Consider the following 72,089-nt stretch of genomic DNA (forward strand, 5'->3'; position numbering starts at 1 on the left):
TAGTTGCATAAGTGAACCCGGATTAATCGTCATTTGAATTTCGGCTGTATTCGCAAGTGATCAACGCAGACAGATCACCAGACGCCGAGGAGGTTAAAATATTGAAACTGCAGTCTAAAAAATACTGCCACGACACTCGCTGCTGCGAAAGTCGTTAACGTTTGAAAGTGGGAGCGACACTAGCGCTCCAAACGATGAAAATTGAGAAAGCAGACAGTCATATGCATCGTAAGGATAATGTTTTTTCAAATTATTTTCTACTTAATTGATAGAATAGTTGTCATATTGAATGTGTTAGTAGGTTACCGACAGACATGTATTAACGTGAAAGGCACGTAAAAACTTGCGAATCACACTTATTCAGTGACATAAGCTGCAGCTCATTCATGAAGAAATTCTTTAGAATATGTCTTTATTTGCTATTTATTCTGCTGAAAGCAAGAGACTGTAAATACATTTTGTGTGAGAGAAGCATATATTTCTGTTGTTGTCTGTTACTGTTATCGTAGGCAACTTCTTTGTGATGTAAATTTTTTATGGCGTTCAGTGATTTATCAATTCTTATACTTCACTCGATTTTCTACTATACGAATATTTTCGTAAATGTAATAACTTTTTCTTCATAAGCGAATGTGTTGTATATTTTCGCCATTTGTGGCTCATATTTATCAACAATCTTGGATTTGGTTTGTCCTATGTTGCGGAACGTTTTTATTGCTTCTGAGGATATATGATCATGTATGTGTGGTTTTCCCTGAAGCTACAGCTGTGATGACTTATTTGATACGTTAAATAATGTAGGTATTAATTCCATATAGGTTTCCGTTCCCCATTAACTGATTTGATTCAAAGTTTAGTGAGGAAACTCTTCCTGTTGTATAGGCATACGACACCTTTTCTGCAATAGGACAGATCTTCTGGTGTTTGCTAACATGCTTTCATTATTAAAGGAAAATGACATTTCTCAGTGTATGTCTGTACGTTGCAAGAGAATTGTAAATTATCCTTTAATGCAACGTCCTGTAAATCTCAGGGTCTTTAGGAAAGTAAACGATCAACAATGTCGGTCGATTTTTATGGCATTTCGGACACTCCCTATTGTAAAGACTAGGTTACAAATCGATATAAAATTTAGTATTTGCAGTCATCCGATATCGTATCCAGAATTTTCGCTTGCTGGCCACTTGGGGCGCTGTTATCGCTGGGAGTAACAGAAACGAGGCAGAGTTTCGCGACTGCCAGACTTTTCAGAGACACAAAATTCATTTGATGAGTTTGGAGATCTTTGGAGGAAAATTTTAGTGAGATCTTAGACGACGTGAATGGGGACATCAGTGGTAGGAACTGAACGTTGCTAATGTGTTTTGTCTAAGTGTAAACAGTGAGTTTTGATTGTGTTTTAGAAGCGTCATGACAACAAACTCAGGCTTGGTATTATGTCAGCTATGGATGGGAAGTGTAAGTAGTAATATTTTTTTTCTCCTCTTGCACATACTTTGACGACGCAGGTACGGTATAATAAGAGTAATGTCGAATTTTATACCTAAACATTGAATATACGAGACCTGGAGAATTGAATTTTACTTGCGCATCTGGGGTGAGGAACTTGTGAAGATGTATTTCCTTTGACTGTATTTGTACTAACTATCGTGTTGTTTACGAATGAAGGAGATTTGTGATACATTAAAAGCTTTCATTGATAAGTGGCTCTTAGCTGGTGATATTTAATGTTGCTCCTGCCATGACGTACATTGCGTGTGTGTGAGAGAGGGAAGTTTTAGCCTCAATTCACAGTTTCTCGAATAAACATACGTCTTCCGTAAATATCCCAAAAATTGCATAATTCTCCAGTTCTGTTGGCCATAAAAATTGTCGTTTGGGTCTGTGGCACCATTGGTTAAGTATCCGTTTACGAATCTGCCATGGTTCGATCCCCATTGGGTCCACAGATTTTCTCCTGTTGCTTATTACTCCTTTCACCACACTGCAATATAGCCCTACAGTGATCTGAGAAATTTTGTGTTGCACCGCATTAAATTGATGTCTTTCTACTGGCTGGCTAAATCAGCTCAGAGGTCAGAAGGGAGGCAAAGGCGTACCACATCCAATAGGACTGTGCTGTTTAAACCAACCTTTGGGTAGTGGACACCTTTACTTTTAGTCGCAAGAATGAGTTTTTCTGCATTTCATATCATAGTTGCAGTACAGGTACAGTTTTTAAGTGTACTTATCTCACATTACCATCATCTGGGGTAAGATTGACCACTGTTTTGATGTTTATTAGGGCTCACACCAATATTCAAGAAAGGTAGTAGGAATAATCCACTAAAATACAGACCCATATCGTTAATGTCAACATGAAGCAGGATTTTAGAACATACATTGTGTTCGAATATTATGAATTACCTCGAAGGAAACGGTCTATTGACACACGGTCATTATGGGTTTAGAAACATCATTCCTGTGAAACAAAACCATCTCTTTATTCACATGAAGTGATGTGTGTTATTGACAAGGGATTTCAGATCGATTCCCTACTCCTGGATTTCCAGAATGCTTTTGACAATGTACCATACAAGCGGCTTGTAGTGAAATTGCGTGCTTATGGAATATTGTCTCAGTTATGTGACTGGATTTGCGATTTCCTGTCGTGGCTCAACTGTCTGTAACCGCGCGACTGCTACGGTTGCAGGTTCGAATCCCACCTCAGGCATGGATGTGTGTGATGTCCTTAGGTTTAAGTAGTTCTAAGTTCTAGGGGACTGATGACCTCAGACGTTAAGTCCCATAGTGCTCAGAGCCATTTGAACCCCAAGGTAGTGTTATAGGCCCTTTGCTGTTCCTTATCTATATAAACGATTTGGGGGACAATCTAAACAAATATCTTCGGTTGTTTGCAGATGACGCTGTCATTTATCGATTAATAAAGTCATCAGAAGATCAAAACAAACTGCAAAAAAATTTCTGAATGGTGCAAAGGAAGTGGCAGTTGTGACCCTAAATAATGAAAAGTGTGAGGTCATTCACACGAGTGCTTAAAGGAACTCTTTGAACTTCGGTTACATGATAAATCAGTCTAATCTAAAACCCGTAAATTCAACTGAATACCTAGGTGTTACAATTACAAACAACTTAAATTGGAAAAAACCACACAGAAAACGATGTGGGGAAGGCTAACTGCGTTTTGTTGGCAGGACACTTAGAAAATGTAATATATATACTAAGGAGACTGCCTACACTACACTTGTCCGTCCTGCTTTAGAGTACTGCTGCGCGGTTTGGGACCCTTACCAGATAGGACTGACGGAGTACAGTTCAAACAAAGGCAGCACGTTTTGTATTATCGCTAAATATGGAAGAGAGTGTCACAGAAAAGATACACGATTTGGGCTGGAAATCATAAAAGAAAGGCATTTTTCATTGCAACAGAATCTTCTCACGAAATTTCAATCACCAACTTCCTCCTCCGAATGCGAAAATATTTTGTTGACACCGACCTACATAGGGAGGAATGATCACCACGATAAAATAATGGAAATCAGAGCTTGTACCGAAAGATATGTGTACATTCTTTCCGCGCGCTATACGAGATTGGAATAATAGAGAATTGTGAAGGTGGTTCGATGAACCCTCTGCCAGGGCACTTAAATATGATTTGCAGAGTATCTGTGTAGATGTCGATGAAGTTGCAGACAACTGTAGCCTGCACCCTCAATAGCTACAGGCAGTACCTCTTGCACATCTTGGATGAGATTCCACCAGCAGACACACTGAGTGCATGGTGGATTTCTTTCTGGCGTGGACACTGTGCCCCTTATGGCCTCCATAACACCCCCCCCCCCCCACTCCCATGTGTGGACTGGTACCCTGCCGAAGAAGCAGCCACTTGTCCACTCAAAAAGCAAATGGTCGAGACCAGATGACCAGCTTTCATATCGCACTCCACTTCGAGTGAGGTTACTGTGCTACAACCTGCCACTTGCCCTGCAGTGAGTGTGGATCCCCTTGAATTGGGTTCACAGCAAGGTGCCTCAGCAACAGGGCCAGTGTGTGCGACAAATGAGGTGATCCACTCAATATGCAAGTTTTTCCTCTGCTGCCACATCCCTAGGCAGCAGCCTGCAGATGGCTGATCATGGCCCTAAACAACTTCAGGTCTTCACGAAATGTGGTCAGCTGCTCCTGTGTCAACACACAGCACGCACACACATTATCAACCCTACTGCCACTACGTGAGAATTAAACTACGAAAACAAGTAGAAAGAGGTAAATATGTTACTTGCTAGTATCCTGGTGCATCACCAACAAAGGCTGACAGCTGACTCACTGTGATCAATGCTTACTGGCAGTCCACACACACACATATGCTAGTTACACTTAGTGTTCTGGAGTTTTTATGTGTTACAGATGATGAGAAATTCATCCTTGAGTATCTCTTTTAAGCACAAGATAAATGATGGCATTCTGTTCTGAAACAAAACCAACCATCCAGCAGCTGATGTGGGTTTAAATAACTGGGAGAGGACATTGTTGTGGATACAGTTAGCTCCTTGATGTTCTCCATCAGATTGTAGGCACTGCTTGTTAGTGTGTGGGATTAATTATGGAATGATAGCTGAGATCCAAGTACCAGGGCACTGTTTATGATAGTTCATAGAGCAGAATTTAAAAAGTGTATGATGCAAATTGAAAGATGGGAATAAGCAGAAAAAATTAGGGGGCAAGGGTTGCTTTCAGACAATTAAATGCTCAACAGCCTACAGTGGGAGATATTTCAGACAAGGCATTGTGTATCATAGAGCCTTAAACATAGAATTCTGAGAGCGCAGAAATGTGTCGAGAAAACTTAATAATTCTACCAACATACTACTGGCAAAACTAGGTAAAATTTGAGTTCACACAAAGAGGTGCTGACAGTCTTTTTACCCAATCACTACTCATGGATGAAATTGGAGAAAATTATGTGGTATGTTATGGACCCTCATCCACATGTAATTTGGTAACTTGCAGAGTGTAGGCTTACAATGGCGGGAGGCATGGAATATTTTAATCGATAATAAAAATAGATTGGTAAAGCAAAATGTTAGTAGAAAATGGAAAAAAAATATTTTGATACAGTGTAAATCAAGTCGAGTGGTTGTGGATATCTAGGTACACCTATATGTTGGAAAGACTCTTCCTATGTTTAAGAGTCCTTTTTTTTTAAAGGGGTTGTTCAGATGAACCAAATTAGGCAGTGCAGCTGTTAAGACACTGACCTTATAGTTGGGGGATGGAGTTATTCTGTCTGGCCAACCTGATTTGAGTTTTCTGTGGTTTTCTTAAATCACTAAGGCAAATGCTTAGATGGTTCCTTGATAAAGGCCACAGCCAACCACCTGTCCATTTCTCATAGATCACCTGTCATATCCTCACAAAGCATGTTATGTAGTATTTGTGTTGTATATTTTGAGTTATTAATTTGTATTGTGTTATCTTGAAAATTGCTATATCATTGTAAGAAGATCCTTAGATGAATTAAGATGATGATGATAATGACTTAAGTGATGAAGAAAATATGTATGTACATGCTGTTATTTACTTACTGCTGTTCATTGAGTGTTACCAATTTAGATAATTTGTTTTTGACCGTTCATTCAGACTGATAATTTACTAGTGGTGATGCCAGTTTAAACTGCTGAACAAAACTGTCAAGTTGGTTGGTATAGAACATGTAAGCTTATGGTAGTCAAGTATACCCTTGTTTATGAGATGTATGACTGATGTGTTTGTAGAAAATGTTATTGATAAGCTGTATAAGGCTGGATTTAGTGCAGGATTGCTCGTCTAAGTGTGTGCAATAGACTAATGAAAAACAATTAGGAGTACCTTAGATGCTAACCAGCATGTTGTGTGTATTGTGTTGAGTGTCCCATTCCAATGCATCATTTGAGGATGTTAAGTAACTATTTGATATATTACTTTCAATATAGTATTCTACGGGGCTTCATTCTTCCCCAATAAGGTGTGCTGAGTTGCTGCACACACTTCATTAGGTTTATTTATGGGTTCAGAAGCATTCACAAAATTGTAAACAAGCAGAAGGTAAATCAAGTCAACAGAACTGAGGAAGACGGTGCAAAAGCTTTTTGATACAACTATTTAGCATGCTATTGAAGATTTTTAGGTAGTTTCCATGATACTTGGTTAGTGGAGAAAAATTGACTGTCATGTTGTGTGACCAAAGTTATGCTGAAATGTGTGACAGTGAACTGATGACTGTATGTAATATGCAACTTTGACTACATTTCTAGCTCCTTTAGATTATTTGGATCAACTGAGCCCACTGATTCTGGACAAAAGTTTTGTTTCGTAATGTAATGATGGAGTGGTGTGTGATGTCATACATGTGCAGCCACTAAGAGAACAAACAGTAACAAAATTTCTTTTGTCAGTAATAGTTTTGTAAAATAGTTTGTGGTGATAGAATGACTTGTAACAGCCTGAGTTCTATGTTAGGTTAAAAGTTCAGGGTTGGCAAAGCCCTATCGAATGCTGCAGTTAATCTGATTGCTGTAGCAGCTGTGTTACCAATCTGATACAAACAGATTAGTTTATTGCTATTTTGAAGACAGTTTGTAATTTCCACAAAGTCCAGCTCTTTGTTTTTAATGCCAGTTTGCCAAGGGATTACTTAACACCCTTTTGTGGTCGGATAAAACAAATTTGCGCAATCATAACTTCTAGAAAGGTTTGTATGTGTTTGATAGGGTGAATTCTGTGGTTCTTGATTCTTGGAATGCTTTTGATGCAGACTGACACATTACTCAGTGAATTACATGTTTATTGTATATTCAGTCAAGATGTTGTGTGACTGGATTAAAGATATCTAGACAGATAGAAATTAGTATTCTCATTGTAGATGAATGGGAAATCAAGTGTGCTTTGAAGAAAATGGTATAACTGTTTGTGGTATATGCCACAGATTAAATTTTAATATTATCATAATTCTAAAATAGTTTGTGGATGTTTCTGTCATTTACAGAGAATTAATATCATGTAAGAATCATTATGCTGTGATTAACAGGTGTCTTTGATTCTGGTAACTCTATTTTACATAGAAGAATCCTGGAGATACTAGAAGGTATCAGATAGATTATATAATGGTAAGACAGAGATTTAGGAACCGGGTTTTAAATTGTAAGACATTTCCAGGGGCAGATGTGGACTCTGACCACAATCTATTGGTTGTGACCTGTAGATTAAAACTGAAGAAACTGCATAAAGGTGGGAATTTAAGGAGATGGGACCTGGATAAACTGAAAGAACCAGAGGTTGTACAGAGTTTCAGGGAGAGCATAAGGGAACAATTGACAGGAATGGCGGAAAGAAATACAATAGAAGAAGAATAGGTAACTCTGGGGAATGAAGTAGTGAAGGCAGCAGAGGATCAAGTAGGTAAAAAGACGAGGGCTAGTAGAGATCGTTGGGTAACAGAAGAAATATTGAATTTAATTGATGAAAGGAGAAAATATAAATGAAGCAGGCAAAGGGGAATACAAACGTCTCAAAAATGAGATCGACCAGGAAGTTCAAAATGGCTAAGCAGGGATGGCTAGAGGACAAATGTAAGGATGTAGAGGCTTATCTCACTAGGGGTAAGATAGATACTGAATACACGAAAATGAAAGAGTCCTTTGGAGAAAAGAGAGCCACTTGTATGAATATCAGGAGCTCAGATGGAAACCCAGTTCTAAGCAAGGAAGGGAGAGCAGAAAGGTGGGAGGAGTATATAGAGAGTCTATACAAGTCGATGCACTTGAGGACAATATTATCGAAATGGAAGAGGATGTAGATGAAAATGAAATGGGAGATACGATACTGCGTGAAGAGTCTGACAGAGTACTGAAAGACCCGGGTCGAAAAAGGCCCCGGGAGTAGACAACATTCCATTGGAACTACTGACGGCCTTGGGAGAGCCAGTCCTGACAAAACTCTACCATCTATTGAACAATATGTATGAGACAGGCGAAATACCCTCAGACTTCAAGAAGAATATAATAATTCCAATCCCAAAGAAAGCAGGTGCTATCAGTTTAATAAGTCACAGCTGCAAAATACTAACGCGAATTCTTTACAGACGAATGGAAAAACTGGTAGATGCAGACCTCAGGGAGGATCAGTTTGGATTCCGTAGAAAAGTTGCAACCCGTGAGGCAATACTGACCCTACAACTTATCTTAGCAAATAGATTAAGGAAAGGCAAACTTACATTTCTAGCATTTGTGGACGTAGAGAAAACTTTTGACAATGTTGACTGGAATACTCTCTTTCAAATTCTAAAGGTGGCATGGGTAAAATACAGGGAGCAAAATGCTATTTACAATTTGTACAGAAACCAGATGGCAGTTATAAGAGTCGAGGGACATGAAAGTGAAGCAGTGGTTGGGAAGGGAGTGAGACAGGGTTGTAGCCTCTCCCCGATGTTATTCAATCTGTATATTGAGCAAGCAGTAAAGGAAACAAAAGAAAAATTTGGAGTAGGTATTAAAATTCATGGAGAGGTAGCAAAAACTTTGAGGTTCGCCGATGACATTGTAATTCTGTCAGAGACGGCAAAGGACTTGGAAGAGCAGTTGAACGGAATGGACAGTTTCTTGAAAGGAGGATATAAGATGAACATAAAAGCAAAACGAGGATAATATAATGTAGTCGAATTAAGTCGGGTGATGCTGAAGGAATTAGATTGAGAAATGAGGCACTTAAATAGTAAAGAAGCGTTGCTATTTGTGGAGCAAAATAACTGATGATAGTTGAAGTAGGGAGGTTATAAAATTTAGAATGGCAATGGCAAGGAAAACGTTTCTGAGGAAGATAAAATTGTTAACATTGAGTATAGATTTAAGTGTCAGGAAGTCTTTTCTGAAAGTATTTGTATGGTGTGTAGCCATGTATGGAAGTGAAACATGGACGATAACTAGTTTGGACAAGAAGAGAATAGAAGCTTTAGAAATGTGGTGCTGCAGAAGAATGCTGAAGATTAGATGGGTATATCATATAACTAATGAGCAGGTATTGAATAGAATTGGGGAGAAGAGAAGTTTGTGGCACAACTTGACAAAAAGAAGGGACCGGTTGGTAGGACACGTTTTTAGGCATCAGGGGATCACAAATTTAGCATTGGAGGGCAGCATGGAGGGTATAAATCGTAGAGGGAGACAAAGAGATGAATGCACTAAGCAGATTCAGAAGGATGTAGGTTGCAGTAAGTACTGGGAGATGAAGAAGCTTGCACAGGATAGAGTAGCATTGAGAGCTGCATCAAACCAGTATCAGGACTGAAAACAACAATAACTCTATTTTGAAAGTAAACCAAGTACACATTAATGTTCACAAGTGGATATAATTTTGTTGTGTTATTTGATTATAGCATCAGACTTGTTATGCAGAATGATATAAAATAGAATGGCAATGTGAGAAAGGCAAATACCAATTTAATTTCATTGCGAGAGTTCTGGGTACATCATTTTTCTACAAGGGAAGTTGGTTATAACATATTGATGCAGTCCAGCCTCAAGTAATTGTAGCATCCATAAAAAATTACCTTGACATATAATGTTAAAACATTTGAAGAAGAACCTGCTGGTTATTTTGTGGATTTACTGGAAACACCAAAGAGTTCTTACCACATGTCATCTTTGATCTGTGACACAATGAAAGTGAGAGTCTCGAGCAACCTGTGTAAACCACAATACGGTTACCATGAAATCACTCCTGCAACCATAGTAAGCACACAACAGCCATTTTGTCATAAAGCATGTATTAAGAATATTCTAAGAACTAATATATATGACTAAAGGAAGTCCCATGGGTGTTTGGGGTTTTTGGTTGGGGGACAAATTGGATACACCCTTCCCCCTCCCCCCCCCCCCCCCACACTCAAATACCAGGTGGTTGGAATTAAACTGATGATGATGTGAGTGGTGCAGTGTGGGCTATATACATCATAGGATGCATAAACATCGTAGATATGTTCATTAATTGGTGCATTCAAAGAGTACGCTGAAAAAAATTAGTAGTTCCACTATCTGCCGTCAAGCAAAAGTATGGTGCTGTAAGCAGTCAAAATGTGAAGTGTTCCCTGTTTTGATGTCAGTATGCTGTCTGATGCTTGGCAACGTATGTTTATTTCTTTTGTGAGGTGACTGTTGGTACAAAGAGTTAAGAAAGGTACAAAATGCAGCCTTGTGGAAATACAGCCAACAGAAACATCTTTGAAGAGGCCCCATGTCAATTAATGGGCTAAAGAATATGATCAAGAAATGCAAAGAAACAGGTGAATTAGATGGTGCAGCAGGGAGAGGGAGACTATCCATTTCCATGGTCTGTTTGTTGTTGATTAAGTTGATTTAGCTACAGGTGATCAAGTAGCACATGCCTCAAATTCTGCAACGTGCTGGAGATATGTCATAGGAATTCTCTCTCCTCTGAGTAACTGTTCAAAAGATTTTGCAGTGCATTTTACACTGGTATCCCTACAAGATTCAGAATGTGCACCAAATGAAGCTCCAAGATAGGCTACAAAACTATGACTGCCCTTTGTTTTTGGCACACATGGAAGTGGGTGAAATGTAAGCAGGGAATATCCTTTGGACAGACAAGGCAGATTTTATTAAGCACGGTAAATGTTAAGCATGTCAAATAGGGGCCTGCACTCCTTGACATGTTGTGCAGGTACATCCATTACCCCTTGATTCCAGCTTTGCAAGAACACACACACACACACACACACACACACACACACACACACACACACACACACACACACACCACTATTTTCATACAAGTTGGGATGACACCACCTGTCACTTTCCAGATAGAAGATGTACTTTTGAAACCTCCAGTAATGAGCTTATTGTCTCTAGGCACTTTCATGTGACTTCTGGTTGTGGGGATTACTGAAGGATTGTGTCCGTCAGGGATGTATCAGGACTTCTCCTGATCTTAAGGATAGTATATGATGACATATTGCTCTGATTACACCTTATGTGCTGTAAGCAAGTGTGTACTATACCATGTGAAAGATGCAACATGTTTGCTGAGCCAGGAGACCATACTGAACACATACTGCAACTTGTGACCATGTCCTAATAAACATGCCAGAACCATCATTACCATACATTTGGTTGTTCCATCCCATTTCCTGCACCCACACCACATTGTGATTGCTCAGTTTTTTTTCCCCAGCAAATTCCACGAGTGCACCAATTAATGAACATACCTACAATGTGTCAATGCTTACTATGTGTACAGCCCACACTATAGCACTCAGAACACCAGTTTAATAATAACCATCTGGTACAAAACAAAACCAAAACTTATATAAAACATCCATTACAGTTATTAAAAAAAGTATGATTATATGAGGTATCTCACAGAATATGTGACTACATTGAAGATTTCTTGGTAGGAAGAAAGCAGGATGGTATCTTGGAGAAAGAATAATAAGTAGATGAAGACGTAACTTCAGTTATGCCTAGGAAAGTGTGCTGTGACCTTAGTTGGTTATTATATGTTAATGATGTGGCGCACGGTATTAACATCAGACATTTTGCAGGTGATGCAGCTATCTATAATGACATACTACCTGGAAAAAACTACCTAATCACCCTGATGAGGTATTTGAAGACCTGCACAAAAAGAACAAGTCATTAAAGCCTTGAAATAATGTTTTTTATCTTCTAAATGGTTCATTTATTTAACAGAACTAGCTTGCTTATCGTTGGTTAATGCAAGACTAAGAGCACACATAATGATGAAATGCAAAATGTAAATGTGTATACATCTCTAAAATCTAGAGACTCTATCTTGAAGCAAATTAAAACTAAATTCAAACATGCAAAAATCTTTCAACACATTTTGTCAGATTTTGATAAGATTTCGAAGCTGTGCAAAGATTGCAACTTGTTTTAAATGCTCAGTTCTGTAAAAATATGCACTTCACAAAATGCAAAAAAGTAGTATCTTATGACATCATCAGTGAGACACATTTGGAATCAGTTGGCGCATTCATATACCTGAGTGTAACCGTTTATGTGCCTATGGAATGGTTGTAGATAAGTAGCAGACTTTGGTTTATTGACAGGATACTACAGTCGGTCTACAGAGGAGACTGCTTACAAATCAATTTTGCATCCCCTAGGAGTATTTGTATGAAATGGAATGTATGGAAATAAGGGCATTATGCATGGTTATACTTTTGTTAGGCTCGTGAAAGTGTGTCATGGAAATATTGAATAACTTGGATGGGCACACTCATGAAGATAGCTGCAGATTATCTTTTGAAAGCCTCCATAAAAAGCTTCAGAGACAAGTGTTAAGTGAAGAATGCAGAGATGATCTCCATCTCCCTGTGTTTCATTTCCAAAGGACACATAAAGACAAGTTTAGACTGCTCCTCCTCTCTCTCTCTCTCTCTCTCTCTCTCTCTCTCTCTCTCTCTCTCTCTCTCTCTCTCTCTCTCTCTCACATAAGCAGCCATTCTTGTCTCACTCCATATGCAATGGTATTTGGAAGAAATCCCAACATGTGGATAAAATTCTTAGTCCCTTCGCCATGCACGTCAGTCATTTGTAGAGCCTGTGCCATCGCAGCCTTCAGACTCACTCATATATTGAATGCTGCTGTGTCACATACAATCACCAGGGTCTGTGTGATGTGCTGTGGGGAAAGAGTTGGTGACAAATCTGGCGCATCAAGGCTGCGAGTTCCCACTGTATCATTTAGCTCGCAATACTGATTGACACTCGACTGCCATTTGTCGCAATGTTGTGATGGTTGAAGAGGAACTGCCATGAGTGTTAGCAGACAGAACATGCAAGGGTTGGAACTTTAATAGTGGCAACTATTTATTTACAGCTCATACAAAATAGATCTTTGTTTCAAAGTTTAACTGACCTTCAAAGTAGTCACCAGCTTTGTGTATAGCTCATTGCCGGTGATGTGGAAGTCATAAGTGACTCTTAACAGTGCCAGTTGTGTTGACAGTTCGAGTGGCGCCGTCTATTGCCTGATGAATTTGTATCAGTTCTGAAGTGAATTCTGTGAAGTGCAGTAGGTGGTATAGCATGTAGCAGCTCCATCAGTCAAACAAATCAGTAACAGCTTGCAATGTATATGCTTGAGCATTTTCCTGCAAAATTAGGGTCAGGTCCTGCAGAAAGCGTCATCACTTCTGTCTCTATGCTGTTCATTTTTGGAACACAACCTACGACCGTCTTAGAGACAGAAGTGATGACGCTTTCTGCAGGACCTGACCCTCATTTTGCAGGACAGTGCTCAAGCACATACAATACAAGCTGTTACTGATTTGTTTGACTGATGGGGCTGCTAAGTGCTATACCACCTACTGTACTCTCGACTTAGCCCTCGTGAGTTCAACCCAATTTCTAAATTGAAGGAGACACTTCACGGCATTCGCTTCAAAACTGCTACAAATTAGTCGGGCAATAGGTCACGCCGCTTGAACTGTCAACACAACTGGCACTGCTAAGAGTATCCTAAGACTTCCACATTTCTGGCAATGGATTATACACAATACTGGTGACTACTTTGAAGGTCCGTAAAACTTTGAAACACGCATCTGTTTTATACAAGTAGTAAATAAATAGTTGCCACTATTAAAGTTCCCACCCTCGTATATTCTACAGAAGAGACTCTAAACAAGCCGGAATAGTTCCCGCTGGGATAACTTCGAGCCACTATTTTTTTATTTTATTAGGAATTTGCATAATTGATGCAGATGTCATCAGATTTGTTCCTGAAGTTTTCTTTGCTCATTCTTATAACCTCTGGATATAAGAATGCTTAATTTGATATTCATACCTGTGTAATTTATGAACAGCATCATCCTGAAATTATAAAAAACTAATGATTTGCAGCTCATAGTCTTAAAATTACAAAAAATTGTCAAATGAAAATTATTTAATTAATTAAACAGGGCCTTTCATTATGTGCAACTTTCCCTTCCACTATGAGTGCTTGAGCCAAGAGTTATTCATTACCTCAATCCCAAGCAGCTGCCAAGGTTGCAGATAACAAATGAGCATGATGCGCATGCTGACTGTTGATGTAGATATATAAATCTTCCAAAGGACACTGCAGACTTGGAAGTGTTGTCTTTAATTAACTTGTAATAGCTTTACGTATGTAGTTGAACTGAACTGAACAATACTGACTAATCACAAAACAGTGATATCTGGGGGATGGGTGGATCCTGATGCTGGTTTTGGTAAACTCATTTAACCTACATAGCAACAATGAAACTCGTGATACTCATGAAACACATCAGTATATTTATAATAATATTAAGAAACTGAATAAACATATCTTAACAACATATTTAACCGTCAAGAAACAGCACATGTAAAAAAAGTAAACTAGCCAGACATTAAGAGTAAAACATGAAGAATAACTGGTTCTTCAGTAGCAGCAACACCACCCTGGCTCATGCTGACTGCTGCCGCCATGCAGCAGCTGTGCTCAGTTTCTGCTGGAGTACTGATTATTCTTCGTGTTGTCTGTACCTGCTAATACATATTGATAAATCAAATATCGCACTAGGATAATTTCGGATCACTCTGTGAAATGGATATGTAAAGTTCTGCTTTAAAAATCATTTTGTTAATAATGGGAAAGAAATTGATGCTTTCCATTGATGCTGTGTGTCACATGAAAGACATTATGAGCAGCATTTGTTTGGGCTGACGACAGTTGCTCATTTAAAACAATGAAACTGCAAAATATTTTCTGAAACACCAGAGAAATTGTCCTGAGGACACACGATAAGAGAGGGCAAGTATAGATCACAGGATTCTGGGTATAAATAAATATGATGGAAAATCAAACTAACACAGACCACAGGCTAACACAGACCACAGGCTACTCGACAGAGCAGTCTGTCACCACAACCTAGACTTCATGTTTGCATTTTTTGGCTTACAAATCTACAGCCAAACTGTCACTTTCCTGCATAACCTGGATTTTGGGCTACACTACAGAGCAGCTTGACATCAGAACATAGATTCCACCTTAGGATGAAATCATTAATATTATTTCAACATAGTTTCTTCAGATGTGCCGTATATATCAGTAACAGAAACACCAGTAAATGACAAAAGCAAAAAATGAAGAAAGGGCTGTTTGCACAGTATGAGTAAATTTGTGAGGTTTAGCCCAGGTTTCTGTTAAATACATCAGATCTTACATTCGTGCATTAATTGTATGGTTATCCCTGAATGTTAGCAGTCATATTTTAATAGGAAGGATACTATTGTCTTCACCTTTCTTTCATGCATGCCACACAGTGCTGTTTAGGTGTTTACTTTTGTTCTCTATTTGCAAGCTCATCAGTGTGAAAATAAGTTGGGTGTTGTAATATATTTGTGCAATGTTTATCTCCTTCTTTAGTGGACTATATAAAATATGGCTTATAAGCAAATATCTCATAATCTCTAAATAATGGCTTCGAATTATTGAGGCAATGATCAATCTATATTGGCAGCACCTGTTTGAAGTTACAAGCAGGAATCAGTAGAAATAAAAATTAGTACATGTTTGTTATGAGTTGTATTATTTGATTGCAAACCCACATATACACTAGACTGTTATATTTTTGTGTGCATATCAGTAAACATTGTGAGAAACCGTTACCGCCGAGCTATAGAAATTGTTGCAGGTGAGCAAAGACCCTGATTATATCACTGTTCAACTTTCCCTTCAGTTGTCATCTGTAAATATTTAACACTTGTATTTCCCTATCATGAAGTCTGTCTTTTTGTAATGTTACAGTTAGAACCCTATATGACAGAAAGTTTTATTATGTCTGCATTTCAAAGAATGGGAGAGAATCCTCAGAATGTTAAAGTTATGAGAAATAAATACACAGGGGAGCCTGCTGGTTACTGCTTTGTGCACTTTGCAACTGATGAAGCTGCACTGAATGCAATGCACAAATTAAGTGGAAAAGTTATTCCTAACACTAATCCAGTGAGTATTTGATTTCAGCTATTTGTAAGCATGTTAAACATTAGTTGGTCATTTAACAGGCCATACACTTTTCGCTTCTTCATTTTTAAATGCTTCCACAAAGTATACAAACCACGGTTTCAAGTTTTAGCTTTATGAGTTCAGAAATTTTCCAAATGGAAACTGGATTATGCTAGTGCACTTTTTCACTCAGATTCCATAACTTTTCTATTGTGGTATTTTACACAGTAATACATGTTTGCCTCACTGATATGAGTGCCGAATCTCTTGAAATTAGCTGGAATGACAAGGGCATCTGTCAGTAATTACTAAGTAAAGGTACCATTGCTTGAAACAAGTGCTCATGCTTGGGGATAATTATTTTTATTTATTCATATAATAACTGTACCAAATGATCTTATTCACAGGTAGAAGTAGTGGATACATAGAACACTATTAGACTATGTAGTAATGTAACACTATTACTAGAATATGATTGTAATTGCATAGCACTGTTATACTAATTCCCTTTCTTCTTGTTTTTTACCTTTCTTCATATGTGTACACTTGTCACTGTCTTACTTAGTTACCTCTGGCCAATTTACTTAACAGCTAATGTAATGGATGTCAAAGGTGATTCTGATTTAATAACAGTCTTTCATTTTTGACAAGTATGCAGAATTACCTTTTTCCAACATAGTGTTTCTATTCTCTATGTACAATAATGAAATTCCTTTTTGTTGTCATAATTCTAATTTTCATTGAAAATTTATGTTGCCTTTTAAAATTGCTTGCCTGTTAATGTGTTTGATGAATAGAAAATTGTAGCATAATAGTTTGCAGATTATGACCCAATTGTGAACTTCTTGAATAATTTGCAGTAAATGCTGAACAGAAGCAGTGAGCAATGAGTGCTAGTCAGTGAAGAGAACTGTTTTAAGTACAGTTAGTGCATGTTGGTGCTAATTTTTGGGGCCTTGAGATGTTAGCTAAGAATTATTCTTGTAAGAGCTGTAAAACAATAAGCCAAAATTCACTTTTGCTGTACATAAATTATTAACAAAACATAAGAGTATGTTCTCTGAAAAGCTGTATCATGATCTCCCTTCTAGACTTTGTCTATTGCATAAGTAACAATACTGTTCCACCAAGTATTGTTATTTGTTTACTGTTTTTGTATGGTTGGTAATTTATTATGTATGCACATATTATCATAAACATATTAATTATTTTGTGATTTTTCAGCCTGTACGATTTAAACTAAATCATGCTGGGACGACAGGCCGACCGTCAGGTGACCGGGAGTATTCTCTGTGGGTGGGTGACTTAACTCCTGAGGTTGATGATTACACACTGTACAAAACGTTTGCATCTCGATATCCATCAATCAGAACAGCAAAAGGTAAGCTTATTGTCAGTCTATTAAGAATATGTATGTTTGATAGTAATGGTAGTTAAGTAACAGAATTTTTAGGCAGTAGACTGTTTGTTTACTTCACTCCATGTAATTAACGAAGGATTTTTAACTGCCTTTTCCGAGTTTCTGACATTCACAAGAGTCTCAACTCATGAACATGATGGTTGTTGCCATTCATGTTGATATTACTGTTTGGTTGTATCAGTGTAAATTCATGTTTTCCCATTTCTGGCTGGTTATTCAGATGACATGACCACAAGTGTATATTAAAACACTCATTTAACATACCTCCATAAATAACATTGTGAAAATGAGTAGCATACTGTAAACAGTTCATACTTCATTGATGTAGTTTTGTAGAATGTGTTCCTAGGGTTCTACTCTTTCCACCTGTAGGAAGGAATATAACCTTTTTAAAGCATTAAGGCAGGAGTTCTCAGATGTTAGCAAACAATTATAAGTTGTAAGTTCTATAAAATAATGAGTCAAGAGTCACGTTTGCTGTGCAGAAATTACTACCAAAGCATAGAATATGTTCTCTGAAAAGCTGTATCATAATCACTCCCAGTGCATTTTTGATTTGACATTTTATATTGAACAGCTGAGGTCCCCTTAACTATCATGTATAAATGTGGAGTTGCAGATACTCAACTTACTGTCAGTAGTGGAATGTATGATACCCTTTGGGTTTGTTTTGGTCTTCTTTCCAAAGACTTGTTTAATGGAGCTCTTCATGATTTTCTGCACTTTGCAAACTGCTTCATTTGTGCATAAAATTGCAAACTACATCCACATGAACCTGCTTGCTGTATTCATGGTTCAATCTTAAGATGACTTGCAGCATAGTAGCTGGTGAAAGTAGCTGTTTTGATTGAAATCAAATGCCCTCCATCGATACTGACAGCTTTCTCATCACAGCCAACATAATCAGTGTTAGCTAGCATATGACAATATGTCCAGTGATCCTATGTGTTCATGAAATAAACTATGTTATTAATTGCAAACACTGCAGTGGGTGTCTTCAGTGTATAATTTTAATCACAGGATGAAATTAACGCAGAAACAATATAACTACAATAAATTCAGCAGACAAGATTGAAAGCTTAAGTTGATCTGGAGTGGAAACAAGTGAGTATTGGCTCGAAGTGATACATTGCTCTAAGACATATACTGAAAAAGCTACAGCCATCAGCAGTTGTGCAGAGAGTCTTCGTAGGGTGAATAATTAATGTTCCAGCCTTGGTCTCCCTGTACAGTATTTACTCCATGTACTTCCCTTACTTCCCTCCATAGTTGACTGTTGATGTCACATGATGTGTCCTATCAACCAGAGCTTTTGTTTAGTGTTGTGCCACAACATTTTTTTGTCCCCAGGTTGGTTCAGTATCTCTTCATTGGTTGTTCAATTTAAGCCATCTAATCTGTAGTATTCTTTTGTAGCACCACATTTCAAAAGCTTCTATTATCTTCTTGCCCCTACTGTTTATCGTCCAAATTTTACTCCCACTTAATATTACACTCCAGACATATACATTCAGGAAAGACTTAACACTTAAATTTATATTATGAGGGCAATCCAAAAAGTAAGGTCTCCTATTTTTATAAGTACATAGACTTGTTTATTTCTACAATGGTTTACATCAGTTTACAGCTTGAACATTTAGCCATTTTTTGACATAATCACCATTTGTGTCGATGCATTTTTGTAGACCCTGTGGCAGTTTTTGTATGCCCATGTCATACCAGCTCGCCATCATGCTGTTCAGAAAGTTATGAACTTGCGTGATTGTTGCTTAGTCTCGGGTGTAAAGTGGTATGCCCAGATTTCGTCGCCCATGGCAATTGAGTCCAGAAAATTGTCCTGTTCGGCTGTAAGGCGGTGAAGAAATGTGCGGGGAGCATCAACTCGTTGTTGCATGTGGTCCTCAGTCATCATGCGTGGCACCCACCTTGCGCACACTTTCCAGTAGTTCAATGTTTCCGTTAAAAATCTGTGAGAGGTGCTTCAGGAAACCTCAGGAACCAATGCTCAGAGATAATCCAGGATGATCCGCCAATCTTCACGCATGCTTTGCTCAACCTTCAACACTCTCCTCAGAAATTGACGGTCTCCCACTCCTTTGTTTGTTGTGAATTTCGGTCCGACCAGCTGCAAACTCTCTATACCACTTATGAACATTTTTGACATCCACGCAGGACTCACCATACACTTCCGTCAGTTGGCGGTGGATTTCAGTCGGGGGTAGTGCCCTTTGCGTTCAAAAACTGAATAACTGTGCGCAATTCGCACTTGGCAGTAACATCCAATGAGAGCTCCATTCTCAAATGCTGCCAAGCCGAGATGAGGGCATCACTTCATGTTTACACACAGCGCATGTAGCACTCTTCATAACAATGTGACCAACTGCCACACAAACAGAGTTCTGTACTTATAAAAAAATAGGAGACTTTTGGGATTACCATTGTAGATGTTAAAATATTTTTCAGTAACACTTTCCTTGCCTTTGCTAATGTGCAGTTTATATCACCTGTACTTCAGTCATCGTAGGTTATTTTGCCGTCCAAAAGCAGAAATTGTGTAATCAGTGTCTCCTTTCATAATTAAATTCTCTGAGTTGTCATGTGATTTAATTCAACTGCGTTCTGTTACCTTTGTTTTACTTTTTTTTACAACTGTTCTTCCAAGTACATTTCTGTCTCTGACTGATTTATAATGTCATTGGCAAACTCCCAAGTTTTTATTTATTTTTTGTTGGGGTTCAAAGTTTACATAGCGTAAAAAAATTCCTGCTATAAATATAGGTTTTCCTTTTTTCAGTCTATCTTCATAGATACATTATAGAGGCAGTATTGCCACAAGTTTCTACATTTCTCTGGAACCCAAAATGATCTCTCATGAGGTAGACTTTTATTGTTCGTTTCATGTTTCACTATATAACTTTTGTTCTCATTTTGCAACCTCATTTCTCTGTGCTGTACTTATTTTTCATGCTTTCATGGCACATACCTGGACAGTGCACTTGTCCGTGTCATGATCCTGTGCTCTGTTATTCTTGAAGACAAAAAATCTAGCACATCTTAGAGGACATCATACATTTTCAGTGTTGGCAAAACTTGATATCTTTATACTGCACTGGAATGATTTAACAAATCTCATGCAAGTATTTGGGAATTTAAATAAAGCCAAACTTGAAAAGTTGTTGAAAATGCTGAGAAATCTGTGGTCAAACATACATGCACTTGTGCCCATGTGTATGCATGTGCTATCACACCTTCACAAAATAGGAAATAAAACATTGAAATGGACATTGTTCCTTCAGATTTCTTCTTAATTATATTATTTCTTGTTATACATGGCTGGAGCAGTTGTTTGTTTCCTTCAGTGTCTTTTACTGTTGAGAGTGTGGGTTGGTGATAGTTTTGGGGAAAAAACATATAGTATGCCTGTATTACATTGTGTTGTAATGTTTTGTGCCACAAAAGATTTTTGTCGCAGAATAAAGGAATGTAGAAAATTGTACAGGATTGGATTGGTGCCAAGAGCATTGTGACCGTGAGCATCAACACTCCCGTGTGCCACATTTTTTGTTAATTTTATGATGGAAACTTCCATGGAGTAAAAGCAGTCATAGACTCAGTGCTCAATAAAATTATGGCAGTGAGACACACCACCCTGTTATATGTGAAGTCAAAATTTTGTATTGTATTACCTAGTTATTTATTTAATTGATTAAAATAAAACATTGAACGTTTGGTGACACTTGTTCTTTGTTTCAGTGATACTAGACAATGCTGGTTACAGTAAAGGTTATGGCTTCATCAGGTTTGCCAATGAAGAGGAACAGAAGCTGTGCCTTATCCAGATGAATGGATACAAAGGACTTGGCGGGAAACCCATCAAAATAAGCAACGCAGTGCCGAAACCACACAGGTTTACTACCACAGGGTAACTCTTGTTCGTGTGTTTGAGAGACTGTATGGGACTGCCAGCTGTTTCACATTTCATAATTTGTGTAATGATGTGAAACAGTGAGCAGTACAGTATGTTCAGTCCCCTGCATGTTTAAACTCGCATTTGTTGTCTAGATGCACTAGTCCTGGTAGGATGTTGTTGATTGGTTTCAAATTCTCCCTTGTGTTGTGTAGTTTACAAATATCTGACATAAACTGGTGGGTAACTTAGGTCTGCTGTCAGTTATCATTTTGATAGATCTTTTCTTTTTGGATTTACTAGTTCAGAAACACAGAACAACAAAGTAAAAAAATCTATTATATAAATGGAAAGTTTGTATCATGAATTTATGTGAGTAGGAAGTTAGGTAGGTAGATAGATAAATAGATCGACTTTGGTAGATACTTACTTTCTTTAACTTTACAAATACAAAAGAAAACTAAAAGTTTTATTTCAATTAATGCATTTCCAGTTAACAACAAATTATTGTAAAGAAATGTAAATAGGTTCCATGTGTTAAAGACTGGTAGTGATAAGTATTCTGCCTGAACACATGTTAGTTACTTTGTTCTCAGGACTTCAGAATCAAAGGTGAGGGTTAGAGGACTAGCAGACGTAGAAGAGACAAGGATGAGCACATTACAATATCAGGTTCACTGTATGTTTTGAATCTCACTAGTATTCATCTTTCACTTTTGGAAACACATGTTTGAAGACAAATGAGGTAGAGAGAGGAAGGTGAAAATGTGTGTGATTGCTTAAGTTGTAATTTTGAACCAAGTACTTGTAATTGTTTGGGTTGGTAACTGATGGAATACAAAATAAGAAATAGCCAGGCTTCTTTATTAGAGATTCAGTTTTTAAACCTGTAAAGGCATTGTTGACCAAGTAGAGTGGCGCAGTGTTAAGACTCTCCACTCGTATTGCAGAGGACAGCAGTTCAGTTTGTGTCTGGCCATCGACATCTAGTTTTTCCACAGTTGCCGAAAGTTGCATAAGGCAGGTGCGGAAATGGTTCCTTTTGAAAGGGCATGGCTGGTTTCTTTCCGCATCCTTCTGCAATCCAATCCAAGCTTGTGCCTTGTCTCTAATGAGCTCGTCATTCACGGGATATTGATCTTAGTGTCATTCTAGAGTCATTTAGGTATTTGATCTTTATATTTAATCCACAGAATTCTGAAAATAAAATACTTAATGACATATTTGGTCATAATATTCTGGTCAGTAGTAACCCTCCCATTGTACTAGGCTATGTTTGTCTCCAACCGGTCACGGTTCCACAAACAGTCCATTGGATTTGGTACATTTGTTATCCATCCCATTCTTATTCCTCTCTCTGAAATAAGTCGGCCTGTTTTGTTATTACTTTAAATTATACTTTCATCATTCCACTTTGCACTTTTTATACAAAGCTAACAATTGGTCTTCAGAAACCAGCTCTAATTTCTCAGTTTTTCTTTTGAATGCAGTTATTATTCAGTAAGTGCTTCAGTAATTCCGCGAAAACCTGATTTCTTCCTCCTCTTCTTTCTTCTTCAATTTTCCTTTTATTCGTCTCTCTCCAAATGTTAACTATTGTTATTGTTTTGTTTTGGTGGATATTTTTTAGTAGCCTCTTGTGGCTGGCCTTGGACATAAACACTCTGGTTTGCATTATGTAATATCCACACTTAGAACTGAAATAGTTACATACTATTATTGTACCTGTCCCATGTCGTTATCTGATTTCATTCTGGGAACTGGGGTAATGCACATCCTCCACCAGGGGGCTTGCTGCTTTTTGGTAGGTTCGGTTCGTGTTTGACTACCATCAGGCCCCAGCCTTTCGAGCATCTTGTTCCTTCCATGCTGCATGTTTATCCTCTTGCTGTTTTTTTACCCCTACCTTGGGGAACATGCCTGGGCTGTTTATGGAAATATATTCTGCATTTTCGATAGTCAGTATCAGAATACTCTCCATTGTCTTTTGTTCAGTTTTTCTTTCTTGTTCACCTTTTCCTATCCTTACTCCCCTTCAGCATTTGAGGTTCTTCTTTTTCTTCTTTTTCCCTGTGCACTCCTGAAGGCCAGCCCACGTGTCTTACATATAACAGGTGACTGGGTAATTCGTAATTCCCTGCCCACAGTTGACAGATAGGGTTCACACATAACCTCCTGATACATGGTGGGTTGATTGTTTGATTTGCTACCTTCCAAAATTGCCGATTGGACCCTCTGTCAGGTGTTCGGGAGGTGTGAACAATCACCTAAGGCGGATGCGCACCCTTCTGAAGGGGGCACCCACTTGGGAGGAGCATGCCATCAGAGACTCTGGCAACGGTGGGGGATTTACTTGCAATGAGCCAATCATCTCCACAGTCAACGGCTACAAAATGTAAACGGAATGACGCTCCCAACTACACCACAGTTCCTCGTGGTTTCATGTATCGAAGACGGTCAGTCCTTCGCTACGGTCAATCTGTTTATTATTCAGAAAGGTGTTGATGCAATTGCTGGCCCTGTGGAATCCAATCGAATGCTGAATTCTTCCCATGATATAGTTTACACTAGGCTGCTCGATGGTCTGACCGAGGCAGAAATCCAAACGTACCCCTATTATCAGGGTGTCATTTCAGTCCAGTGCGTGACTTAAAAAGTCGATGCTTTCTTAGTGCCCACACACACCCTTTTTCTCACTTTTAATAGTGGTTCTTCCATCAAAGATCAAAGCAGGTTATGAAGTTATCACAGTCATACCATATAATCTGAGCCTGATGCGCTGTTACCAGTGTCATAATTGCAACCACACTCATGAGTCCTGTTGACACCCAGCCAAATGTGTAACCTGTGGTAGGGATGCTCACGAGGGTGATTGTCCGCCTCCTCCCCACTCCATGAACTGCAGCGGCGACGTCGATCCATCAACTGCAATGGCAACTGTGCCGCCCCCTCCCACAATTACCCTATGTATCTTAATGAGCGGGCTGTCTAGGAGATCCGGGTGAAGGAAAAAGTGCCTTACCCAGTTGTTCACAAATTGTTGGCTAGTCTGAAACCCTGTGTTCTACAGTCTGGCACCTGTAGTACTGTTCTTGCTATCTCGCACCATGGAGGACATGGGCATGCAGATGTGTAACCTCAGGTTTATCACTGCGGTTGTGAAATCACCCAGCATCATGGTAACGTCCCCGCCTACTTCTCCAACAGTGTAACACACACAAATTTTTCGCCTCATGGGGCTACGCAACTGGCAGGCTGGAAAGGACAGAAGGAATATGTCCGTGAAGACTTCCTATGTCCCTCTAGCCAACTAACATCTGAGTCATGTTTTTCCAGCTGGAAAGACTGCAAGAAGTGAAAATAAGGCAAACTGTCTTCTCCTTCGCTGACTTGAAGATCCTTTTTGATGGTATAGCCATGTCGTACTGTTGTCAGGCCAACCTCCATGTCACCAGTGTGAACCACCAACAGTTTGTCTGTGCTGTACTCTGCAGGCCTACAGAAGGAGAATGCCAACACTTCTGTAGACCTCATGGAACAGGATTCTCCTACCTCCGTGCCCTGTAGTAGCGAGTCTCCGAAGGCTGGCACTTGCAGCCGTTGTGGTGACATCCCTTCATTTTTTCCTTGTCATGACTCTCCTCCAATGGAACATTCGTGGTCTTCAATTCAACTAAGAGGATTTACTGCTGCTCTTACAATTGCAGCGTCCACTTGTTCTCTGACACAGAATTGTGTCCCCATGACCGCTTTCACCTCTCAGATTTTTTCTTGGTCCATTTTGACCTTGTCCCCAAGGATGGCATTCCATCTCGTGGAGGAGTCATGTTGCTTATATTGGATGATGTTCATAGTCAACACATCTCCCTGACTACCTGCCTTCAAGCTGTTGCAGTTCGCCTTTTCCTTCCTGATTTGACTTTTTGCGTTTGTACAGTTTACATCCTTCCATCATTCGATGTCAGCAGGGCAGACTTCCTTCAGATTATTGGGCAGCTACCTCACCCCTTTTGCTGCTCTGTAACTGTAATATGCACTATCCTCTTTGGGGATTTCCCAGAACCTGTCTGAGAGGTGCCGTATTCTGCCTTAACACAGGAGCACCCATGTTCCTTTCAGACACCATGCACATCTATATCCATTTGCACCTATCTTGCACTGCCCACCAGCTTACCCATCCTCTCGAGTGGTCTGTTCTCTCTTGAATCATACTCAAGCAACCATTTCCCTGTGTGCTATCTGTTTGCTGACTCCTACACCACCTATGTGCACACCCAAATGGCAGCTTACTAAGAGCAACTGGAGGTTTTACTCCTCCCTGGTGATCTTCGATGAACAGCATTTCCCCATTTGCGATGACCAGGTAGAATATCTGACAAACATTATCCTTACTGCTGCAGAACATTCCATTCCTTACACTTCCTCTTTTTCCTCTTTACCAAGCTGTCTCCTGGTCCCTTGGTTGACTGAGGCATGCCATGATGCAATTTGTGCGCGGAGGTGTCCTCTCCATGTTTTTAACCATCATCCTATGATGGCAAACTGCCTTCATTATAAACAGTTGCTTGCACAGTGTTGTTGTGTTCTTCAGGATAGTAAAAAAGCTAGCTGGATTTCACCCAGTAGTTATTTTATCATTTTCACTCCCTCTTCCATCATGTGGGCCAATCTCCGATGGCTCTCTGGGGCCGAGATGTGTTCCCCAGTTTTCGGCCTGACAGTAGCGTATGATGTCATTGTGGACCTTATTGCTATTCCAACACCTTGGGCTGCCATTTAGCGGAGATTTCGAGCTCCTCCCACTATCGCCCTGCCTTCCTCTGTCAGAAACAAGTGGAGGAGGCTCCGGCGATATCCTTCTCTTCTTAGAATCGTGAGTGCTACAATGCCGCCTTTACTATGGGGGAGCTAGCTCAAGCTCTCATTTCATCCTGATCCTCCACCCCAGGGCCAGGCGATGTTCACATTCAGATGTTGCAGCATCTTTCTCTTGCGGGCAAGCAGTTTCTGCTTCAAATGTATAACCGCATCTGGGCAGAGGCACATTTCCCAGTCACTGGCATGAAGCCATTGTCGTACTCATACCCAAGTCCGGTAAGCACAAACACCTTCCTTCTAGCTCTTGCCCCATTTCTCTCACCACCTTGGTTTTCAAGGTGTTGGAACATATGGTTCATGACTGGCTGATATGGTTTCTTGAGTCTCACAATTTAGTAACCACTGCACACACTTTGTCCACCCATGTCATGAATAGTTTTCTGTGGAAATCCCAGACTGTGGCTGTGTTTTTTGATTTGGGTAAGGCCCATGAAACCTGCTGGAGGACTGGTGTCCCCCATACTCTACATGTGGAGCTTCCATTGCTCCTGCCCCATTTCCTTTGGGAATTTTTGAAGGACCAAGATTTCAAGTTAAGAATGGATTTTGCTTTGTCAGACACCTTTATCCAGGAAAATGGTGTGCCTGAAGGTTCCGTCCTGAGCGTCGTCCTCTTTGCTATCATCATTAACCCTGTAATGGCCTCTCTCCCCTCAGGCATATGCTGCTTCCTTTTCATTGACAATTTTGCCATTGATTGCAGTTCTCCATGGACCTGTCTCATTGAGCAGCGTCATCAATGTTGCCTCGATTGTCTCGACTCATGGAGTGTTGACATTGGCTTTTGTTTTTCCACTGGCAAAAACGTTTGTATGAATTTCTGGCGGTGCATTCAATTTCTTCCACTGTCCTTACATCTTGGGCCTGTTGCTCTTCCGTTCAAAATTCCTGTGCCTCATGCTCCACAGGAAACTTTCTTGATTCTCTCATGTGTCTTACCTGGAAGGTCGCTGTATACAGTCACTCATTGTTCTACGTATCCTCAGTGGTACTTACTGGGGAGCAGATCAAACCTCCCTTCTCCATTTGTACTGGTCCCTTGTCCGTTCGAAACTAGCCTAAGGGGGTTTCGTATGTGCACGTCTGTCCCTCATATGCCGTCTCAATACTATCCATCATCATGGCATCTGTTTGTCCATTAGCGCCTTTGACACTAACTTGGTTGAGAGTCTGTATGCAGAAGCTGCTGAACTACTACTGTCCTACTGCCATGACTCTCCTCAGCAGGTATGCATGCCTCTTGTCTGCCATGCGTGGCCACCCATCTTGTGCTGCCTCCTTCGATGACTCTTTTGATCACATATACCTCCTGGAGTTTGCTTTTGGCTCTTGCTCCGGCAGCTTAACTTCACGCTCCCTGCAACTTTCCCAGTAAATGTATACCCTTCACCACCTTGTCTTCGTGTGGTGGCTTACGTTCACCTTGGCCTTCATTCACTTTTAAGGACACTACTCCAGCCACACTCAATTGCCTTCAGTTTTACGGCCTTTGCATGGAACTTCGCTGTAGCACCTTCGTGTGCACTTACGGATCTCAGACTGAGCATGGTGTCTGGTGTTCCTCCATAATAGGCACCAACATTTTTTGGTATTGGTTTCCGAACACCGCTGAGTATTTACAGCAGAGCTCTCCGCCCTGTATCAGGCCATGTAGTACATCTGCCTACACAGGCTTTTCAGTTGCATCATGTGCTTCAACTCTCTAAGTGCCCTTCAGAGCCAGTGTGTGCTGTACTTCATCCATCCCTTAGTGCAACAGGTCCAGGAAAGCTGTCACTTGCTCACTCTTGGTGGAGTAACTGTGAAGTTCATGCGGGTTCCTGCTCATGCTGGTCTGACAGGAAATGAGGCTGCTGATGCTGCTGCCGAGGCTGCAGTCCTCATACTTCAGCCCGCTATCTTGTACGTTTCCTCCGATGATCTCTGTGTTCCAGTCTGTCAACAGGTGGTGTCACTTTGGCATCACCACTGGTCCTCCCTTCATGGGAACAACTTCTGGGTTATTAAGCCTCCCCCAATGGCTTGGACGACCTCCTCTCGGCCCTCTCGCTGTGAGGAGATCATTTTAACTAGGTTGTGTAGTGGGCATTGGCTTTTTAGCCATCACCATTTGTTAAGTGGTGCTCCCCCACCACGTTGCACTCATGGCACTCAACCTGTCGGAATGCCCTTTTTATAACCACTTACATTCTCATTTGTGTTTGCTGTCTTAGTTATAGGCAGTTTTAGCATCGACGCATGGATCGTTGACCACATTTTACTTTTTATCTGTTGTAGCAATACAGCGAAGGCCATTTAAGTTTTCATTCTGGACCTCCATTTCACTAAGACATACTTTGTAGACCTTTCTCTATACCCCTGTTTTTAGCTGTCTTCTCTTCTGTCGATGATAGTTGTTTTTAACTCCACTCTTTGTCTTTGTGTTCTACAGTTCTGATGTGGGCTTGTATGACCCTAGTTGTTTTTGTGCCCTAAAACAGAAAACAATGCACATTTTCTGCAGATATGACTGTTACACTTATTTTTCTTTTTATGTATGTCTGGCTGTCTTTAAAGAAAGCTCATGTTCTGAAAGTTAAAGATTCATTGACTTCAGCTGGTTTTTGTTATTCTTAAATTTTTCCTGAGCTGCTTGTTTTGAGGATTAGTTTGGTGATTTGTTTCTGTAGTTTCATTTTTAGTTTTTATGTGTGCAAAAGTCGTATTATCAAACCAAGCGAGGTAGTGCAGTGCAGTGATTAGCACACTAGACTCACATTAAGGAGGATGACAGTTCAAACCCATTTTTGCCATCCTGATCGAGATTTCCATGCTTTCTCTAAAATCTCTTCAGGCAAATGCTGGGATGGTTCCTTTGAAAGGGCATGGCCGGCTTCTTTGACCCATCCTTCCTAAATGTAATGGGACTATTAACCTTCCTGTTTTGTCCCCTCGCCTAAATCAACCAACCAACCATCTTACCAAGGACAGTAAGATAAATACAGTTAATATACATAATGATCAGCCCTTTACAAAACACTCCAGGCATTTCACCTACACTGATAATATATCAGTGGCTGCCCAAGGGAAGATGTTTTAAGAGATGGAAGAAAAGTTGATTACATCATTGGATGTGCTTGGCCTTTACTATGAGTTCAATCAGCCAAAGCCAAATCCCAACAAGACACACCTAGTGAGATGGCACAATGGGTAGCACAGTGTACTCACATTTGGGTGGCTGATGGTTCAAACCCACATCCGGCCATCCATATTTAGGTTTTATGTGATTTCTCTGAATCATTCAGGCAAATGCCAGGATGGTTCCTTTGAAAGGGCACGAACAATTTCCTTCCCCATCCTTGACACAATCTGAGCTTGTGCTTCACCTCTGATGACCTCGATGTTGATGGCACTTAAACCCAGTCTTCCTTTCTTTCCAACAAGATTCAAGTGTGCGTATTTCACTGATTAAATATCGAAGTTCGGCACAATTGGATGTCACGTGACAAGGCAAATGAGTTCAGCATTGTTACATCTGTATATCGAGGTGCTAGTCTTGGACATACACTGTCTTTCAAGAAACATTTCCATAACAGAAGGCTGCAGGTCAGTGCAAGGAATAAGATTTCGAGGAAACTAGCCCTCGCACCCTGAAAACTTCTGCCCTTGCTTGGTGTATGTCAGCTGCAGATTACACCTTGCAGTCAGTCAGTCAGTCCGAATCTTGTCAGGATGTATGAAGTCATCTCAAGTTGACAAACTCTATCAAATTGTTGATATAGCTCCCTCCTCCCCCCCTCCCCCTCCTCCCACTGTCAGAAGGGATGTTGCTGCCAGTATGGAGAGGGTGAAGCAGATTAGTGATCCCCGTCATTCACTGTATGCTCATCAAGCTGTAATCTGTTGGCTGATCTAAAAAGAGCTTCATCACTTGGACTTGGTCACTAAAGGGAGCAACGGTGTGTAAGTACATCACCAGTTGGAAGAGTAAACTGCTGTTGGGTATCCCATTGAAGGAAGAACTAGCCCCAGGAAACTATATGCCCTACCCTGTTTGGATATCAATCAGTCACATTACGATGGATGTCCCCTGTTGCAAGACCAACATGCAAAAATGATGAGCATCCTTTCCACATAATGGAAAGGTGTCTTGCGAGTCTGGAACAACACAAGGTCATTTGCTTATATCCCCACTTCTGGAACACCCTGCACCACACAGGACTTGACAGAGGCAAATAACAGGGCCATTGGAATTGCTGCATTCTGGAAATGTTGACTAGACACGGGAATGAATGAATGAATGATGATGGATGATGTTTGCATTAGCAGACACATTCCCAGTAATAATACACAGTTTGTAGCATATAGTTGAAGTTTATGAATTGAATCCTTACCTTTAAAGCATTTCTCTCCCCCCCCCCCCCCCCCCCCCTCTCGAAATTATAATTATCTACAAGCTTCTGTTAATTCAGTAACACACTTTTGACTCTGCCACACACATCCATTTGTTTTATGTATCACCCTACCAATTTCCTTTTTGTGTCTAGCTGTTATTTTTAATTTAAGTATTCTGTAAATCCCTTGAAATTTTGTGTAAGCATTGAATGCCTATTTTATATGCAAATCCCATGTTCTGAATGTGTGTTGCTTGGTAAAATATAATTTTTTTAGCTTTTATTGAATTACTGTAATCAGAAAATTGTTTGTGAATGTTCTGCCATTCCGCCTTATGTATAATGTTGTGCTGCCTATGCATGCTGTATGTTCATGCTTCTGAATATAGATTCTTTTTTTTTCAGCTTATGATGCAGTGTATTATTCTGAGTAGTTGCTAGTTTTATTCAGCAATGAATGAGTTTATAATGTGTTATTAGTAATTTGCAATGTGGCATTATGTTTTTTATTTTATTTTCTTCACTTTTTAAAATTTTTTCTGTGATTTGTGCAGAACATCCCTCCAGTACATAAAAAATGGACATAGATGTTTTCTACAGAATTGAAAGCACCTAGTTTGATAACACTGAAAATACTCACATGCATGGCTGTGGTGAAAGGTAGATGACATGTATTGGAAAATTAAAGAAACCCTTGGAGAAAGTCACACTGTTGATTGGAATATGCTCTTCAAGATTCTGATTTAAGCAGGGGGGGGGGAGGAGGGGAGTGAGAGTTATTCTACAAATTATGATTGTAAGTGTTGAAGGACAAGAAATGGAGGGGCATTATTTGAGGAGAAAGTGAAGCAGGGGTCTGGCCTGGCTCCAGAGTTATTCAATCCATATATAAACCAAGGAGAAAAAGAAAGTCCCTTCTGATAGTAATTGATTGGCCTAGAACTTTATATGAAAGTGAAGCCTGGACAATAAATAATAGAACTAGATGGGAAAAAAAGCTTTTGAACTCTATTGTTGCAGAAGAGTACTGAAGATTGAGTAGTTTGAATAATGAATGAAGAGATACTGAATTGAATCAGGAAGAAAATAAAAGTAAGGCACAAGTAGACTAAAAGAATGCTTTGGTTGACAGGATACATAATGGAGCATCAAGGAACAGTTCATTTTGTAGTTGAGAGAAAAGGAGAGTAGGCTAAAATTGCAGACAAAGATCAAAGCTTGGTTACAGCAAACAGCTTCATGTGAATGCAGTCTGCAGTTATAGAGAGGTGAAGAGACTTGCGTAGGGTAAACTAGTGCAGAGAGCTACATTAAATCAATCTTTGGTGTTGAAAAACACACAACAGCAACAAAAACATGATGATCAGTTCAGCAGCTCTTTTTGTATGCAGACTGAAGTGGAGCACATCTTGATACACTTTTGTCTTTCCTTCTATATTGCTAATTAAATATGAGTGATATAAAACTATCCTATCATTCTTGTGTTTCTCCTGTGGGTTCATAGACTCTCTGTAATATTGCATAGTATTATAGATGAAAGTGAACATTAAGATCGTTGACATCATTGGCCTTACCGAGGTGGGTAAAAGTTCAACAAATTCAAAATTCTCATCTAAGAAATGAGTATATTTTGCAAATTACGCAGCTGATTTAATATGATTCATTAAAATAACAACTTCATGTTAGACATGATTAAAACCAGTAAAGGTAACAGCAAAGTTGGGGAACACTTCTGAAACAGGAGTCAGTTCATGTAAGCACTGTAACCAGTCAAGAATTTACATAATAGTGTGCTGCAAAATTACTCTGACTACTCTGAATAACATAGTGAATACCATTTGGGTAAAGAGAAGCCAGAAATATAAGCCCTTATTCTCAAGAGGCAGTTGTTCAACAAATCAAATGCAGACTTTTAAAAAAATACATTAATCAAAAGAAATGTAAACAGTGGGACTGACCCATACATTTATCGAGTACAAATAAGGTACATTTTATCACTTTCAACAAAAAGTCTCTCAGGAGATGTGTGTCCATCTTTTGCGCTGAATGGTAATGTAGTTACAATATAATTTTTACTTATCATCATATTAGGTAATTTGGGATAGCCCCATCATCAAATCTCTGGTACGAAATATACAACATAAGACAAGATATTTAAAGACACACTTTACGACAATGCAGTGAAGCTGACAAATGTACCCGTTAAACTCAGTACAAAACACCCTGTTGCCTCCTACTCCATTCCAAAACACTATCAGTGCCCACACTGACGCAAGCAGTTTGGCTGATACTTGGCATTAGTGACAATATACCTGAGACAACAACCAAACTTTTGTATGATGACACTTATTAAAATAAGTATTATTTAACTGATTTAGGAGTAAAGGAGACCACTCACAGCGGAAGCATTGAGATCTCAGCAGGCACACGTGAAAGGTAAAGAAATAAAATTTTATAGCTTTCAGAATCAATCCTTTGTCTAGCCAGATTACTCCCTCTCCCTCCCTTTCTCTCTCTCTCTCTCTCTCTCTCTCTCTCTCTCTCTCTCTCGCCCCCCTATCTCCCTTGCCCCCCTCCCCTCCCCCCCCACCTATCTCTCTCTGTGCCCCTGCATTGTGGTGGCTGGAAACACGATGCTGTATTGCATTTTGGTATGTGGTATAGGATGGGGTAGTGGTTGTGTTGGGTGGTGCTGGTAGAAGGAGAGGGAGGGAGGAGGTAGAAAGAGCAGTTGACGGGTGGGTAGCTAGCAGCTCAGAGGGAGCAGTAGGTTTGCTAACTAGTTAGGTGCTAAGCATGTGATGCACAGGTGCCAGAGATGGTGTGGTGCAGTTTACAATGAAGATGACATTGATTCGGAGGGGATGACAGGACAGAAGAAGGGAACTGTTGGTTGGAGGATGTGGGGACTGTGGGGTATTGGTAATTGTGGCCAGGATGGTTATGAGAGTGAAGGATGTGTCGCAAGGATAATTCCCATCTGCGTAGTTCAGAAATACTGGTGTTTGAGGGAAGGAGTCAGATGGCCCAGGTTGTGAAGTGGTCATTGAAATTGAGCATGTTGTGCTCAGCTGCGTGTTGTGCCTCTGGGTGGTTAACTTCATTCTTTGTCATGGTTTTGGAAGTGATCATTCCTTCTGGTGGTCAGCTAATTATTGTCATATTGATATAAAAAGCTGTGCAGTGAATACAGTTGAGTTGTTATGTGAGGGCTGTTCAAAAAGTACCAATCTATCCTTACTGAGGTACAATTGTTTGACACAAGTCACCTTTTGAGTAGTCATCTTCAGCTTCTACACACCCCTCACAACGTTGCTGTCACTGCTGGAAGTAGGACTGTTGATACTTTTAAAAATATCAGGAATATCCAATACATTGATATTTTAAAAAAAATATTATTGGCTCTCAAAAACTGGAAAAAAATCAATATATTGACTGAAAAAGTATCTGTTTACCTGCCTGTAAAAATATCTGCTGCACATTGTAAATGTAATGCCAATTTTAGATTTGTATATTTAAGTATTGATTTTTTATTAGACATTTTGAACATCATCAAGCTAGCAGGCTGCCTATCCCCTTTGGAGCAAGAATTGAAGGGAAAATGATGCATGTTCACGCTTGGCAATGACCATTTTTCTAACAGTGATAGCAGCATGTAAGTGGTACAATAAATGGTGTCCGATGGGTCCGTCATTCAGTTTCGTCACGTATCAGATTTGTTGGGAGCACTTCATATCGACTTCTCTGTTTTTTTCATTTTTGCAAATGCCAGTGACTTAGCAGTTGTAATGTCAAAATTGCATGGTGGAGCTAAATGTTGCAGCTTCTGTTGGTAGCACTGATATCCAATTATGTCAGCATTTCTCCTCACACTTCTGTACCCACCCATAGACCAATCTTGTCATTTAGATTTTTGTTCATCATTTTCAAGTTGCGCTAAAAATTGTATTTTAATGCAACTGGTGTACTATTTTTTCACATCGGAAATCTTGTTACCCCATGTACACCCCCCCCACCCCCTCCCCGATGCAAAATGGGACTTCTTTCGTTCCACATATACTTGCTTCACACAGTGAAAGTAAAATTGTATTCTACCAAAATTCAAAAAGCACAACTTCCAGTATTTACCAAAAATTGGGAAAAAATAAAAATAAAAATATGAGCACTCAATATTGCCATTTTTTATATCAATATATCAGGGAAGGAAATATCTCTGCTATATATCGATGTCATTTTGAAGAATACCGGTATTTTATCAACAACCCTATTTCCCACACAAAGTAATCGCATACTGATGGATCCAGTGACCTGGGTGGTCAGCTAGGGCCGTGACCAGACTGACCTCTGTTAACAACTCTGTTATGCGTGAAGATTGTGTAAAGGTCACCACAGTCCTTAAATGGTCAGTAACAACCTCATTTGTGGATATTGATGGTCGAGCAGAATGTACTTCCCTCTTTATTGATGAGTGGCCATCTTTGAAGTGGTTTTACAGGTCCTTTACCTGTATGGTACCCATTGCTTCATCCCCAAACACTTGTCGAATGTTGTGGATTGCTTCAGTCTGAGTATTGCCAAGTTTAAAACAAAATTTGATGCAATAACATTGTTCCTTTTTTTCCCCACAACATAAAATTCAGTGATTACAACTTACACATGTTCAGTTGTCCATGGCTAGCCAGTGACTGGTTGTTTCCACACTCATTAAAAAAATCAGGTATGCGCACCACATATCCCCTCAAACATAAAGTATACCCACACACTGATACCATTATTTATTTCAGCAATAAAAAATAAGTCTGGTACTTTATTAATAGACCTTATCTGACAAGGTAGGATAAGCGTGTGACAGGACTGGAAAAGAAAGTGCTGAGTGGTTGGACTGTCCAGATCTTTCACATGAGTCTTTCACAGAGATAATATCCCTGTGGCAAGGGGTTGGAAAAGGGAGTGGCCAAGGATGGACCAGGATGGTTGTGTAGGTTGGGTGGGTGAAGGGAACCCACTTTAGGATGGGTGGAGAGGATATTCCATTGCCCTCGCAATCTACACAACATCCTGGTCCAATCCTGTGTCACTCCAAACCCATTGTCACATGAATCTTTTCTATGGAAGATTCAGGTGCAAGATCTGGCCAAACTACCCACCCAGCACTTCCTGCTGCAGTCCTGTCACAGGCTTATCCTACCCTGTTAAAGGTAGGGTCACCTGTGAAAGCAGCCATGCCATACACCAACTCATCTGTAATCACTAAACAGATATTTGTGTTGGTATGACAACCAACCAGCTGTCCACCAGAGTGAATGGCTACTGCCAAACCGTGGCAAAGAACAGAGTTGACCACCCAGTGGCACAGCAAGTAGCTGAGCATAATGTACTCGATTTCAGTGAATGCTTTACATCTGGATCATCTGAATCCTTTCCACCACCACCACCACCACCACCACCACCACCACCACCAGCAGCAGCTTTTCTGAACTATACAGATCAGAGTTACCCTTGCAACACATCCTTTCCAGTCATAACCATCCTGGCGTCAATGTCCATTAACCTATTGTCCCAACACCCTCTGCCCCACAGTCCCTTCTTCCTCTGTCCTGTCATTCCCTCCCAGTCCACATCACCTTCATTGTGCACTGCACCACACCAGCCTTGGAATTATGCAGTTTGGGCCAAGCGCATGCATCTGCCGTCCTCCTCTCTTGCATTCATAGCAAACAAAGCCGCTGTCTCCTTCTGAGCCACCCCGACACAATTCCCACCCACCCTAGTCCACATGCAGGAATGCAAACTCTAGTCCACATGTGTGTGTGTGTGTGTGTGTGTGTGTGTGTGTGTGTGTGTGTGTGTGTGTGTGTGTGTGTGTGTGTGTCAAAAGGGGGGGGGGGTACCTGTTGACTACTGAAGACTTCTGCTATTCGGTGAGTGGTCTCCATACTCCTAAATTATTTACATTCCGCCAGAACTTTCTTACTATATTTTTCAGGCTACTATATTATGAATGTGGGAAGTAACACTAATTGAAATTAAGTTCAGCCAAAACGTTTTAAAACTAATTTTGCTTGACACATTGAAACTTTAAATAGCTCAGTAAACGTAAACCTTAACAATATGGAAGGAAGGATCATGGACACTTTCTATATGTACAAGGAACCATTGTTAGTTATGGTCTAGTAATGGGTAATTCTTGTAACATTGAGATCAGCCATTACAATTGCACAGTAAAAATTGTCAGTAATTACAGTTACAAATTTCTCCCAACAAGACCATAGGTGCAATGCTTTAAGCTGCTCGATTTAAACCTAGAGTAGAGTACCTATATGCTATTGTTCAATATGTCTTAATTTCAACCAACTGTTTAAAACTGTAATACATGACAGTCAAAATGTCAACAACCTATTAAAAACAGTAGTTGCTGACATTTAAAACAAGAAAAAGATGAAAATAGAAATTTTAAAACTTAAAATAGGAAGGAAGCAAGGTAAAATTGTTTTTAACTTTTTTTTTTTTTACTGTCACATACTATTTATTGTACGTGTGTGGCATCCTATTGGTTAATGTAAATGCAGTGACTGGCTTTTGATGTTTTTGTGGTATTATGCAATGACTGATGACCATGGTGTTAAGAATGTAAATTCTTACTAACAATAAGTTTCTATTTTTTCTTTTATTGTGATAAATGCCCTTTCTCTCTTCCCTTCCACATTTTTAAAAGTTTTATTTTTGATCTCTTGTTATTTTCACTGTATGGAATATTGTTCTCATCAGGTTTGTTGAAATTTTGTCTGTTATGTTCTATTTTTGAAAAAAAAAACCAGTTTAATCTTGTGTACTACATTTTTTAAATAATTGGTTGAAATTGACATTTTGAACAGTATCATATAGGCACTGTACTTCTAGGTTTAATACCAGCAGCTGAATGAACGGCAGCTGTGGCCTTGATGGTAGGAATTTGTAACAGCAATTAAAGACAATTTTTACAGTTTAGTTGCAATGACTGATCTTGGTATTACAAGCATTACATTGTAGTGTTTTCTTCTAATTGTAATAAGCATTCCTGCTCCATTCGTTCTGTATTTTTACAGTTTGTATTTATTGAGCTATTTGTAATTATGATCTACAATGTAACAGTGCTTTCAAAACATGGAGCTGAAATTTATGTACTGAGCTAATCTTCATTTACTATGCCAAAATCAAGCAACATGGAATGTCACAGCTGTGACCTTAGTACAGTGTGATTCTTTTATTAACAAAAATTAATATGTATGTCATTTAAATAATACATGTTTCAATAAGTATTGTAATATAACAATTTGCGTGTTGTTATAGATATGTGTCACTAGTACCACTTACTGGCTGCATTGTTTACTTCTTTGTGCCATATTGAGCTGCTAGGGTACTGGTGTCATTTCGGAATGGAGTAAAAGGTGATGAGTACTTTGTATTGACTTTTATGGGTATGTTTGTCAACTCCATTGCATTTTTTAATGTGTGTCTTTAAATAGGTTGTCTTATATTGCATATTTCATGGCACAGACCTGATGATGGGGTTATGAAACTCTGGCAATTTTTGTTGATGTGAAAAATGTCAAGCTGCACCATAGTTTGGACTCTGCTTTAAACTGTAGGCCTTGCTGTAACTAGCTGAGTCAGTCAGTTCAGTTCAAAGATAGGAAGGAAGGCAGTGGCACACCAGCTCCAATAGGATCATGCCTAGTAGAGCACTGTGGTGTTCAAAACAGTTTTGAGATTGATGACTAACCTTTATTTATTTTATTTATTTATTGTTCCGTGGGACCAAATTAAGGAGAAGTCTCCATGGTCATGGAACAAGTCAATACATGAAATTATAACACGATATTAGAAACAGATAAAATGAAATATAAAAAACATATTCAGTTGACAAGTAAGTTTAAATAAAGAAAATCAACAATGTAACACAGGAATTTGCTTAATTTTTTAGATCTTCCAAGAGCTCCTCGACAGAATAGAAGGAGTGAGCCATGAGGAAACTCTTCAGTTTAGACTTAAAAGTGTTTGGGCTACTGCTAAGATTTCTGAGTTCTTGTGGTAGCTTATTGAAAATGGATGCAGCAGAATACTGCACTCCTTTCTGCACAAGAGTCAAGGAAGTGCATTCCACATGCAGATTGGATTTCTGCCTAGTATTAACTGAGTGAAATCTGCAAACTCTTGCGAATAGCCTAATATTGCAAACAACAAACGACATTAAAGAAAATATATACTGTGAGGGCAATGTCAGAATTGCCAGACTATTGAATAGGGGTCGACAAGAGGTTCTTGAACTTACACCACATATAGCTCGAACAGTCCGTTTTTGAGCCAAAAATACCCTTTTTGAACCAGAAGAATTACCCCAAAAAATAATACCATACGACATAAGCGTATGAAAATATGCGAGGTAGACTACTTTTCGTGTTGAAGTGTCACTTATTTCAGATACTGTTCTAATGGTAAATAAAGCAGCATTTAATTTCTGAACAAGATCCTGGACATGGGCTTTCCACAACAGCTTACTATCTATCCGAACGGCTAGGAACTTGAACTGTTCCGTCTCGCTTATAATATGCCCATTCTGTCTGATCAAAATATCGGTTCTTGTTGAATTGTGAACATCACTACCACTGTCAATATTACGGAGAATTACCTTCTGCTTTCTGTTCTTAAAGTAAGAGGTGAACCAGTTGTAAGCTACTCCCCTTACTCCATAATGGTCCAACTTCTGCAGTAATATTTTGTGGTCAACACAGTCAAAAGCCTTCATTAAATCAAAGAAAACTCCTAGCGTTCGCAACCTTTTATTTAATCTGTCCAAATCTTCACAGAGAAAAGAGACTATAGCATTTTCAGTTGTTAAACCATTTCTAAAACCAAACTGAACATTTGACAGCAAATTATGTGAATTTAAATGCTCCAGTAACCTTGTATATACAACCTTCTCGATAACTTTAGCAAACACCGATGGCATAGAAATAGGTCTATAATTGTCAACATTATCCCTGTCTCCCTTTCTATAAAGTGGCTTCACTACCGAGTAATCGGTCAGAAAACCGACCACTCCTAAAGGAAAAGTTACAGATATGGCTAAGTACTGGGCTAACATACGTATTACAATACTTCAGTATTCTGCTAGATACCCCGTCATATCCATGAGAGTTCTTGGTCTTTAGTGATTTAATTATTAACTCAATCTCCCTCTTTATCAGTATCATGGAGGAGCATTTCAGGTATCCGTCTCGGAACACTTTTTTCTAAGAGCGCTATTGATTCCCTGTTGGGACTAGGTTTCTATTTAGTTCACCTGCTATATTCAGAAAGTGATTATTAATTACTGTACACATATGCGACTTATCAGTAACACGGACATTCCCACTACGATTTGATTCTATATCCTCGACCTGTCTCTGTAGACTAGCCGCTTCCTTTACGACTGACCATATGGTTTTGATTTTATCCTGAGACTTAGTTATTCTCTCTGCATACCACATACTTTTTTCCTTCCTAATGACATTTTTAAGCACCTTACAATACCGTTTGTAATGGGCTGCTGCATTTAGATTGTGACTGTTTCTAACGTATTGATATAATTGCCACTTCGTTCTACAAGATATTCTTATCCCTCTAGTCAGCCACCCAGGCTGCCTGTTTGTGCTAGTACCCTGTTTTGAACGTTCTAACGGAAAGCAACTTTCAAAGAGCACATGAAAAGTCTTGAGGAAAGCATTATATTTATCGTCTACTGTATCAGCACTATAAACATCTTGCCACTCTTGTTCCTTGATAAGGTTTACAAAAGTCTTTACAGCAACTGGATCAGCTTTCCTAAACAGCTGATGACTATATTTAACGCGTGTTGCAGCACAAAAATCTTTTAGAGTTAAAATTTGTGCATCATGATCTGAAAGGCCATTCACCTTCTTGCTAACCGAATGCCCTTCTAGTAATGAGGAATGAACAAAAATATTGCCTATGATTGTTCTACTGTTCCCTTGCACTCTCGTTGGAAAGAATACGGTTTGCATAAGATTATATGAATTAAGGAGGTCTACCAGCATCCTCTTCCTCGCACAATCACTTATACAATTAATATTGAAGTCACCTCATATAACTAACTTTTTGTATTTCCTATAAAGTGAACCAAGAACCTCCTCTAGCTTTAGCAAAAATGTTGTGAAATCGGAGTCTGGGGATCTATAAATAACAACAGTTAGAAGTTTAGCTCCATTAAATTTAACCACACCTGCACAACATTCAAACACCTTTTCAGTGCAGTACTTTGAAACATCAATTGACTCAAATGGGATTCCGTTTTGCACATGCATGGCGACTCCCTCACACCGCAAAGAGCTCCTCGAAAAGCTGCCAGCCAACCTGTATCCTGGTAAAGGAAGCCTCTGAATTATCTCCTTATTTAAGAAGTGTTCAGATACACCAATAATTTCAGAGTCAACATCTGTAAGCAATTCACTAACTTTATCTCTAATACCTTGTATATTTTGATGAAATATACTAATTCCCTCATTACTCGGATACCTAAGCTTTGTCAAAAGTGGTTCCTTTGTTAGAGAGACTTCCCTTAAGCAGGAATACCTATCAGCTGACTTCAACCTAAAAAGAATACAGCTCTAACACCCACTACTGCAGGAATTTTCCCATGAGTGATCCCACCAACCCCACCTATGCTGTCACCTATAAGGTTTGCCAACCTCCCCTTTCCATACCTGTTGAGGTGCAGGCCATGTCTAGTGAAACCCATCCTGCTGATAGATTCCGACACCACTGAAATGTTACTCATGCCTTCCGTCATCAGTGCACCCCCAAGTCTCATGTTATTACACCTGACGGATGTATTAAGATGAGGCCAATCGTGAAGTTCCACGAAGTGCACATTCGTGTTGCCAGTCTGAGTGGCTATCTTTTCCAGGTCACCATCTGTGTCATACTCCCCATCCCTATCAACACTATTACCAGCCCCACCCACAATCACTACCTGATCCTCTTTAGTAAAATCCCCACATACCCCCTATGTTAACTGTCACCTGAGCCAAACCTGCATTAGGCTTCACAGTGCTGTTGACTTGGTACTCACTCCCCAGAACTTCCTGCAACTGCTGGCCTACACCTCTGCCATGAGAACTACCTAACAGCAGAACCTTCTTCTTCCTCTTCAACTTTGCAACTGTTCTAGCCACCGTAACTACTGAGGTCTTCTGCATACTTCCTACATCTATAGCTACTAGAGATTCCTCTCCACTAGACTCTGACAGTTGGTCATATCTATGACAAACACCAATAGTAAAACTATCTGAAAATCTCCTTCTCCTAGCAGATCTCTTGCCAACAGCCAGCTCCCATTCCCCAACCCCCTTCTCCCTCCTCATCCTATCTAGCTCCTCCTGTGCATTTTGCAACTGCATCTGAAGGGCACAGATCTTATGCTCCTGCTCTTCTATCAACTTACTCTTGCTACATAACCTACAGTTCCAGGAGAGGATCTCACCAGAATGCCTACTGGCTTCCCCACTACATTCCCCCCAGTGAAAATACTTCGAACAAGTCTCACACCGCAATCCACTACTCACGAACCTACGGCAAAGCCCACACTTCTCACTCATGGTAAAATTTTACTTTTTTTAAGTTCCGCTACTACAATAAGATGTTAAAACTTGACTACAATAATCACAAACTTACTCTACAAGGGAAGTAACTTCTATTATTAACAGTATTAATAAACAACAAATGGGAATATAACAAATGACTAATACAGAAAGAGAATCAAACGTCTAATGACACAGTAACGAAGCTGAAAACAGTTCCCAAAAGGTTCTTCTGAAATTATTTCACCAGAAAAAAACACCGGTTGAAGACTACTAAAGTTCCTAAATAAACCACTATACACAAACAATTAATCAGTACTTAGCTTTCGATGCGCCGCTACAGCTGCAACTGGTCAGTGCGGAATGTAAACACAGCTAAGAGGTTACGTTGCTTGATACGAAACACTCACAAATATCACGTCACAACACAAGAAAGGCAGAGGCGAACGAAGAAACCACAAATATGTTACTTATATAGTAAATATTATCAGAAAAACCATTAAAATATGTATCTGAAACGTAAAAATATATAAAAACTTAGAGAGCTATCTCACACGCAGTCACTTGCTTATGACATCACACCAAAGACCCTTTTTTACCCCAATTAGTACTGTCCCATTGATTGATGAATGAGAGATGTCTGGAATCAACACGTGATACGATTGGAATGAGCCTCATATTTCAACACCGAATTTTTTGCCCTGGTGAATACATTCCTTTTCAGTGTTGGTAACAAACTTTTTTATTTCAGTGCTTTTATAATTGATGGCTGCTTGGCGGTTCTTCATATCAAGAAATTTAATATGTGTACTCAAGTCAGGTAACTTACTATTTGTTTCTCACATTTCTCCTTAGCACTGACGCCAGTACCTTCACGACAACTACTACAGCAGCAACAAGTGGGGGTTACAGCTCCAGTTCAGATTACAGTCAGTACTATGACCCATCATATTGGCAGAATTATTCTGCATGGCAAGGATATTACGACACAAGTACTGATCCAGCAGCTACTGCATCAGCACATGCGCAAGCCTCCCATGATTACTATCAGAGTATGAGTGCGTACTCCAGTGCACCGGTAGTGGAAGATACTACAAACCATGAGGATGACCTTGAGCTTATTGGTAGGTAGACTGGAGATCTAGTAGCACAAAATGAAGTGCTATAACCAGTTTGTTTAGTTGATAACGACTGTTTCAGGTGTGTGGTTATAATATGATAGTTCTTTTAGCTTTTACAGTTTTATAAATTAGACAATTATCTTTTAATTTTGGCTCATTTTAAAATAATATGCAGTGTTTTCCATTCACATAGTGCTGCTATAATCATTTCTAAAGTTAATAGTGTACATATGGCTTCAATGTTAATATTATTATTTCTCTGTGCACTTGCTCCATATTCCAGTCCTTTTATAGATTTGCCGAACATGCTCTACATTTGGATTATGCATTCAGTAGATTAATTGTGACTAGATAATTTGCATATGATAACAGACGTTAACAGATGTGTTTGCTTAACTGGATTTAGCTTTCATTCAAGACACTATGATGTCTTTCTTACTGTGTAAGAGGCACACTTTTTTTAAACAAAAAAATGCCAGGCATATTACACCACTTTTTATGCCTATATGGTGAAGTTCTTTAAAGTGGTGATAGAAAAGTGTTCCAAGATAGCAACTTGTCATTAGTGAAAATTTCTCTCTGAAAAATGGATATGTATTTGTGGGGAGAAAAAAGTCAGCTATTTGTGCCCCCCCCCCCCCCCCCCAGCAACATCATTGGGATCTAAAGTTCCTAACCTATTTTATCATATCTTTCTCACATGCAGCCACGATTTTCTTCAGATTTCTAATACAAGCAATTTTCATTTCTCACACTGAAAGAATTTTAAATTTGTCATGGCAGTGATGGTAAGCTGGTAATGAGAGAAGAAATGTGAAACTATATTTGGGGAGATTGTGAAGGTAGTAGAGAGCTTGTGTTTGTTTAGCATAAATATTCTAATGGGTCATTCCATGCCAAGTGGTCTAGAGATTCCCACATGACCATCACAGATTTTGATGAAATTTTGTATGAACAGTTGCACTTTGTTTGACCCCAGAGCACAGCTATCAACAGTGCAAGCATGTTTTTGGCAACTTCGAGACATAATATCACAGCAATATTTTCTTGAAACAAATTGAACTAGGACATCTTGTACAACTTTTTGCGCCTGCTTAAGGAAAATAATTAAAAAAAAAAGTTTTCTGAGAGAGTTGCCTGTGGGTAATTTGAAACAAATTTAGCTTTAATAATAATAAAAAAAAGAAATGCGAAGATTAGCTTTTTATATCTCCGGAAGTAATTGTGACATACATTTGAAACTTAACAAATAACAACTTATCAATACAAGGTCTTCTCCTGCAGCTTACCAATAAAATGCCAAAAATGGCTACTTTTGGCCCAGTTTTACAGGAAAGAATAGTCTGCAACCTCTTTAACTCTTTTCATTAGAAAGACCTTGTTATAAACCATTTAAAAAACTGTATTTGGTTTTGCAATGGGAGCATATAAGGCCCTAGAAACGACAAGGTGGAAGTGCATTGAAAATGGGCCTGCTTAAGGAAAATAATAAAAAAAAAAGTTTTCTGAGAGAGTTGCCTATGGGTAATTTGAAACAAATTTAGCTTTAATAATAATAAAAAAAAGAAATGCGAAGATTAGCTTTTTATATCTCCGGAAGTAATTGTGACATACATTTGAAACTTAACAAATAACAACTTATCAATACAAGGTCTTCTCCTGCAGCTTACCAATAAAATGCCAAAAATGGCTACTTTTGGCCCAGTTTTACAGGAAAGAATAGTCTGCAACCTCTTTAACTCTTTTCATTAGAAAGACCTTGTTATAAACCATTTAAAAAACTGTATTTGGTTTTGCAGTGGGAGCATATAAGGCCCTAGAAACGACAAGGTGGAAGTGCATTGAAAATGGGCCAGTGTTCCATGGGTACTCAAATTAAATTTTACATCTTTTATTATGTTCTGTTATTGGTTGGTACTCTCTAGGGAAATCAGTCAACAGTCTTAATGACTAGGCAATAAGATAAAGTCCAAATAGCTCGAAAAACTTAAAAAAGGGGACGTCTCTTGTCACAAATTATCATGACATATTTTGGTTTGTTTTTCTGCCATAGCTACAGAGTCCAAATGGTTATAAACTCCACAATTTAACTGTGTATTGAAAAGGCTGTGGAGATAATGGTAGTCAACTGTTGCATAACAACTGTAGTGCACATCATATAAATAGCCAGCAGGTTTTGCACCACTGCCACATTGTGTAAATTTTCATGAAGTACACGCCAATCATCCTCATATTTTTTGGAGTGGATTCATGTAATAGAGATGTATTAGTATTGTGTAATGCTATAGATGTAGCTTAACTCGGGTTTAAGGAATAGCATATTTTGTGCTAGAGTAATTTGTGATTAATGTGTAGACATAAAAGATGTACAAATAATTTGGTATGGTGCATGGTGGCTGAAACACCGCTGGTTCATTTTAAAATGAGAAAACTTGCATACCCAAAGCCATAGGGGCCACACCCGATAGCTGTGCCAAAGCAGCCACAGGTTCCCAAACCGGGTAAGTTTTCCTTATTTGCAGTTTTTTCTGACTCAAACTCATTTCCTAATCAATAGGACTTTGATATAATCCTCTACAGAGAATACCAAGCAGTTGTAGAACATAATAAAAGATGTCAGATTTAATTTGAGTACCTGTGGAACATAGGCCCATTTCCAATGCACCTCCAATTTGTCACCTTTCTAGGGCCTTAAATGCACCCATTGCAAAACCAAATATAGTTCTATAGGTGGTTTAGAACATGGTCTTTCTAATGAAAATGGTTTAAGAAGAGAGTGCAGAAGATTTGTTTTCTAGGCCAAAAATAGCAATTTTAGCATTTTCTTTTTAGAAAAACCATCAACTTTGTCCTCAATTTGTAAACTATTGGAAAGCAGCGGGAGAAGGAAATTTTATATTCTAAGACCTTGTGTTGGAAAGTTGTTATGTGCCAAGTTTCAGCTGTATCCTGCAATTACTTCTGGAGATACATAAAGCTAAACATTGCTTCTCTCTCTCTCTCTCTCTCTCTCTCTCTCTCTCTCTCTCTCTCTCTCTCAAGCAATTAGTTTTTTGACCAACGTTGTTTTAAATTATCCATATAGAAATTTCTCATGAAATCTTTTATTATTATTATTATTATTATTATTATTATTATTATTATTATTATTCTGTAGGGAGCACAAAAGACAAAAAGCTGTACTAGATGAGGTAGTTATGTTTCTTTCAAAAAAAATATTACTGGAGATATGTCTCAAAATTGCCAAAAACTCACAGGCGCACTGTTGATAGCTATGTTATGGGATCAGACAAATGACTATATTTATGCAAGTATTAAATTGGCAAGAGTAAACTTGTACCGATATTCATTGGGAATTTGTGCAAATTTTCACACAAAATTTCATGAAAATCCCGGATGGTGATGCAGGAATGTTATATGAAATTAGCATGGAATGGCCCTTTTGTGCGTGAGTAAATAGGAAGATTAAAATATTAAAGTGTGAGGGAGGCAGTAGAGCTTCTCCTCCTCTTTTTCAAACAGCTGTCCTACAGTATGTGAATTACTGCATTCCACCCCCCCCCCCCCCCCCCAATCTCCCCCCTGCCCCACTGTTTGTAAGACAGGGAGTATACGCCCCAGGAAATCTGGGAAAAACATGGGAATTTTTTCATCTAGGAAATAACTGGGATGTTTTTAGAATTTTGGTAATTTTCCATTGTTTTAGTAAAGTTCTGTAATATTGACTAGTAGGATCTCGTACTCTAACGAAGTATTATACTTTAGTCCACTGCTGCAGAATAAGCAGTATAATATAAACAAGAAAATAACACCAGAATGAAACATAAGTTGCAAAGAAAAGGCCTTATTTACAAGAAAAGTACAGTGCACACACAGATGTCTGCAGACAGCAGAATGTGCCAAAGGCTTTAGAACAAAAACTATTCAATACTTCCCACCAACAAACTGCTTTTGATGAGTGTGACATCATAATAGTTTATATTTCTAGCAAGTCTCATGAAAATATTATGAATGGTGGTTTGAGAAGTGCAACTTTCAGACTAAATTTCCTTTTACGTAAGATGAATTATGTTAAGTATGAGAGTGTGTGATAAATTTTGTAAATCATGGAGTGTTTGATTCTCATTCAAAACTTTTATAGTTTGAAGACCACCCACTTAGAAAAATTTCAGGTCCAGAACCAGCCATTTAACCCATTATTTAAAATTTTACTGGCACACTTGTGTTTGACATATATTAAGGAACAACACAAGCGAAGAAAGACCAAGCTTTAGTGTTAGTTTTTCATATAAGGGTGAGTCAAATGAAAATGTTAAATACTTTTTTAAATATAATTTACTGTGCAGAAGTGGTACAAAGCTGTATCACTTTTCAACATAATCTCCCCCGTGGTCAATGCTTACAAAGTGCATAAATTCCTTTAGAAAAAAATTCTTTTGGTAGTCCGCACAACCACTCGTATACTGCGTGGCATACCTCTTCATCAGAATATAACTTCTTTCCTCCCATTGTGTCTTTGAGTGGTCCAAACATATGGAAATCGCTGCAGTGTCATTCAGTGTCACTCGGCGGTTTTGCTTCACTATGGCTTCAACTGCTGCAATGTTCTGTGGAATCACAACTCATGCCTGACCTAGATGAGGAGCATCTTCCACTGAAGTTACACCATTTGTGAACTTCTTACTCCATTCGTAGACTTGCTGCTGTGACAAACATGCATCACTGTACTGAACCTTCATTCATTGATGAATTTCTATAGGTTTCACCCCTTCACTATGCAAAAACCGAATAACAGAACGCTGTTCTTCCCTGGTGCAAGTCACAAGTGGGACGGCCATCTTTATACTGATACTGTGACGGTATGTGTGCATCTGCACTATGCTGCCACCTACAGGTCATTCTGCACACTGTTTGTAGCACTCTTACCAATTTACAGGATAATGGTGCAAAATTTCGATTTGTTATTACAAATTTAAGGTTTTCATTTGACCCAACCTCATATTTATTTTAGTTCTTTCATAGATAACAAATTGTGCATAAAAGATGGCAATAAGTATAATTATCCTTCAGAAGTCTTTGGTGTGTTTGTGCTTGGGCCCCAGCATTTGCAGCACCTTTTCCCTGCTATGCTGCGTGTCTATCGTCCAGCTATCCTTTTTCTCTTCCCATGGGGAACATGTCCGGCATTTTTTTAGGAATGTGTTCTTAATTTTCTGTAGCCAGATGTCAGAATAATCCCAGTACCGTTTCTTTCTTTCTTTCTTTCTTTCTTTCTTTCTTCATTCTCCATCTCCTACCCTTCCTCTGCTGCAGAGTTTGAGGTTCTTCTTTGTTTCTCCTTCCTCCCTGCATGCTCTTGAAGGCTGGCCCATGCATCTGACATGTAAAAGGTGCCTGGGTATCGTGTAATTCCCAACCCTTGGTTGACTGGTAGGTTTCACATGTACACCTGGTACAGGCCAAGCCTATGGAGGGGTGATTGCCTGAGCTGTTATTTTCCAAAATTGCCAGTTAGTCCCTCTGTCAGGAGTTTGGGAGGTGTGACATGAGGTGTGAACAATCGCCTAAAGCGAAAGAGATCCCCTCTGAGGCGGGGGGGGGGGGGGGGGGCAGTTGGAAGGAGCTCTCCATCACAGACGCTGGCAATCATAGGGAATTTTCTTGCAATGGGCCAGTCACCAACTCAGTCTTACTAAACGTAAATGGAATGAGGTTAAAGATTCCAAGACTCTCCCAGCTACACCTCAGTTCCTCATGGTATTCAGAAAGGTTTTGATGCAGTTGCTGGCACTGTGAAATCCTGCTCTCATTTATGCAATGACACTTTGCTTCTGGAGACTTAATTGTGATTCTCAAGCAAAGCCTGTAGCTTCACTCCTCCATGGCTATCCTGTTTGTGTCAGGTCCATTGATTGCTGAATTCTTCATGTTATTTACAATAGACTGCTCGATGGCCTGACCTTGGGAGAAATCCAAACTTACTTCTCTGGTTAGAGGGGTCATTGCAGTCCATCAGGTGATAAAAAAGTTTGATGCATCCTTCGTGCCTACACGCACGCTTTCTCATGTCGGATAGAGTAGTGCCTCCATCAAAGATCAGAGCCGGTGGCTATGGAGTCATCATGGTCCGACCGTACATTCCGAATGTGATTTGCTACTGCCAATGTCAGTGTTACTCAAATGTCCTATAGAAACCTGGCCATATGTGTTATTTGTGGTAGGGATGCTCACAAGGGTGATTGCCTGCCTCCTTCTCCCAATTGTATCAATTGCAATGGCGGTCATGCAGCTTCATCCTGAGAATGTCCCCTTTATTTTGATTAGCGGGCTGTTTGGGAGATCTGAGTGAAAGAAAAAGTACCTTACCCTGTCGTGTGCAAATTGGTTAGTCGGAAGCCCTGCATTTTACCATGTGGCACTTACAGTATTGTTCTTGCTATACCTCACTGCACGAAGGACATGGCCACACAGACTTACGACCTCAAATTTAGCACCACTGTTATAAAATTGCCCAGTGTCATGGTAGCATCTCCATCTCCTCCTCCTCCAGTTATGCAACAAGCCACCAAATTTTCGCCTTCGGCGACAAAATCACCTGCTACGCAACCAGAGTTTGGAAAGGGCAGAAGGAATACTCCCACGAAGATTTTTTACGCCTTTCCAGCCAACAAACACCTGAGTCTTCATCTGCCAACCACAAAGGCTCAAAGGAAAGGAGTCCTTCATTGACTTGGAGGTCGTCTTCACGGTGGCACCACGTGATACCCTCACCGGCCGATCTCCATTTTGCCGGTGCGTACCACCAACCTTTTCTCCACCCTTTAATCTGCTGGCTGACCCAGTGAGAATGCCGTTGTCTCTGTAAATCATGGAGCAGGGATCCTTCAGCCTCTGTGCCCTGTAGCAGTAACTCTTTGAAGGCTGACATTTGGCTGCCACTGATGTGACAACCCTTCATTTTTTCTCTCCACTCCTTTCCCCATCGGGAATCTTCTCTAATGAAACATTCATGGGATTAGATCCATCAAGGAGGAATTAGAGCTGCACTTGGAATTGCAGCGTCTGCTAGTTTTGTGCGTCCAGGAAACAACATTGCATCCTCGTGACTGTTTTGATTTCTCACATTTCTTTCTTGTCTGCTTTGACCTTTCCCCAGAAGATGGCATTCCATCTCATGTGGGAGTCATGCGCTTGTCCGGGATGTCATTCATAGTCAGACTATCTCACTGAACACCTAGCTGCAAGCTGTTACAGTCCTCATTTTCCTTCCTCACTTCAGATTTTCTCTTTTTACCGTCTACATACCTCCGTCATTCGATATCACCAGGGTGGACTTCATTCAGCTTATTGGGAAACTCCCTCCCCCTTTTTACTGCTTGGTGACTTTAATGCGCACTGTCCTCTTTGTGTCAGAGAAGTGCCCTGTTTTGTCCATCTCAATCAACTCAACCTCATCTGTCTTAACACTGGAGCACCAACATTCCTGTCAAGACTCCAAACACACCTGTACCCATTTGGACATCTCATTCTGCACTGCCCAACTTGCCCATCGTCTCGAGTGGTCTGTTGACACATAATCGAACAACTATCCATTTGCTGACTCCTACCCCATCTACATGTAAACCAATTAGCACTGCAGGCTTTGCTCCTTCCTGGTGACCTTTGATGAACAACATTTCCCCAGTTGTGATGACCAGGTAGAATATCTTACAAACATTGATCGTACTGCCGCAGAATGTTCCTTTCCTCGCAGTTCACCTTTAGTGCACAGTATTGGGTCACTTGGTGAACTGATGGAATCCGCAGTTCGATTTTTGCATACATATGCTCTCCGCATATTTAACCATCATCCTAAAATGGTGAACAGTATTCGTTACAAATGGTTGTGTGCTCAGTGTTGTTGCATTCTTGGGGGTAGCAAAAAAGTTCTCTAGTTCTTTTAACAGTGCTGCTCCCTATTCTGTCGTGTGGGCCAACCTCCAGTGACACTCTGGCTCCAAGGTCCATTCCCCAATTTCCAGCCTGACCGTAGCTGCTGATATCATTGTTCCTACCACCGACTCCTTAGGCTGCTATTTTGCGGAGATTTCAAGGAAATGAATGCAGGAGGCTCTCGGAATCATGAATGCTACAATGCTGCCTTTCCTGTGCAGGAGCTAGGTCATGCTCTCACTTCATCGTGATTTCCGCCCCAGGGTTGGTCAATATTTACTTTCAGAAGTTGCAGCACCTTTCTCTTGTGGGCAAGCACTTCCTCCCTCATACGTACAATCACATCTAGGCAGATGACCCATTTCCCAGATGCTGGCATGAAGCCATTGTCATTCCCATAGCTAAGCCCAGTAAGGACAAACAACTTCCTTCTAACTACTGCCCCAATTCTCTCACCAGCTGTATTTGCAAGGTGATTGAACGTAGGATTCATGCCTGGCTGGTATGGTGGCTTGAGTCTCACAGTTTACTAACCACTGCACAGTGTAGATATTCGTGTGCGCTGTTCTGCAGTTGACAATCTCATCACTTTGTCAATCTGTGTCATGAACAATTTTCTACGGAAATACTAGACTGTGGCTGTGTTTTTTGATCTGGAGAAAACCTACAACGTCTGCTGGAGGACTGGTATCCTCCATACTCTTTACATGTGGAGCTTCCAAGGCTGCCTGCCCCATTTTCTTCAGGAGTTTTTAAAAGACTGAGATTTGAATGTACATGTGGGTTCTGTCTTGTTGGACACCTTTATCCAGGAAAACAGTGTGCTTCAGGGTTCTGTCCTGAGCATCATTCTCTTTGCTATCGCCGTTAACCCTGCAGTGGCCTGTCTCGTGCAGGGCATCTCTGGCTCCCTTTTTGTTCATGATTTTGCTGTCAATTGTAGTTCTCCACAGACATGTCTCCTTGAGCAGTGTCTTCAGTGATGCCTCGATCACCTTTACTTATGGAGCAATGACAATAGCTTTTGTTTTTCCACTGATAAAACTGTTTGTATGCATTTCTGGTGGTGCAATGGGTTTTTCCACCAAGTTTACATCTTGGGCCTGTTGCTCTTCCTTTCCCTGAAACTACGAAATTCCTGGGGCTTATGCTTGAAAGGAAATTTTCTCACTCCTCCCACTTCTTATCTGGCCGCCTGCTGTATTTGATCCCTTAATGTCCTGTTTGCTCTTATTCGTACTTCCTGGGGAGTGGACAGAACACCTTCCTTCATTTGTGCTGATCCCTTGTCCGTTCGAAACTAGACTATGAGTGTTTAGTTTATGCATCTGCACATCCATCTATCTTACACCATCTAAATACAGTATACCATCGTGCCATCCATTCGGACACTAGTGCCTTTTACACTAGGCTGGATGAGTGTCTGTATACAATACCTGCTGAACTACTGTTGTCATATGGTCTCCTTAGCAGATACACATGCCATTTTTTCGCCATGTGTGGCCAGCTGTCCAATGCCTCCTCCTATGATGACTCCTTTGCCCACCAGTACGGGGCACGTCTCTCTTCTTTGTTACCCCTGGAGTTCGCTTTTGGCTATTGCTGTTGCAGCTTAACTTCACGCTGCCTGCCACGTTCCCAGGGGGTGTGAACACTTTATCACTTTGGCTTCATATGGTGGCTCATGCTCACTTCGGACTTCATTCACTTCCTAAGGACACTACTCCAGATTCTATCTATTGGTGTAAGTTTCTCCACCTTTGCACAGAACTTTGCGATAGTACCTTTGTGTACCCTGATGGCTCTCGGATGAACTGCTGCCAAGGCTGCAGTCCTCCTACCTCAGCCCACTATTTCTTCCATTCCTTCCAATGATCTCCTTGTTGCCGTCTGTCAGCAGATGGTGTCACTTTGGCATCACCACTGCTCTTCCTTTCATGGGAATAAGCTCCTGGGAATTAAATGTCTTTGAGCTGCGTGGCCAACCTTCTCTCAGCCCTTTCGCCGCGAGGAGACCATTTTAGTTAGGTTACATATTGGGCACTATCGTTTTCGCCATTGTCGTTTGTTACGTGGTCTCCCTCACCACATTGTGCTCATTGTCGTAAATCTTCGACGGTTCGCTGTTTCCTGACCGAATGCCCTTTTTTCAGCCATGTTTTACTGTATATTTGCCATGTGGGTTATTGTCTGATTTACTGAACGATGCGCAGGCTATTGACAGTGTTTCATCTGTCATAGCAATATGGTAAAGGACATTTAATCTTTAGTTTAGGACCTCCATTGTCTTTACGGCATATTTTGTGGACCTTTCTCCAAGAGGAAGTCCTTGTTTTTAGCTGTCTTTCCTTTCATTGATTGCTCTTAATGTGTAGTTGCTTTTGACTCCTTTTTCATGTTAGTGTTCTGAGGTTCTGACAAGGGTGCATATGACATTAGTTGTAGCATTGTAAAAAAAAAAAAAAAAAAAAAAAAAAGAAGAAGAAGAAGAAGAAGAAGAAGAAGAAGAAGAAGCAAACAAAGGGGTGAGGTGAGGTTTTGAGCAAAAATCACATGTAATTGGTTTTTTCTACGGAGAAGTCCAAGTGCTCGACAGAACATAACTTATATTCAGCCAGGTAACCCACAAAATGTTCAGTGCACAGCAGTGAGTTTATAATCGTACTTGTCAGTAATTTTCAGCTGCTGCAATTTAAGCTGTGCTCTTAGGATCCTGCTTAACCGCACCTTCGGGGGGGGGGGGGGGGGGGGGACAGGAAATTTTTTTTGATGACCATTATTATGTGTGAAAGCTTAGCTTTTCTTGTAGCTACAGTATACTGTACATGTATCAAACTGAACCATTAACTTTTCCAGTTTGTATGTTCATACTACTTAACAGTGATTGTGCTTGGCTGACTATATCATGTGCCCTATGCTCTGAATATCTTCTGTTGTTGGCTGGTGAGGTCATGTGACATGGCTATGATTACCTGACAAAAGCGCATTGCAATCTTGCTTTCAGAGCCACTGTACCCTATTTGACAGAATTTGTATTTATACTTTCGTAATAGGAAAATATGCAGTGTACACGTTGCCACATGTCAAAGACCTTAAAAAAAATGTGGATTCAATTTCCTAAAGTGCTGGGAAGTTCTGAGCTGGTGTATAAAACATTCACCATTAAAAGAATTGATAAGTTTTAGAGCTCCGAGGGGAAGTCTATTGTTACTTAACATGGAAAAAATGAACTTTTGCCTGGGAAAAGTGTATTTTTAACTGGTAAATCTGTTCTAAGTGTAAATCCTTTTTTAAATACCTCTAAGTTGTCCAATGTCCCCTCTGCTCAGCAAATAGTGATCTGTCTGTGGTCAGCATATTGTCCCTTTACTTGGATTTGAAGGTATCACAGGAACTCCATTCCTAAAGCATAAGATTGTGTGGTAGTATTGTATTTGACTAGGGCCAATGGACTGTGGAGAAAATAAAATTAAAAACTGACACTTTCTAGCTTTTGAATAAAGAGCTTAGCTTCTTTCACCCGGAGGAGGAGGAGCAAGAGGAGGTTTGTTAGTGGGATGATTCTGGAATTATGAGCAAACGTCATGCATGCCTATCAATGGAGACTCAGTTGTGCAGGATTAGAGGTAAACAAACAGTGGAATTTAGTGATTTGCAAATAGATGGTGTGTAATGCTGTTTTTGTCACAGTACGTTATAAAAATTTAGTGTTAGAATGAAACATACATGTTGTTTCTCAGTAATAGAATATTTTTGTAACACCGTTTAAGTTATTTTGCCACTATATGTTGACTCAATAATTGCTATTCTTGTTGAACTGAATTTTTGATTACTTTGGCAACATGTACCATATGGGGTGATTTTTATTGTCTAAATGATTATTCTCTTTCTAGTTGTATTTCATAAGATGTTATTTGTTTCTTTTTTATAGAACATAATCAGCAGATAGATGTTGAGAAGCTGAACAGAGAAGTAACAGAACGAGATTACTGTCTCTGGGATGCCCTAGAAAGCTCAAAATGGTTACCTGTGGAAGGATTGGAATGCTGCTAAAAATGAAGAAAGTGTGTACAGTTGTAAAATATTTCATTCCTCATTGTAGCAATTTTTCACATGTTTCTTTTTTATAAAATCCAATAATAAATAGGGTCAGGTGATACAAATGTCACCATCCTGTTAAATATTTTGTAAGAAAAATTAAAAAAAAAAAATCAAGTAAAACACAAGAAGTTATTTATGTACATACAAACTCTTCTTCCACACACAGACATGAAATTGGACATAAAAGCACTAGAGTGATAACAATTACATTTTTTTCTCTTATGTTGGTCCGTTGAACATTAAAATGAACAGAGATCTATTAATTGTCGTCTCTCTCAAACTAAACACACATTTGTTTCCATTTTTTTCATTGTGTACAGAGCATTGATTTTTTTCTGGGTGGCCAGTTGTAGTTATTGAAGTGATACATAGTGTGTGTGTGTGTGGGGGGGGGGGGGGGGGGGGTGGAAGTACCTAGTAGGCAACTGGAGTCCTGGGCATGTAGTTCATTCTGTACTGTTTGCTACATCCCCTCCCATCAAGTTTTATCGAAGGGGTGAAATGAAAAGGAAACAAACAGAAAAAGGTAAGTGAACTGTAAATTGTTTCAAAAGTAATTACCATAGCTGTTTGTTCATTTATTCCACTGTGAGACAAGGCGTTCAATGCCTCCCTGGGAAAATGTTTGTGGTTGCCAATGGAACCATGGTTGTAATCAGATGTGTATTTCTTCATCGGAAGCAAATCAAGGCACACAGATGTCTTTCTTCAAGGCTGCAAAAGTATGGAAATAGCATGGGGTGCAATAGGGACCGTATGGAGGATGTGTAACGGTTTCCCAGTGAAACTACTTCAGTGTAATCAGAAGAACCTTGGCAAATGTGGGCGGGAGGTTTTGCCAGTATTTTTGCATGTGACCTGATATGCATGGGATTGCACATCTTCAAGGTAGGACGGCAAATTGTAGTACAACCACAAATTGCTGGGCACAGAGTTTATCTGTCCTTTGATGCTATGGCTACAAAAATTAGGGCATGCCACTGAGTAAGAAGTGTGGCTTGACAATGCAGATTACCTCAACAGTGAACAGAGGATGATGAGTTATCTGCAAATTGTTATGTTCATTCAAATGTCAGATACAGTTCATATAACATTGTATTGAATGATCACTGCGGTGTTCCTTCGCATCAACTAACATTAATAAAAGTTGCATAACTTTTTAAGAAGAATTTCTTTCTATTATTTAGTAGAAATTTTCAGCGCAGGACTCATTGGCTGTGGTGATGCAGTCAAAAGAAGAGCACCCAGAAATATATTTTACAGGCATAAACGTTCAGAGTTGTAGATAACACCACTCTTACTCTGAACAAACATATGTACTTTTCTAAAGAACAGAACATTGCATCTGGTGCTCTATTGCAGGACACACAATACATTTGTGCTGAGAATTAATGAAATTCAAACAAGAAAGTTTATATGAGGCATGTTCAGAAAGTAAGTGCACTGTGACCGTAGTGGGCTGTGGCTTTTTTGTTTTTTGAGGGTTGGTGACATTGAGTGGTAAAGTGGGATTGTCTGATCAAGAGTGAACATTGCAGGAACACAGCTGTACATAAACTCACGTTGCAGCATCCAGTTGTATAAAAGGTGGTAAAAACCCCCCACCAAGTGTGTGCTGCATGCTATGAACCACTTGCTACTCACGGAAGGAATAACACCTACCAAAATTTTGTCGTAAATGATAACGGTTTATGTGGTGTAGCGAGTTTAGTGGAGGCGTAAAAAAAAGTTCATGAAAAAACAGATGAGTGGAAGACCTTCTATTTTGACTGATCAGTTGGTGCCAAAAATTGACGAAACTTTTAGTGAAGACCACTGATCAATAGTGGATGAAATTTCTGCAATGTTTCCACAACTCTGCAGAGCTCTCTTATATGAGACACTCACAGAAATGCTGACATACTAGATACTCTGTGCAAGATGGGCCGCAAAACAGCTACCAGAGCAGCACAAGAAAAATCAGGTCAGTAGTATCTGCGAGTTTTTTGAGTGACTTAAATGGGAAGGTGAGAATTTTCTGATCTCTGTTGCATTTGTAGATGAAACGTGGGTGGTAAATAACCAGCCTGAGGCAGAAAGAGTGCCATCACTTTGGCACCACAGCAATTCCCCATTTGCTAAAAATTCAAAACCACAGTGTTGGGCAAAAAAAGAAACAAAATCATGGGACTGAAAATACATCATTTAGGTCGAATTTCTGTTTCAGGGGGAAATAGTGCACAACAATATTGTTGGGCCTTAGAGTAGCTCAAAAGGAGGGGAATCCTGACAGTGCTTGTTGCAGGACAACACCAGTCCTCCCGCAGTCTTAGCTACCAATGTGCTCTTGGACTCATTCTCATACCTTAGCACATTCACTATATTTGACGGTAGTATCTGTTCCCTAAAGAACAGTTGCCGTAGATGAGCATGCAGCTTTGCTAGAAATGAAATGAAAATTAAATGGACACCCTAGCTGCAGGCGTTGATGTACATCATTGGGGACATGTTGAAAATGTGTGGCCCGACTGGGACTCGAACCCGGGATCTCCTGCTTACATGCCAGACACACTATCCATCTGAGCCACCAAGGGCACATAGGATAGTGCACCTGCAGGGACTTACCCTTGCGGCGCTCCCCGTGAGACCTACTTTCCCAATAAGTCCACACCACTACATTTGTAGTTCGCCTTATAGATGTTTGCCCATCATACTCTTTATTCGTGGCAGATTAATCTACCAAGTCCATTTAATTATCATTACCACATTCAGATTATCACTTTCAACTCCCTGAAGGCACACAAATGGAATTAGATTTTCAGTTGATGAAAAGGTGCAGAAAGAGGTTCTGAAGCAGTGATGGGATGGCGAGGCGCGGCGACTCGAGTGCACCGAGAATTTCTCGAGCCTATAGTTCTCAAGCAATTCTCGAGAAGCTCACGAGAAATGGCTCGGCGGCGTGTGCCGCTGTGCGCCAGTTGGCTGCGACAACATACGCCGTGCCGCTGTTGTTTCATGAATTGAGTGCCGCCCCTAGACAAACACGCTCGCTGTGCTCATAACTAGTATGTCTCAGGTTTCATTTGAGTAAAGTTGTTATTCAAATCAAAATGGACACTCGAAAGCGAACGTCATGGTGCTGGCAATACTTTACGGAGGGTGGATATAACGTTACTTGCAACATTTGTCGTAAAAATCTCCGTAATGTATCAAAAAATACAACGGGCATGATCAGGCATCTTAAACTGCACAATTTATCAAGCAATAAAACAGCGACGTCTGTGGATACAGATGCTCATTCTTCTAATAGTGCGAGTGCGAGGCAGACAAAATATCCAGGTACGTGTGGTGCAAAACGTGAATTCCATGCAAAAGTTCGGATAGTGTCCGAAGCGTAAAAAAAAAAAAAAAAAAAAAAAAAAAACCTACAACATACCCCAAAATCAAACCTATACTATCCTAGCTTTTGCATGATACGATATGTAGTTTTATTGGACTAGTTGTCGAGCATAACATAGCCTCTCGCAGGAGCACTGATCTAAATCTTACGTTTCTCTTCATAGAGGGAAGTAAACGGCAACAACAGGTAGATGAAGCACTAGTGGCCATGATAACAGACGATTTTCAGCCGCTTTCAATCGTCGAGGACACTGGTTTTCGACGTTTTGTTTCACTGTTGGACCCACAATACTCGATACTAAATCGAAAAAAGTTGCGCCTCATGATTGAGGACGATTATCATAAACAGAAAGAGGCTGTAAACTTGGCTGCCCGCATCTCGTGGTCGTGCGGTAGCGTTCTTGCTTCCCGCGCCTGGGTTCGATTCCCGGCGGAGTCAGGGATTTTCTCTGCCTCGTGATGGCTGGGTGTTGTGTGTTGTCCTTAGGTTAGTTAGGTTTAAGTAGTTCTAAGTTCTAGGGGACTGATGACCATAGGTGTTAAGTCCCATAGTGCTCAGAGCCATTTGAACCATTTTTTGAACTTGGCCGTGGAAGACTCTACTTGTGTTTCTTTAACGGCCGATATTTGGACCTCACTCAATAGTGAGGCATATATTGCTGTAACTGGTCATTTCATTAACACTAATTGGAGTCTGAAAGCTTTAGCTCTCGAGACATTCCATTTGCCGGAAAGGCATACAGCACTAAATATTAGTGAGGCGTTATATAACTTGATTTCAAAATGGAACATTGAAAACAAAGTTGTAAGCATCACAACTGACAATGCCAGTAACATGACGGCAGCCGTACAACTTATTCACAGTGGCAACATAGATATGCAACATGTGCCTTGTTTAGCGCACACTATCAATTTAGTTGTGAAAAGTTCTTTGAACAGCAACAGTGAGCTCTGCATAATGCGGGAAAAGGCCAGAAAAATTGTTAGCTATTTTTAAACAAGTTGCGATGCTAATGAAAAACTCCATGAGATCCAGGATCTAATGAAAAAACCTGTTCATAAATTGATTCAGGAAACTGAAACCCGATGGAACGGTACGTTTTATATGCTACAACGTCTAGTGGAGTAAAAGGAATGCATTGCAGCCTGTTTATCAACTTTGTATTAAGGTGTAGAGAACGTCACAGCTGACGAGTGGTGAATTTTGAGCGAATGTTTATGTGTACTAGAGCCATTTGAAGTGGTAACAAGTGAAATCTCAACTGAAGACTACACCTCTCTTTCGAAAGCTATTCCAATAATCAGACAGCTAATCATAACCGTATGCAATGGGAAGTGGGCTACCATGACAGCGCAAGAGCTACAGCAATGTCTGCACAACTCACTAATAGCCCGGCTAGGCTTAATAGAAACAAAGTACATGCCGTTGCCACAGTTCTCAACCCAAGATTCAAAATGTTACCATTTACGAATACCATTCATTCAAAACATGCCGTTGCAAGCCTAATTACAGAGTGCACAAACGTGGTAGAGACCGTACGATCTACTCATTCGACTGCTAACGACACTAACCACGAGTACCATGTCGTACAAAACGCCAGTAGTTCCTTATGGGCTTCTTTCGATGAAGAGGTTTCCAATAAAAATCTAATGAAAAGTGGTTGTGATAGCATAGACCTGGAGGTACAATGATATTTGGAAGTACCGTACCTACAACGCACGGATAATCCTTTACACTACTGGAAAAAAAATGAAAACTGTTACCCAGGTCTATCTGTCGTGGCAAAAAAATAATTTGCAATACCTGCAATTTCTATTCCCAGCGAAAGAATATTTTCGAAAACAGCACTACTTTAAACAAACAAAGAAGCAGACTAAAAGGCCAATTGGTTAATAAAATCATATTTCTAAACAAAAATCGACGGCAGTCTAGCAATGCAATGTAAAAATGCCTTCTGCTGAACAACTTTTGTTTACTTTGTTTCTTCTGTAAGTAAACTCATGTACGCAGTTTCTGTATATAAAAGGCTATAGTTCCTCTCTTTTACGTTTAAGCATACATGCAGAATGTATAAGGTAATTTATTTTGTAAGAATAAAGCTTCTGTTTTATGTGAATTCTCTGCTTTGTTTTAAACAACAATTCTATGATTTTTGTCTTATGAGACATAATACTAATACTTCAGTAAAGATTAATAACGGTAGTACAGTTGATATCAATCATAGAATTTCAAAGTTTTCCGAGCATGTACGTACGACGAGTACGACCGCTGCGGCTCAGTGTTTCGTGTACTGAAGGTTTGCGCAATTTCTCAGAGAGCGCAGCACTGTCAATTTCTCGAGCGTACCCGAGAAATTCTTGAGAAATTGCCTTCGCGTCGCGCGTTTCTCGAGCGCGATCGTAGCCCATCCCTATTCTGAAGTGGGGGGGAAGCAGCTGGCTGGAGAGTTTTTAGAAATGGGCTTAAAGAAACTTGTGCTATGGCTCAGCACAAGTGCTGAATGGGATGGCAGTTACGTGGAAAAATAGCCAACAAGTATATCTGTTATATCAACAGTACCCTGTATTTTTTTCCAAATACACTTTTTCTAAAAAAATATAAAAATCTAGTACACTTATTTTCGGAACATGCCTCTTATTAAAAGAAAATGGATGTAGTCATTTACACTTGAGTCGACAACAAAATATTACAGTGAAGGGCCAAGTAATTATGAGCACTACAGATAAGATTTGGGAAGAGAGAGTTGTTGATAAATACTAATCAAATTAACTGACAACAATTACATGACAAGAATTTATAAAGTCAATGACTCAGATGTTAGGTGGCAAAGATTACACGGACTATGAGTGTTTGTGTTCACAAAATGATGCCAGAATACCTGGCAGTAATGTCTGCTGCTCACCTATCTACATCATCTCAGTTTAGTGAACACAGCAATCCTGTTTCCCTCTGCAAGCCACACTATGAGTTCAGTGGGCTATGTTGAATCCAATATTATTATTATTATTCTTTCCTTTCTCAGATGTTATGTCTGGTTAAAAATGGAAAGTGACGCGGACCTTGATCAAGCGTGACTTCCTTTTAACTGTACGGTTATGTTACATTGCATTTAGGAACTTTCGGGTAATTGAACATGTATCAATAATTACAGATTTCTGTAGTTGTATATATAAGTTTGGATGTAGCTGTATTGCGTTGGTGTACTGGTGGATATTGTGTGGTATGACTCCTGTAGTTGATAGTATAATTGGTATAATGTCAACTTTATCCTGATGCCACATGTCCTTGACTTCCTCAGTCAGGTGGATGTATTTTTCAATTTTTTCTCATGTTTTCTTCTGTATATTTGTTGTATTGGGTATGGATATTTCGATTAGTTGTGTTAATTTCTTCTTTTTATTGGTGAGTATGATGTCAGGTTTGTTATGTGGTGGTGTTTTATCTGTTTTAATGGTTCTGTCCCAGTATAATTTGTATTCATCTGTCTCCAGTACATTTTGTGGTGCATACTTGTATGTGGGAACGTGTTGTTTTATAAGTTTATATTCTAAGGCAAGTTGTTGTTGTATTATTTTTGCTACATTGTCATGTCTTCTGGGGTATTCTGTATTTGCTAGTATTGTACATCTGTTTGTGATGTGATCTACTGTTTCTATTTGTTGTTTGCAAAGTCTGCATTTATATGTTGTGGTATTGGGATCTTTAATATATTCTTGCTGTAATATCTGGTGTTTATTGTTTGATCCTGTATTGCAATCATGAATCCTTCCGTCTCACTGTATATATTGCCTTTTTTCATCCATGTGTTGGATGCGTCTTGATCGATGTGTGGCTGTGTTAGATGATACGGGTGCTTGCCATGTAGTGTTTTCTTTTTCCAATTTACTTTCTTTGTATCTGTTGATGTTATGTGATCTAAAGGGTTATAACAGTGGTTATGAAATTGCAGTGGTGTAGCTGATGTATTTATATGAGTGATTGCATGTGTATTTTGCTTGTTTCTGCTCGTTCTATAAAGAATTTTCTTAAATTGTCTACCTGTCCATAATGTAGGTTTTTTTATGTCGATAAATCTCCTTCCTTTCTGCTTACTGTGAATCTTTCTGTTGCTGAATGTATGTTATATATTCTATATTTGTGGCATTGTGATCGTGTAAGTGTATTGAGTGTTTCTAGGTCTGTGTCACTCCGTTTCACTACTCCAAATGAGTACGTCAATATTGGTATAGCATAAGTATTTATAGCTTTTGTCTTGTTTCTTGCTGTCAATTCTGTTTTCAGTATTTTTGTTAGTCTTTGTCTATATTTTTATTTTAGTTCTTCTTTAATATTTGTATTATCTATTCCTATTTTTTATCTGTATCCTAGATATTTATATGCATCTTTTTTTCCATCGCTTCTATGCAGTCACTGTGGTTATCCAATATGTAATCTTCTTATTTAGTGTGTTTTCCCTTGACTATGCTATTTTTCTTACATTTGTCTGTTCCAAAAGCCATATTTATATCATTGCTGAATACTTCTGTTATCTTTAGTAATTGGTTGAGTTGTTGATTTGTTGCTGCCAGTAGTTTTAGATCATCTATGTATAGCAAATGTGTGATTTTGTCTTGGTATGTTCCAATAATACTGTATCCATAATTTGAATTATTTAGCATGTTGGATAGTGGTGGGTTCAGAGCAAGGCAGAACCAGAAAGGACTTAATGAGTCTCCTTGGTATATTCCACGCTTAATCTGTATTGGCTGTGATGTGATACTATTTGAATTTGTTTGGAAATTAAGTGTGGTTTTCCAATTTTTCATTACTATGTTAAGGAAATGTATCAGTTTAGGATCTACTTTGTATATTTCCAATATTTGTCGTAACCATGAGCGGGGTACACTATCAAAAGCTTTATGGTAATGAATGTATGCGTAGTGTAGCGACCTTTGTTTAGTTTTAGCTTGATATGTCACCTCTGCATCTGTTATCAGTTGCTCTTTACATCCTCGTGCCCCTTTGCAACAGCTTTTTTGTTCTTCATTTATAATTTTGTTCTGTATTGTATGTGTCATTAATTACTGTGTAATGACTGAAGTTAATATTTTGTATATTGTTGGTAGGCATGTTATGGGGCGATATTCAGATGGGTTTGCTGTGTCTGCTTGATCTTTAGGTTTCCTATAAGTTATTCCATGTGTAAGTGTATCAGGGAATGTGTGTGGGTCGGCAATGTAACTGTTAAATAATTTAGTTTGATGTGAATGTGTTGAGGTGAACTTCTTTAGCCAGAAATGTGTGATTTTATCTTTTCCAGGGGCTTTCCAATTGTGAGTAGAATTAATTGCTTGGGTGACTTCATGTTGCAAAATTATCACTTCAGGCATTTGTGGTATCATCTTGTATGTGTCTGTTTCTGCTTGTATCCACTGTGCATGCCTGTTATGCTGTACCGGGTTTGACCATATGTTGCTCCAGAAGTGTTCCATGTCTGTTATGTTTGGTAGATTGTCTATTTTAATGTGTGTGTAATCTGTTGTCTGGTAAAATTTCTTTTGGTTTGTGTTGAATGTTTGGTTTTGTTTCCTTCTATTTTCACTTTTTTTGGTATCTTCTAAGTTGTTTGACCAATGCTTGTAATTTCTGCTTCTTTTCATCTAATTGCCCTATCGCTTCTTGTTGTGAGATTTTACTTAAACTTTTTCGTTTTTTGTCTGATATTTCATTTCTTATAAATTGTGTTAGCTGTCCAATGTCTTTTCTCAGTTTTTCTATTCTGATCTGTAGCCTGTGTTGCCATGCTGGTTTTGTGGTTTTTTTCTGTGTGTTGATTGGTTCTGATCTTCGCCTAATGTGTATATTTAGTGTGGTGAGTGCTCCTATATAAACCAGTAGTTGTAACTCTTCCATAGTTGTATTTTCATTTATTTTGTTTTGTGTGATTGTGTTGATAGTTGTTATTGTTGTTTCATCTTGTGTGTTATTTAGTGGTCTATGCAAGAATTATCTAATGTCTGTATTCTGGATTCCATGGAACAAGTCCAGTTCTCCTGAAACCATTCTCAGACAGTTTAATGAACTCATCCAAAGTTTGTTTCAGTTAGAGTGCAAAATGGATCTTCTTAAGCATTGGTTGATCTAAATGTTCCATTCTCTACTGATGTACCTTGTTTTTCCAACTTTCCTTTTACAAATGAAATACAGTAACATCCATAGGTTGAAGAAGATGTGTAGAATTTGGAAGCAAAGCTACGAGTATTATCCCATGCTCATTACAAAACTTACTAGTGTGTAAGGTGAGATGTGACGCATGGCCATCAATGAACACAATGCCTGGCAGTGGTATTTTCTTTTCTAGAAGGTAAGGATGGAAAACGTTCATTATGAATTCAAAGAATAATGGACCTGTCAGCCATCCTGTTTCAGATTTACCTATTTCCCAATGTTTTGGTAAATTCTCTGCTAGTTCCTGTGGTATTCTAATGTATTTAAACACTGTCAATGGAGGTGCCAAATCGCCATTTGCATTTGCAGTCAACAAAACCGTTAGACATACTTTTTCGTCACTATTCACGTGATGGTACACATTTTTTTCTCCTTTCAGGCCCAACACTTTGTTTCCTTTGGGGTTCAAAAAGAAAGCAGTTTCATCTAAATTAAAAACTCTTTCGGGACTTTGAAAAATTAACCTAAAATTGTTCTCTATTAAATATTTATCTATCTCATCAAACCAGTTTCTTATAGCTTCTGTCTTTACTCCTGCCTTGCTTGATGTCAGATTTTGTGACATTCTAATCCCAATATTGGGATGGTGCTTCAGAAAAGCATTGTACCAAGTTTTCACTGGGCAGTTACAAACAAAGGGATTTTTATGTTTCAGCTATTAAATCAGGTAGTGCACACTGTCCAAAAGTTGAAATTTTGCTACGGGGAATCCGGCCTTAGCCATAGTACAAATCCAGTGTACTAATAAATCCTTTTCTTTGGTATTAACTGTATCAGGATCCATGTGACGATTTCTAGGCATCTTCCCTCTAGCTTTGTACATTAAAGTAATTCGAGGAATCGAGAAACTTTTTGCTGCTGTAGAAATAGGCATTCCATAAAGTACTGCATTGATGGCAAGCTGCATTTGTTCCTCTGGATAACTGAGCATTTTCCCTTTTATTCGTGGGATTATAATGACCTAAATAATACAAAACATAATGTCAGAAATTCACATTACTTGAATGCCAGTAGTTGACATGGTATGAGCTAGTGGTTGACAGTCTAATCAAATCATAGGGTGTCAGGTACTGGATCTATACATGCAACGATAAATTTAACGCAAAGAGAGATCAGAATCAATTGAAAATAATGGATATAATACATTTTCTTCTATATTCATGTCACAATTTGAAATGTGTTTCCCTAAGAAGTTAGTGAGGTCCAAGTCTTCAGAACACAAAGTGCACAAACCTTGGATAACTACAGGCATTAGGAGTTGCAGTGTAACCGTGAAAAGACTGAACCAAGACATTAAAACTTGCTCAGATCCACAGTTTGTAGATTATGTAAAAACATACAGAAAAATATACCGAAAGGCAAAGTTGCTATATAATGACAATTTAATCAGTAACTCAGACAACAAACCACAAACTATATGGGACATTGTGAGGAATGAAACTACTACCTTGGGAGAATAGGAAGAAGTAATACTCAAAAGCAGTGAAAATTGCAATATAGAAAAGAAGGAAATGGCAAACTATATTAATAACTATTTTTTAAATGTACCACATTCACTAAACTTAAACTCCACAAAACCAAAAATAATACATGCTGCAAGGGTTACCTGCAGCATGAATATTCCTTCAACAAATGAACAAAAAGTAAGTAGAGTGATTAGAAGCTTCAAACCAAATATGGCAGCAGGTGTTGATGAAGTACCAGTTTCAATCATAATAAGGGCTGCAGTGCAGATTGCAAAACCACAAATCTGATAGTGAGCGACTTTAAAACCTCGTTATAGTCAACTACTGACAAAATCCTAAAAAGTATTGAGAGTTGGTCCAGTGCAAATAAACTTACACTCAATGCAAAGAAAAACAAATTACATACAGTTTTGTAAAATGATAAAGGATGAAGACATTAATCTAGAACTGGATGACATACTAATAGAGAGAGTGCATTTTGGAAAAGTGTTAGGAATGCATATAGATGAAGCTACGAATTGGAAACACTGTGTAATATTTCTTACACACAGGCTTAACTCAGCCTGCTTTGCACTGAGAGTTATTGCAAGTGTTTGCACTCTAGAAGGCATCAGAATGGCATACTTTGGATACTTCCATTCTGTCTCATTTGCAATAGTGTTCTGGACCAGCTCAAAATCTAATTTGAGAGACATTTTTATTTTACACAAACAGGCTGTTCAAATAATTACCCACAGTCCGACACAAGCTCACTGCAGACCTCTTTTCAAAAAGTTAGGAATACTTACTCTGCCATCAGGCTATATACATAAATGTGTGCTCTTAACCAAAGCTAATCTAAGCAATGTCCACACAAATGCAGACTGCCACAACTATAACACAAGGAACAAGAATGGTCTCCACTTAGAACAAGTAAGAAGAACACGAACTCAGAAGCATGTAAGCCACATGGGCATTAAGCTCTATAATGCACTGCCTCAGTACATTAAAGATTTCAAGGACAATACAAATTTTAAACTGGAACTTAGAAAATTTTTAATTGATAAATGTTGCTACTCAATAAATGAATGTCTTGGAGACCAAGAAAATGACTTTACATACTGACCTTCAAAATTTTCTATCTTCGTTTTTTTCAGCTTTTATTATACTTTACTAGCTATACTACTAGTTATATATTGTTACTGAGAAGCAAATTACTATAAACCATTTATGTGGAAAAATGTATGTTTGCTGTCATTTATTGTAGACAATTTCATTTTGTACATTCTATATTTTAATTTCTGTGTATGAAATCCAATTGTAGACAATTTCATTTTGTATATTTTATATTGTTAATTTTTATGTATGACAAGTCCAATATCATTTGTACGATGACATGGATGCCAAATAAATACGCAGCATGTGTACCCACTGGTGAGCTGGCCAAAGCGGGTTGCATCATGCAGCCTCACAGGTGCTCAGCGCCCAACGCGCCACTATGTTATGTTTTCGATTATTTTCAAATTGTTGCATTCTCAAGCTCCCGTTCACCAGATGTACGTCTAGTGATTGGCCGCTGACACTACAGATCAGACTTTATTAATAATTGTAGTACATGGTTACATCACCAGTTACAGTAACATTCTCATCAAGTGCACCAAGTCCTTTCAATCATACATGTATTTTTTCATAATTACTAACTTTACGACAGGAGCGGGTATACAATGTAAACGGCATATTACTATATACGTAACTAGGTCTAGATTGGGACTTAGCATCTATTCCACAACGCCAAGTCTTGTAGGGGCTAAGCTTACGAGGATATAGGGAATGAAAAAGGTACTTAAAAAGTTGTTGGACTCAATAGTTGACAGATGTGTCAACTACTAAAAATCAGGAATATATTAGCACCAGTACTTGACACCTGGTCCTTGACCATACCATAACCTAAATTCACAAATATTTCACAAATTCGTTTACTTTGTTTAGTACTAGAACCATCTAAAAAACTATACACAAAAAAAATAATAATATCTTATGTTTGCTTTGCCACATCAAAAATGTACCTCCTTATTGATTTCGAGAAGAAAATCAATGAAAGCAGAGCAACCCACAGCTGCTAGAAAAATATGATAGTTATCAAATTACACTGTAGATTGCACCACCATACAACAGCAGTCAAAACTCTGTCTCTGAATAAAGCGATTTTCTTATTTTAAGAACTTTTATTTGACAGTGTCAACTACTGGTGTTATGTCAATTACCTGTGCCTTTGCCTTACCCTTTTCAAAAAAATGCTACTGCCAATGATATCAAATGAGCATTGGCATTGTTTTGAAGATCTTCGTTGGTTTGAAAGTGCTGCCTTCCTATCAGGGAAAAAGCGAAACTCGCTGGGTGCCAGGTCAGAACTGTATGGCGGTTGATCAAAAATGCCCCATTGAAAATGTTCAAGGAGCCGTTGGGTGGTGCCAGCAGTGGGTGGACGAGCATTGTCATGGATCAACAAAATTACTGGAGTCACCATTCCTCATAATTTGTTTTGAATGGCTCTCATCGTAAAATTTCACAATAAGCAGCTGCATAAGCTTTACAAGCAACAAACCTATTTGGTCCCAAAACATGGTAACCATAACCTTCCTGTTGTTCAATTTTGTTTGTTTGTTTGGTGAATTTGGATGCTTCCATTGTTGTGATTGTCGTTTTGTTTTCAGTGTGTCGTACTGGATATCCAAGTTTCATCTCCAGTAACAATCAATTTCAAAAAGTTCTCTCCTTCATCGTGATAAGGGTCAAGAAAATTCAAAGCTGACGCCATGTACGACAGATCTTGAAACTTCTGGAATTTTCTTAGACAAAGCAGTTATGGTGAACCCACGATTTACTCTAACCATTCTGTAACTCATTCAACAAGATTGGCTATAATGATCGACTTGCGTCTGCAGGTCATTTCGGCCATCTTTAAACTTTTGGCACCATTCACGCGCACCACCATCAATCGTGAAGTTATCACTGTACTTTTGGCTCATTCTCTGATGAAATTCTGCTGCACTATTCCCTTCTGCTTGCTGAAACTGAATTACACTTGGTAGTTCACACTTGGCAGGAGCAACAGTGACAGCAGCCATGTTTACGTGGCTGTAATGTAAAGCAGACTGATGCCTTGAGGTCGCCAATGGCGGAGTGTGTAGTGCGAGAGTTGCGCAGTAGCCTACAGTGCATGTCCACTTTCTACCACTCGCTTAGCTTCTATACTAAGTGATCGGAGGTTGAAAAAGAACGGTTCTTGTAAAACACACTTTTCAATCTCTTTGACTAAGCAAGCAAAGGCCTGTACATTTCTAACGAAGTGTGATTGAATTTGGATTTTAAATGTGTAGTGTCAACAGCAACATCGTACTTTTCTGGAGGTACCTGGCCTTCAACAATTCCATTTGCGTTTCAATAGCCACTACAGACGATTGTTCAACCCACTGCACACTTACCTCCATCTTCCAGAATGGGTGTAGATATAGATACACGAGATTCAGAAGCTACCTCATCAGTAATAACACCAGAATTTATGGGTTCCAATTCTGATCCTTCTAAAGGGTTCAGTAGTGAGTTACACAAGCCTTTATTGCTATTGTCTTTGGGATGACAAGAATAAAATTGTGTAAATGGCACTTGATCCTCCTGTCATCCTCTTCTGTCGTTATTTTCCTCTTTCTTGGTTTTGTGGCTGCAAAAATAGAGAAACAATACTAAAAATCATGTTTCAATTATACTCTGGCCAACGAAAGCTGGCTTAATTAATAAAGTGATTTGTTTTAATGTTCTCATTGGATACTGTTTTCCACCAAATTCAAAAAAGAAGGTTTTATTTATGTGACCCATATGTGTATATGTAATTAGTAGAGACAGGATTATATGCATTTGCATGTTTTTGCATATGCATTTGAATCTCTGGCTCCTTTTCATCAGTTATTGCATATTTTAACTAGAAACTAGTGACGATGCATATTTTTGCTCCATGTTTACAATATTTTAAAAATTTAGACGGGTAGTCTCTAGGTCGACCTAGTTTTGATGTCTCACAGATTGACCGCGACCTAGAACTGCGTGCAATCGCTAACCGAGAGCCTACTGCCTTGATAAATCATTACAGAGGAGGAACAGGAACAGGGGCAAAGTCAATGCTCCTGCGCCCACTCCACAGGTTAATGCCCTTCGCTGTCTTACTGTACACTAGAGTTGTGGCGATTCGTGAATGAGTCGTTCATTTGAACGACTCTAAATAAAGATTTGTAAGAATCGAATCTTGATACGGACGAATCGTCGTTCAAACGAATCGTAAGAACGATTGCGTGTTTACGAGTCGTGACGATTCCAAGTTCCAACGATTCATCGATTCTTAGTGCGCTATGCTTCGAGGGCAATTTCCGAATCGTGCCGAATGATTACGACCGCCAGATGGCAGTCAAGTGGAGGATGCGTGTGAACAAAGAACCCATTTTGCATCACCTGTTACATAAATCGACTCCTCTTTCCTGGCATATTGAAATAAAACAATAGATGCAATCAAATCAAACTTGACCTTTCATCAATTAAGGCATTGCACGTATAAATCGAGAATCACACTTGTAACATTATATGCATGTTTACTCATAAATAAACTATTTCTGGCATATCTTATCATGACACAGTTCGATTCTAACCCTATTGAAAATTTAAGACATGTCCTGCCATCTGTGAGTAAGGTGTAGAACGTTTTGCATACCGTAAGAATCATGAAAGAATCGTAGGAATCGATTCGCAATGTGAGATTGAATCGTAGGAATCAATCGGGAAAAAGAATAGTGTTGCCCAACTCTACTGTACACGTCGGTAACAATTAAACTACGCAAACTTTTAGTCGCGCGTCCATTGTTTCTGTTTTAGGTTTCTACTTACTTGTACGCAGTTCAACGTGTTTACGACGTGCAGTGTGTAACGTGTCATGCGCCGTGCCGCTCAAAAAAAGAAACGTCGTATCGTGGATAGCTTACCATCCTGGAACAGTTACGTATGACGAAATTGTTTTATATTGCAGAGTTTGCGAGAAAAACGTTTCGTACAAAAAAAGTTTCAAATAGACTAGCATGTCAAGAGTAGTCTTCATATCACAGGAATGCAGAAGCAAGGACCACGACGAATTCTGACAAGAGCAAGTTGCAGTAGCAGGGTTTGTGCAAAGGTAACCGAAAAAGTCGGTTTAACATGGATCTGCGTGAAGCATTCATTGCAAGCAATAGTCGTTTTCACAAAACTTACAAACCCCATCCTAAAAGGCTTCCTGCGCAAATATTGCTTAAATCAAAATATACCAGATGAATCCACATTGCGTAAAAATTAGATACCAGTATCAAAAATTTACGTAAACATTCTGGGAGAAATACACAATGAACCCAATGACAGCACTATTTAGATTTCTGTCGTAAGCAAAGATAGATTTGTAAGTCACAGTTCCATACCAACGAACAGAGTGTAGGGAGCAGAAGCAGGAATCCTGAAACGCCATCCTGGGAAGGGTCCAAGTGAAGGTGGTTACAAAGTGTTGAGCATGTTTTTGTACACGAGTCTGATGAGTGTTGGTACTATGTGGTGTTGTGTCTGTGTTTTTATGGATGAGGACGGAGAGGTGGAAACTCAGTTCTAGCACTT

The 72,089-nt window shown here is 39.3% G+C and overlaps 1 protein-coding gene across 2 annotated transcripts; it reads left to right on the top strand.

Moving 5' to 3' along the window:
• Window positions 1–1,219: 1,219 nt before the first annotated feature.
• On the top strand, window positions 1,220–55,681 carry LOC126272371 (tRNA selenocysteine 1-associated protein 1). 2 transcript variants are annotated; one of them, XM_049975179.1, is made up of 6 exons: window positions 1,220–1,458; window positions 15,829–16,026; window positions 17,251–17,407; window positions 21,200–21,368; window positions 43,078–43,346; window positions 55,207–55,681. In XM_049975179.1, exons 1-6 carry the CDS (start codon window positions 1,411–1,413, stop codon window positions 55,326–55,328), a joined length of 963 nt encoding a protein of 320 aa, XP_049831136.1. In that variant the 5' UTR covers window positions 1,220–1,410; the 3' UTR covers window positions 55,329–55,681. The 2 variants fall into 2 exon arrangements, with proteins under 2 accessions (XP_049831136.1, XP_049831137.1); XM_049975180.1 differs by having other exon boundaries at window positions 1,226–1,458; window positions 21,200–21,353.
• Window positions 55,682–72,089: the final 16,408 nt, after the last annotated feature.

The sequence above is a fragment of the Schistocerca gregaria genome, chromosome 5 (genome assembly GCF_023897955.1).
Source record: "Schistocerca gregaria isolate iqSchGreg1 chromosome 5, iqSchGreg1.2, whole genome shotgun sequence".
Classification (NCBI taxonomy): Eukaryota; Metazoa; Arthropoda; class Insecta; order Orthoptera; family Acrididae; genus Schistocerca; species Schistocerca gregaria.

Bases quoted from the DNA above. Each gene is read 5' to 3' on its own strand.
- LOC126272371 (XM_049975179.1), top strand. From the start codon at position 1,411: ATGACAACAAACTCAGGCTTGGTATTATGTCAGCTATGGATGGGAAGT. The intron at 1,459-15,828 runs GTAAGTAGTAAT...GTAATGTTACAG, and splicing joins GTCAGCTATGGATGGGAAGT to TTAGAACCCTATATGACAGA. The intron at 16,027-17,250 runs GTGAGTATTTGA...GTGATTTTTCAG, and splicing joins TTATTCCTAACACTAATCCA to CCTGTACGATTTAAACTAAA.